The 70,787-nt window shown below is 50.6% G+C and overlaps 1 protein-coding gene across 1 annotated transcript; it reads left to right on the top strand.

Moving 5' to 3' along the window:
• The first annotated feature begins 31,704 nt into the window (after positions 1–31,704).
• Positions 31,705–61,094, top strand: IGLON5 (IgLON family member 5). The gene is made up of 8 exons (XM_044418789.1): positions 31,705–31,783; positions 34,670–34,748; positions 42,420–42,652; positions 47,690–47,809; positions 50,292–50,423; positions 53,036–53,156; positions 59,190–59,341; positions 60,994–61,094. The coding sequence occupies exons 1-8, from the start codon at positions 31,705–31,707 to the stop codon at positions 61,092–61,094; spliced, it is 1,017 nt and encodes a 338-aa protein (XP_044274724.1).
• The last annotated feature ends 9,693 nt before the right edge of the window (positions 61,095–70,787 follow it).

The raw sequence follows: 70,787 nt of genomic DNA, 5'->3' as shown, positions 1-70,787 counted from the left end.
CAAGGTAGGAGAGCCAGTGTGGTGTGGTGGTTAAGAGCATGGGACTGGGACTCAGAGGATCTGGGTTCTAGTCCCCGCTCGGCCATGGAGCCAACTGGGTGACTTTGGGCCAGTCACAGACTCTCAGCCCAACCTACCTCACAGGGTGGTTGTTGTGGGGATAACATGGAGGAGGAGGAGGATGTAAGCTGCCTTGAGCCCTTTGTAGGAAAAAGGCAGGATATAAATCGAAAAATAAATAAAGTAAATAAATATTCAGATTCTATGCCAGTGAGTGAGGCATTTCTGCTTTGCGGGTGAATCTGAAGTGGCCTAGAATAAGCCCACCAGGAAGAACTGGGAGCCCACCCACGGGCACTGAAATGAACCTAGAGCCAACCTGCATATTTATCTTGAAGCAGGCTTCCCACAAAACAACCAAGAGCGTTTATTTTTCACCAGCGTGCTTCCCAAAACTCTGGGCAGTGGGTGCCATCTCAGGAAAGGTGCACCCCAAATGGGAAAGAGGTTTCTGCCAAGAAGGTGCCAGTGATGTCAGCACCCCTTTTGGCCCTGGGGGCGCGCATCATGTGTGCACGAGGAGAGGGCATGGCATGGTGCTGGAAGCCCCCGTTCAGGACCTGCATGGCAAGGCTGGCAAAGAACCGGGGCTGGTTTCCTCTGCAGAGCACAGAACGACTGCAGCTCAGGGGCTGGCTTCCCTTCCAGGGAGCATTTGGGATTCCAGAAATGGGTACAGCCAAAGGGAAGGGCGGAGAGGCCGAAATGCCAGCACACTGTAGTTTACAGCTCTTCTTTATTCATTTAGCATTGCTATTGCCCACCCTTTTCCCTACAAGGAGTCCAGGACAGAATGTGCCATCTTTCTCCTCTTCTCTATCCTTACAAGAACCCTGCAAGGTAGGGCAGGCTGAGAGCCGCCGACTGGCCTGAGGTCGTCCGGGGAGCTCTGTGGCCGAGTGGGGACTAGAACCCGGATCTCCTGAGTCACAGTCCGGCACTCAGTCCACAGTGCTACACTGGCTCTTCCTTCCGCATCGAAACCTTGGAAGAGCCATGGCAACCCTTTCAGAACAGGAGGGGAAGTCAGGGCAGCATGACGTGAACAGTCCTTGCGGGAAGGGAGATGGGGCCAAGGGGAGCGGGCAGAGCCTTTTGCGGAGCCCCCAGGCCTGAGGCTGGGAGGTTGCTCCGCATTCCTGCTGTAGGATGCCACCTTCCTGAAGGTAGAAAAGGTGGGGGAAACAGCACAGCGAAGGCTTTTCCCTGAGCAGCAAAATTTCCCCTGAGGATTTCTCTCAGGCTGGCCTTTCCTAACCCGGTGCCCTGCAATGAGGTGGACTTGGGGATTCATGGATGGGTCATTCTCCGTGCTGCAGTTCCATCTCGTCTCCAAAAGGCTGTGGTTTTGCACAGTACCCAGTTTCATACAGACAACTTTTCTATGAAGTGCACATCAATCTATGCATTTTTGGGTGCACATTTTTAAAAGTATGCAGCTTGGGATGCATGTGCACAATGACTACAGGGTGTTTTTGCAAGTGTTGGAAAGATGCACATTTCTCTTTGTGCTTTTCTCAAATGCATGGGAAGGTGACTTGACACTGGCATCCTACTCCTGCGTTTGTGTGTATGCATGAGTAAGAGAAAGGCTGAATACAAACCTCCCCTCCCTTACACCTCCCTTCTTCCTTATCTCCGGCTCTAATCCATTCTCTCACTCCCTCCACCCCTTCCCTCCCTTCTGCTGCCTCTGCATTTTCCACCTGGCTGCTCCCTCCTCTGTTCTGCAACTCGGTACTGGGCTAGTAAGCTCAGCACATTGCCCCCACAGGGCAGGTGTCCCCCACCCCAGCCTTCTCTGCCCCAGAACTGGCTGCATCCCTGCACCAACTCCAAAAAAGGAAATCAAAGGCTGGCCCAGTCACTCCAGGGAAACTGCAGTGTGGGGGAACTCCTTCCCATTGGAGGTAGGCTGGCTTCCCCCCTGCTTTCCAGGATGAGTATAAGAAAGACTAGCTTTGGGCTGTTGATGCAGGGAAGATCAAGGGATAATGAGTATCCTTGGAACTGGTCCCAGAGCAGCTCTAGCGAAGACGACAAAGACATGGCACCGTTGTGACTCGAAACACCATTTGCTGTGATAGCTAAACCAGCCCCATCAAACAAACCATGTTCTGTGAGCAGCTGCCAAACCAGGACCCAAATCCATGTTTTGAAACTGGCTACATCTGAATCTACATCTTTATTTTTGTGTGATGTGTTATTTTTGCTTCCCATCAAATCAACCTCAAGTCAAATCTAGCTTACCTGTCCAGGTTGTCCCTAGATAGCCACACCCTTTCCCCGACTGCTACTTTTGAGCTTCTTTGCAATTCCAGTCCAAAAGCCTGAAGCGCCTCTTGTGAGGCTTAGGTACTGGCCGTAGGGGCTGTAAGCCAAAATATGTCTGCTTGTTTTTTGATATTGTTGTGGCTTTGGCCCCAGCCATTTCGCCTTCAGTCCCATCCACAAATGGAATGCAGCCTTTGAGAGTTCTCTGAAATTGAGTGTGGCCTTCGGTGGGTTCTCAGGGTTGGCGGGTGAGAGAAAGGCCGAGCGTGCAAAGTGTGGTTTGTCCCAAGTTGCAGCGATGGCTTGAAAAGAATCGGGGGAAAAGGCATGGAGTGAGGGTGGTTCTGATCCATCGCAAGGGTCCAGCACAGCTGCCAAGTTCAGGGCATGCCAACTGTCTTTGCATCACCCCAGTGTGGCCACGGCCAGCCCTTCGCGCAGGGCCACCTGCCGGCATCTGCTGCCTGAGGCGATGGTTTCACTCGCCCTCTTGATAGAGTCAGACCCGTGTATCCAGTGATATGCAAAGCTCTGGCTTCTTGGCGCTCCGTTGGTGATGGCTCTTTCATCCATGCAAATCATCTCATGATGATTCATCACAGCAAAATCATCACGACGAATCATCCCAGTCACCGAGCGAAGGTAGAACCGCTGGGTTTGCAACCTGCAGAACCCCCACCTCCTTGGCTTTCCATCTGGCACGGAATGGGAGTAGACGGGAGCCTGGACTGCCCCTCCTGCCCTGAGCCCAGCTGGCTGCAGAAGGTGACGGCAGGAGTGGCAGCCAGCGGCAGGAGGGGGGGTGGGCAAGCGGGTGGGGAGCAGAGAAGCCCCAGGTGCGGCTCTGTCTCCCCAGATCGGCACCCCGGAAAACCGACCATAGAAATCAGGCGGCCCTGAGTGACAGCTCTGCGTCTGCAGGTCCCCTTTCAGTCTGGCTCTGGGTTCAGAGGCACTGCTCCCCGCTGCCTTTCTGGAGTTTAGAGGTGCCGTTGCTTGTGCGGTCTCGACAGCACTGCCTGTGTGCAAAGGGACTCCCAAGGTTGCGGTTGAAGGGCCGGCATCCAAAAACGGCGGCAGACTCCATGCTGCAACATTTTGTTGCAGATCCTCCTCGCATCACCGGAGAGCACTTGTTTGGTGGGGGTTTGGCAACTCTGAGGAGGGCTGTTGCCCCAAACTCCGTGTGTGCGCTTCTAAAAAAGCATGCCGGGTCGTTGTTGGATGATGTATTGGTTGGACACCAATTTGGTAGAACCTTAGTCTTTAGTTCTGTGCATCTCTGTACGTCTGCTATAGATTGTAGACTCCTTGAGGGCTGGGACCTGTCAACATGGCTGTGTGGCTCTCTGAGATGCCATGCAAGCTGATGGCACCGTAGACCCTCTGCTCCCTGGCCCCTGCACCCCTCCTCAGTCTTGCGGAAGGACTCTGAGCTGTCTAGCAAGGAGCACAGAAAAGCAGTGCCCGCTCCAGGTTCTGGGGGTCCTTGAAGAAGTTGCCCTAATACCCCACTTCTCAGTGCATCCCCTTTCCTGCCAGCTGCTTTCACTCCTCTTCCTCTTTCTCAGCACTGCTACTGCTGGTCTGCTAGATGGGCAGAGCTGCAGGGAACAAGCAGGTCATGCCCCCTTGCTCCTCCTCTCCACCCTCCTCGGGACAGGGGAACAAGCGTGTTGCAAGGCCGAAGAGGAGGAGCCACTCTGGGGCCCTCCTGCCAGTGGACCCCGCAGGCGTGGGACCCTTTGCAGCGGCCTGGCCATGGCTACCCTTGGCACTGGTACTGCCAGAAGATACACTGGCCCCTCTGATCTCATTCTGTCTTCTCTGGCAGATGTTCTCCGGCACCTCAGGCCACGTGTAGCGGAGGATACGGACTGAGGGAGGGTCTTTCATGCCCAGGGTTCTGTGGGAAGGGTCAGGGACTGAACTGAGGATGTTACATGTGATTTATTTAATTACTTACTAACTTCATTTTTATACCTCCCAAGAGCCAAAAGTTCTCTGGGTGGTTTACTAAAGTTAAAAACATATAAACAATGAAGACAAAAAACAACATATGAGAAAATAAAACAACAGGACAATAAAAGCACAGCAGTTGCGAAGCATACGCTTGCACTACACCGAGCTGCGTATTTAGCCAAATGTTGCTTATTTAAGAATGTGGATGCCCCTTCCTCTGTCTTAGCTGGGGACATCCCTGCACCCGTTTTTCCCAGGTGGCAGGTCAGGGCAGGGTGGACCAGTCTGGGGCCAGGTGTGCCTTCTGGGGAGTTTTCTGGCTGCATCCCCAGGTCCCTTCCAGTATTCCTGGAATGGCAGTCGCCATTCAGGCTTCCCCTGCATTGTGTCTCGGCAGCAGCAAGCCAAGCCATCCTCCCGCTGCCCCTTGCAGCGCGCAGGGATTAACTGCAGCTTCCTTCCACCGCAATGGCCCCCCACCACCGCATCAGGAGGTGGGCAGGTGAAGTGAACCGGGAAATAGCGCCAAGGCGGCTCTGCCGCAGACTCGGTCCTCACGTTGATCAGATCAGCTCCCGCGGAAAATGCCAGCTTTGCCTGAGGGGGGGTGCGCAGGAAGAGAGTGGGCTGCATTTAGATTCTCGGCTCCTTGTACTTTAAACAAAGGAGCAGAGAAACAATAGGGCAGATGAGTGTTGCAGGGAGGCCCAGACATGTGCTTCGAATTCTTTATGATTCGAATTCCTTTCTAAGTTTTGCTGTGGTCTGACTGTCTATCATTTCTCTATCCCTCCACCTATCAGTTTACCCATCTTTCATGCTGCTGTCTGTCCGTCCATCCGTCCGTCCTGTGGCTACGCTCGAAGCTCTCCCTTTTGCCCTTCATCTCTTCAAAAAGAGCGGACGTTCACTCATCCACAGTGTTTGCACAATTCTAAATGAGCCCGATTTCGTTAAGGAAGGACCCTCTTGGGCAAGGAGCCCAGGGGGTTCTCAGTCCGGGCTCCAGGTGGGACATGTGCCCGGCGCCTGCTCCCCCTCCGGGCTGGACTGGAGCTTGCAGGTGGAGTCGTGCTGGTGGGAGGAGGTGGGGATGCCCTCTCCGTCCCAAAGCCCCGTCCTGCGCCCCCCCCATCTCCACTCTAATTGGGGTCTGTTGGATTTTCCATCCAGCAGCTGCGCGGTGCTTCAGGGCAACTTTCCTCCCTGGGGGACGCTGCAGGCAGTGAAAGCACTTTTCCTCCCCAGCAGGATTTCTAATTGCTTGGTGGCCAGGATCAGGAGAGGGAAACCTCGTGTAATTGTGGGGGTGGGTGTCTCCCCACCCCATCAGTTCTTTGCTGGCTGGCTCTGCAGGAGAGAGGATGACAGGTTAGGCATGATGCTGTGCAGCTTTGTTGGACGTGTTCCAGGTTTTTCTGATTTGGGCTCCAGAAGGCGTGGATCCAGGAACCGGGGCGGCTAGGCTCCATGCCTGGCTCGGGCGGGACCTACCAAGGAACTCCAGGTCCTGGCCAGCGTCAACCACTCGGTACGCCCCTCATCCATCAAATTCCACAAGGCTCCTACCCACAGTTCGTGAAGCCCAGCCCTGAACTGGCCACTGCAGTCCACAAGGCTCTGCTCAGGGCAGGCTGGTCTTGGGAGCCTTGGATGAACGTGCGCAAGGGGCTGGGGTCCTCACCCCGATACACCTTGTGCAGAGGAGAGCAGGCAGGGGCGGGTTGGCAGGTTGCTTGTTGTACAAGTTACACCAGCTGGAATTCCCTCTTCTGTGCACATTTCTGAATACGTTTCTTATTATTTCACTCCATGCGGACAACTTGAATTAGTGGGCAGTTTAAGAGTAAGTAAGATACAGGAGTCTTGTCCTCTTCTGTCCACACTGGACCACCCTGATTCATTCAGCTCCACAGGGTTCTCCTCAGCCCATTCTCTGGCCACTAAAGGCATGCATCCAGAACCCGCCACGCCTCTCGCTGCACTGGCGACCCACTGGATCCAGTCCTGGCTCTTTGCCTTTACCTTCTGGGTTCTCCCAGGACTGTAGCTCTCCTAGCACCATCAGTGCAGCCCAGCTGGGGGCTGACATGGTATTTTCCAAATCCAGAATTGCCAAGTCTAGCTAGCAATCGAAACAGACATGAGGAGGCCTGTGCTGCCCTTCGCCTGCTCAAATGCTTGTTCAATGAGAATGTCTCCATGCGGGGGGGGGGGGGGGGGGGGAGCAGCAGCAACCGCAGTGGCTTCATTTCTCTGTGTCAAAGGCCCAGGTGAAGAAAATAGAAATCCACTCAGATTAAACACCAAACTGCCTCTCCAGAATCAGTGCTTAATCTACAATAGGTCTGGATCAAGGTTAAACCTCCCTGAAGACACAGGCAGCAGTGGCGGGAGGGAAATAGTCAGCCTTGAGCCTAATTTTGAGTGAGGGGGTGGAAAGATGCGGGGAAAGAAGCTGCAATCAATGATGCCGACGGGCCCTCTTGTTTCTGCCCCACAGGTTCTGGCTGCCCCTACCTGTGCAACCTACAGCCGGCCTTCTGTGTGGGTCAGTGCTCTTTCAAGGCACAGGGCTTCTCTCGCCCTCCTTCCTGAGCACAATACCTGGCCCCGGCAGGGCCAAGCCTGATGTAGCTCTGGGTTAAATAGTGGCACGAAACTTTCCCCTTTATATCCAAGGCCAAACCTCTTTCTTTCTTTTGAGCTCTTGTGTTGGCTGCAAGCTTTGTGGCATGACATGGCCTCTCCCCACATTTCCTTCTGCCCCACATGAGTGCATCTGGGTGGTGCAGGGGGACTTCTCACTGGGGCCTCCATGGCTATTTTTGCGTGAAAATTCACGGGGCTGTAGCTGGTAGACGTACTTCTAACGGAGTGTTTTGGCCCCAAAAGTGCTGCTCCGCTGAGCAAACGGCCGTGCATTTGACTGACTCAGCGGAGGGTTTGGGCTGGCGTGTGTTGTGTTGGCAGCACAGCAAAGCCCCGCGATAAGCGTTTTCACAGCAACACCTTCATTCCGCTACACATACAGATATCTGTATCTGTCTAGTCCCTATTCCAGCACAGGTATCAAAGCAAATGTACCCCATGAAGATTCCAAAGGCCAAGGAAAGCAGGCAAGCCCATGCCCTTCCCTCGCACACCCATCCCATTAACCCGGGTTTCACTTACTCCTGCTCTGCAGTGTTGCAGATGCTTGACTGGGGGGCGGGGGCAGCGGTGAGTCAGGGGTCGCATGCCGCCTGTGGGCCGCTTACGCCCGTCCCACCCCATTCAGAGAGTGCATTCTACAAAGCACCACAAGGGTGGCAGAGGGAACTGGGGGCAGCCCTGGCAGCCATGCTTATCCCAGGGACTTTGGCCGCATGCCCCCACCCCCCACGAGTCCGTCTGGAATGGAGCTCCAGGATCCCGCTGCTTTACACAGAAGTTTGCTCAGATTCCCACAGTCACGTCGGAGCTTTCTGAGACTCCGTCGGCTTGTGTGCAGGTGGCGGGCGAACGAAGAGGTTTGCGGGGGCGGGTTAAGCCAGAAGCAGCCGACGTGTGGCCCTGCAGATGTTTCCGCTCCCAGTTCCGAACTCCCCACTGCTGTAGCCAGTGGTGAGGCAGGATGGGGCTGGCTGGTCAAAATACCCGGAGCAAACAGATCGCCCACCTCAGAGGCATCTCACTAGGACCCATGTATTGGAGTGGGCCATTTTTCTCGGCTTACTCACTGGAAGATACTCCCTGGCAAGCAGCCAGGCACCCTGGCTTGAACGAATGGCTTCTACCGGCTCCACCACCCTCAACCACCTGATCGCCTCCCACTGCCCTGAACATCTGCATGAAATGCCACCTCTCTCCCATCTAATCCCACTTCCAAACTCATCTTCTACTTCCGAGTCCCCATAGCTTCCCCTAATTAAACCTAAGCACGTGCAGCAGAAAAAAACAAACAACAAAAGATGCTTTCCCCCAAACTGTCCAAAATCCATCTCTCTGTAATAGTTTTGGTAGGCCAGTGTGAGCCACAAAATGTCATGCAGGTTTTTGAGTTCTCTGGAATTCATCATCAGACAAGATGATAAACAAAGCAAAAGACGTGCAGGGGGGTGGGCAGGAAAAAGTGGCTGATGTTAAACTGTGGAGCCTGCCTGTGATTGCAATCTTAAGAAAGAAAGTGGAAGGGAAATGCAAACAGCCAAATTAGACACTGCCAAGCACAGAGAAGATTTTCAGTTGCACCTGGGACCCATCCCTACAGCTGCTAGGAAGAAGGAACAAAGAAAAAGTGATTGATCCCCTATTGTGGGAAGTACAAAATCCAGCTGTTACCCAAAATTGTCTCCATCCTTAGCATTTTTTCTTGATTTCCCCCCTGCTGGCTTCCAGGACCCACCCCTTCCTCTGCTGTTCCCCTTCAGTTGAATTTAGGAGTGCAAACTCCTCAGGAAAATTCGTTGTCATTTTTTATACCTTGTAAAGTGACATTGCTGGAAATTTGTTGTTGTTATTGACGACAGCACAATGATGCACAGAATCCTGCTGATAATTGCCACACAGAAACACAACATGAAACAACTTAGAAGGCTTCAAAATAGATGAAACTGTTTTGATTGGTTGATTGATTGATTTACGGAGTGACTGATTGTTTATATCCCTGTGCTGCCCAACAGCCAAAGCTCTCTGGACACTTCACATCCATGACGATCAAGGACTTGCAATCCTTGTGTTGGTATTACCTCCAAGACAGGCTGATACTCTCAGGCCCTGCTTGTAGATGCTTGAGAAACAGGACAGTGGGGTGGCCAGATACCCTAGAGTTACTGAGACAGTCCTCTCTTCTGGAAGACTGCCAGAAGAAGGACCTCTATTTGAAGGCCAGACCAGCATAATAACAACGAGGGTATGAGAAGAGCGATGGCCTCAAGTTCCCCATCAGAACTTGGAAGCTGGTCACATTCTCATGATGGTGGCATGTCTTCTATTTCTATTTTTAAAAAAGTGATTCTCCCCTTCAATTAGTACCAATACAAACAATCCTGCATTTGTTACTGTCATGTGAATGAGTGACCTCTTTTGTGGGCATTTTTAGCTGATGCATTTCTTCTTTTTTAGAGCTGTCCCAGGTGGCTGCCTGATGGACTAGACGGGCCTTTGGGCTAATTGAGCATGGCTTTTCTTATGAGTTTTATGTCAATGTTATTGTGCTACTACTTTAGACATGTTCCAGGAAGGCAATGGATGACTGCCAACCTTCCTCATGAGGGATCTTTAGGGAAATATATTTATTCCTCAACTCCTACTAGCCACTGGCTTCATACCACCTGAGCACACAGTCCATAGCGGTAAAGCCCATTCCGCCAGGTCATTGTGAATTTTATTGCACCTTGCCTACTCAGGAAGTGTTGGTAAGGCTGAGTAGCCTTCCAGCCCCTAGGCCAGGCTGGAGAAGAAAAAAGGAGGAGGAAGACGCGTGAACTGCGGGGAGCAGGAGCTACGAGAGGCAGAAACTGCTATCATCTCCAGCTTTGGCCATCTTAGCCAAAGAAGATTTAGGGCGCAGGCTATCCCATCAGAAGGGTGGCCTGCTCAGGAAGGCTGGTAGTGAGTAGGCAGGGGGACTGGCAGGAATTAGGAAGGGGAGAAATTGCTGCCAGTCCAAATTTGCCTTCTTGGGTCTACCTGTGTGTGAACGGGATCCAATGAAAGACTAAGAGCCATACCGAAATAGTAAGGTGTCCCTCTGGGAGGAGGCAGTCCCTCCTTTACTGGCCTCCAAGGCTTCTCCTTCCTCTTCTCCCTCTCGCCACGAGGGACCCTACTTCGCCCGTGAATATTGTCCCAAGGGGTGGGCCGGCACTCCAGGCACAGCTGTCCCTGAGGGACCGAGCAGGTGTGACGCTGGCCCAGGGACCGAAACAGCCGAGCTGCCTCGACAATAACCGGGCAGGGGACAACTGTCGTTGTAGTGAGGGACGCCGAGGGCTCGGGCTTTTGCTGTGTGCCTTCTCCTGGCGAACCCCACCCCCCCTCGAGAGGAGAATGCTGCACCGAGTGCTCACGCATGCAAGTTTTTCTCAACCCGCGCATTGCTTTCCACGGCCCTCCTCCCCATCTGAACTCTCTTCAGGAATCCCCCCTTCCAGAATTACGGAGGGCTCGGCAAAGCAGAAGCCCCGCTGGCACAGCCATGCCCGCCCTTCCTCTCTCCCGCCAGCTCCCACCCCTCTAGCTCGGCTGCTGCCTCAGCGACCGTGTGAGGCTGAACGACACTGGCAGGCACCGCTCTCTGCTCCCCCCTCCCATGGCCTTTTCACAATCGATAAGCTTGCAAAAACCACTTTCGTATTAAAATCCAGGCCTCTTTTTGTCTTTGTTTCTCCCTCTCACTTCCTTGCCTCTGTGGTGGAAAGACGTGGTCTCAGCGGAGAGGCAGCTCCTGTGAGCCCCAGGCCAAGGAGGGACAAGCTGGGAGAACCCTCTTGTTGGGCGGTGGGGGGGGGGGTTACCCTGAAAAGTAGGAGGGTCTTATGCTGAACTACGAGGCACCCATTAAAAACCCAATTAAGGCCTATTACTCTGAATGCCTCCCATGTTTCAGCGCCTGTTTCCTGGCTCTGGGAAATCTCTTCTGCATTTTTGGTTCATTTTGGAAATGTCTTGACAGAGCTTTATTAATCTAAGTTGATAGAGTTGGCACGTGTAGCGTTTGCCCCCTTCCCCTGGTGCCTGGAAGTGACATCTCTGAGCACAGTAGCTATGTGTGGATGTCTCCTGTTTTTGCTACACATGTGTGTAAATGCACAGGCATGATGGCCAAGGTACCATGCAAGGGGCAACTTGGCATTGAGCATGTTGCGGCTGCTAGAATCTGCTAGAATAGTGCAACTGGAAGGGGCCAAGAAGGGCATCAAGCCCAACCCCCTGCTCAGTGCTGGACTTCAGGTTGCAGCATCCCTGATAGAGGGCTGCCATGCTGAATCTTGAATGCTTCTGGTGTGGGAGAGCCCACAACCTCCCTAGGGCATGGGTTCTATTGTCATGTTGCTCTTACTGTCAGAGGTTCTCCCTGATGCATAGAAATCCGGTTTACTGTTTTGTGAGCCCATTATCTCTTGTACTGAACTCTGGAATGGTCGAGAATTGATCCTGGCCTCTTCCCTTTGACAACCTTTCAAGTCCTTGAAAAGTTCTGTCCAGCTTCCTCTCCATCTTCTCAAGGCAGAGTTCTTTTATTGCTTTATTTCTGGTCCCCTGATAATCTTACCTGCCCCCCTCTGAAACTTTTCCAGTTTCTCTGTGTCTTTCTCAAACTGCAGTGCTCAGAGCTGGAAGTAATCCTCAAATTAAGGCCTAACCAGTGCTGAGTAGAGAGGAACTAGTACTTCACATGATTTGGAAGTGATGCTTCTATTAATGCATCCCAAAATAGCATTTGCCTTTTTTTGCAGCCCCGTCACACTGCTGACTCATATTCAGCTTCTCATCTGCAACATTTCTAAGCTTCTCTTCACTCATATTATCACTGAGCCAAGTCCCTCTCATCGAATAACAATACATTTAGTTTCTTTTTCCTAGGTCCAGAACTTGGCATTTGCCCCTATTATATTTCATTCTGTTGATTTCAGCTCAGTGCTCCAACCTATCAAGATCACTTTGGATCTAACTTCTGATTTCTGGGATATTAGCTATCCCATCCAGTTTTGTGTCATCTGCAAATCTGGTAATCGTTCCTGACACGTCTTCATCCAAATCATTAATAGAAATATTGACGAGCACTGGGCCCAGGACCAAACCATGGGCTACCCCACTCATTACCTCTCCCCAGTTGGAGAAGGTGCCCTGGATGAGCATCTTTTAGTCTGATTCTGCAGCCGGCTGAGGATCCACCTGATAGTTGTTCTAGCTAACCCACCTTTGGCTGGTTTGCTAATCAGAATATTCAGTTGTTGGTAACAGATCTTAGAATATATTTCAAGTATATCAATTTGAAACCAAAGCACAAATACTCTCAGCTTTTAAATCAACAGAGGAACAGCCACCACAAAGTAAATGAATATGACAGACAGTGTTGAACCTTCAGCAGTGTGATTTCATTCCCTGCAAAATGTAGAAGAGTTGTTTTATGCACACCTCAATTCTCCATGCAGTGACATCTCCAAAGGTCCAACTGTTTAACCAGAATTTGAGCTTCTTTGGAACATTTGTGGAGTTTCTGTGATATGTGCTGCATTTATACAGGCATTTAGATGGTAGGGTCATAGCATTAATACTCGGACAGATTTTTACTGTCTAAGGAGCATCCTAGAGATACTTCCAGGGCTCCAGTCCAGCTCTGCCTTCCTCTTTGCATTCACCTGCCACAACCTGCATTTCCAAAGACCATCCGCAGTACATTCAGGGCCAGTCCAATCATTTCGCATCCCAAGGCAAAGAAGAGGATGCTGCCTTCTTCTATTCCATATACAAAAGCCAACTAAAGAGTCAGTGGAATCTTTCTTCCACTACATCTTAAGGCAGCAAGCTGGCTTAAAAGGAACTGGGCCGTGAACCTGCCATTTTCTCCTTCAGCACCTTGCTATCTCCTCGCAGCAGTTGCTGCCTGAGGCAAGCATCTCACTCTGCCTAATAGCAGAGCTGGCCCTGAGTGCGATCCACAGCTGGGAGATAGAACCAGGGCAACCGCAGCTTGGCTTGGGAGCTTTCCTGACTACTGCCCTGTCTTCTAGAAGGCCTGGCACAGAGAGCCAGTGAGCTAATTTCCATAACAAAACGAAGGTACTAGACTCTTTGGTAGAATTATTAGCAAGTCCAAAGTTCTGGCCTCCAGGAATCTAAACTCATAGAAAGCTCAAGGGTCAAGTACTGCTGAATTGGAAGGGGCCCCATGAGGTCATCCAGTTAAAAGCTGCAAATGTACAGCAGTATGGTAACACCTTTTCCAAAACATCTACATTCTGCATTTATTTGATAGCGGTACTTATACATCATGTCTCCTTTGAAACAAATCCCAAAGTGATTTAGAAAAGAAGAAAAACAAACATAAAAACCACAGAGAGAATGAGAGAGAGCGAGAGCGCTACAAAGATAGCTCATGGCCGGGGGAAAGCCAAATATATTTTAATCTTGGTCTCTTATTGACCATTATTGTTCATTTTGTCCAAACCAGGAAACCAGGTTATCAGCTTTAGAACAAGCCATAATATTAAACTAGGTTGTTCAGAATCTTGTGAACATCGATTTCTGCTTCAATTAAAACCAGAAACTGGTTAATCAGGAGGTCAGGAGTACTCAGTCAGGAGGCAGAGTACTCAGAGGAGGACCTTCTCTGTAGTGGCGCCTCAACTACGGAATGCGCTCCCTAGAGAGGTCCGCTTGGTGCCGTCATTATATGCTTTTTGGCGCCAGGTCAAGACCTTTTTATTTGACCAATATTTTAACATATAGTGATTTTAATTGTGTTAGATTTATTTAAGTTTTTAAATGGATTTGTTTTATGCTCAGTGTGGAACAGTTAACTTATTTTATTTAGGACTGGAATATTGTTGTAAGCTGTCCGGAGACAACAGTAATGGACGGCCTACAAATTTTCTAAATAAATAAATAAATTAATAATCAGAGACTGTTTGGTTTGCTCATGCCACAATGGTGGCAGCGAACGCTTTGAAAATATCTAAGTTATTAAGCACAGATCTAATGCCCAGACCATGGATCCTCCATGAAAGCAAGCTTTACATGCATGGATTATGAATGTGGACCTGGGAACCCTGAAAAATGCAATTTTGCAAAGAGAGTGTACATTCATAGAAATGGCATGTGCAAAAGCTTTGTGCACACAGAATTGACCAATGTGTGGAGGGCAGGGCAGAGACAGTGGGTACAATCCTGCTTCCTTGTATATTCACTGTATATTTATAGTCTTTCTGAAGGGCTGCAAGGGAGCTAAATTGACCAGATTCCTGCAAAAGCAGCACAAGAACTAGACAAGACAAGTCAGAAGATGGCAACTTGTAAATCTGTGACAAGCATATTCCTTCCCTCCCTTCCTGGGTGCTGAATCTCCAGGATGAGATTTCCCAAGCACTAAACAAGACACTGAAAGAATGTACCACCTGACCAGTCCTGGACAGATGGGCCCTGTGATGTGTCTGCTAATTTATCTCTTCTTCCAACCTCTCTTAATTTTGGCTGATTGGCCACCAGTTGCCTTGACTCAGTTGCTAAGTTGCCTTGGAGCCAGTACCTGGAGAAGCAGGGCATGGACACACACTGCCCAGGTGAAGAGTGATTGATGGCTTGCCAGAGGGGTCAGGAGTTAATTGAGTAATTGGGGAACAGCAGCCATTTATTGACAGAGACTGATTGTGCAGGGGCAAGATGGGAGAAGATGAGGCAAATGCAGGGGGAGTGTGGAGCGAGAAGGCCTGGGAGAGACAAACCTGGAAAGGAAGGGACAGTGATCTGCATTCCCTAAAATGGCCTCAGGGTGTCTGATGCAGATCCGTCTCAGAAACTGGGCAAGTTGGGCCATGGATGCACCTCTGGATGCACGGCTGCCTACAATCTGGGTTGCCAACTGCCCCAAGAGTAACCTCCTGACCTGCTCCTGGGCCTTTTATAGCCGTTTGTGCAGCAACACCGGGCAGGCACGGCTTCTTGTGATGCTGACGAAAGCACGATCAAATGCAAAAGTCTGCAGTCAAGGTGTTGTTCGAAGCACAGGAGAGGAGGAGAGACGTACAACTTATCAGTCCTTTAATCCCCATAAATGCCTTTCTGAGAGCCTTGAAGGACTTGAGGGACACAAAAGTAGCAAAAGCATAACATCTGAAAATAGGTGCCATTGAGCGAAAATGTTTAGGTATTTAATCCTCAGGTACACCTGCATTTCTGCTCATATTAGTAGTTCCATATTCAGACTGCCTATTGTTACAACCACTTTTAAATACATTAAGTAGGCTGCCAAAGGCACTTGTTCCAAAAAGAAAGAAAGGCGAAGAGGAAAGTGGCCAGTTTTTGTTGCAAATGCCACTGTAGTCTTGAGTTACAAAAATAAACCCCAAGAAATGTTCTTGGAATACATTGCTTTTGTTTTGGGAGTGGTGTCATTGTTGTTTCACTATTTAATCTTGAATTAAATAGAGCAAGAGTAAATAGACTGAGAGTAAACCAATTAACGGAGCTGATAACTGTGCCTTCTCCCACCCAAAAGGGACTCTCCGTCCCAGAGTCTCTTTTAGGCTTTTAAAGGCCCTTTCAGCCTCCTTGCCTCCCCCTGTTTGCCCAGGCCTAGCTGCTGGCACCGCTGCCCCGCTGTGGCGTCGCTCCCCTTCCCTTCCTCCCATTCGATGTGCGACACTCTTAATGGACGGTCCCGGTCTGTAATGGCACTCCTGATCGGAAATGAAGCACGTGCTCCTTGTGCCGGTGCGGGCATGAAGGATACCAGCCAGCCACGACGAAGCGGTTAAGTGCTAAGCGGCTCTCTGCAGTCACACGGAGGGGAGAGCTGTGGTGCGTCTTCTCCCGCACCATGTCTTGGGAGAAGCGGCACTTGCCAAGTTTCTCCTTTCGGCTGTGGTGCTTCAGCAACGTTGGCCATGGAGGACCCTGGTTCACTTTCACCCCAGCATCTTGTTTTGGGACCTGGTTGGAGGCAGAAGCTGGAAAAGGACTGGGCTGTGGCATCCTTTGCCAACCTGTTGGTCTCCATGGGTGTTGCATGGTGAGTCCCAGTGCCTCCCAGCCAGCATACTGGGAGTTGCCATCCACCAAACCTGGAGGTGGTCAGCATCAGGTTGGGGAAGGCAGGGTGGGAGTGAAGGTGCTTCAGGAAAGAGCTCTGAAGAGAAGGAAAGCCTGTTGGGAACAGACTCACACATCTGAAAACTCTCCGAGGCCCAGCCCCCTGCCTCAGTTTCCCTGCTGATAGGTGGATCTGGGGGGCTCTGAGTGGGATTTTGTGCAAAAGCAGATGAGAAGGAAGAGGTAGCCCCTGAAGCCTTGCCAGGAGATTTCAGTTCCTTTAAGTTTCTTTGTAGGATTATGAAGGTTTTAAGGAGGAGGGATGGGTTTAAAGGAGGGATTAGTCAGGCTTAAGCAATTGGGTGTGTGTGTGCGCGTGTGCGTGTGTCTTGAGGTGTGTGTGGGAGAAAGAAGGATCCCTGTGTATCAATATTGCAACGATATTAGCATCTGTCTTGTTCTGTCACTTTAAACATCCAACGCCTAAGAGGCTGTGTGCAACCACATTCCTACTATTGTCTCATTATTATTCAGTACACAACGTGGCACTTTCCAGAGTACCACAATGAAGAGAGATCCCTGCCCCAAGCAGCCTGCTGTGCAAGTTTCAACAGTGGGATGAGGATGGACAGGAATGTAGCAGAAAGATAGGTGAAGGAGGAATGTTCTCCTTCTAGGCAGGAAGAGCTGGGCGGGGGGCCGGGGAGAGGCTCATGCCAGAGAGCGCTTTACAATGTTCGCATGAGGGTGCTGCTGCGCAGATGTGAGGGGGGTGTCATGGTCTGACCAGCTAGAGGGATGAGTGGAATCGGACTTCAGAGTTTCGCGTTTCAGAAGATGAGAGGAGGCAGAGCACACAGCTGTGGTGGTCGGATGCTGATGCCGAAGCTGCTGACGCATTAGACAGTGGGGAGATGTGCAGAGTTTCAGCAAATGGGATGGAAATAGACAGGAGTTTTGCTTCATCCTATAGGGATATACAGTACAATTCACACCTTTGTTTTGTAAACACAGGTGGCCAGACAAGCAAAGTGCTTGTCTCAGGTATTGCCTTTGGGGTGCTGTGAAGGTCAGCCAGCCAGGTAGAGGCAGATCCATTTCCAGGGCCTGGAATGTAATCCCACCTGCTGGTTCTCCTGGAAAAGCTTCCAGGAGAGCAAACAGGAGCCTAAGGGAGGGGAACAGGAGGAGAAAAAACGGTTGCCACCAGCAGTTATTTTATCTGCCCCTTTGCGTTTTTGCTTTCAGCTCTGCCCTATGTTACTATCCTTGAACAAACCAGGATTGTGACCTGGGGGATTTTCTCCAATTAACAACCATTCTGATCTGCTAAGCTGTGCCCATGAGCTGTGCAAAGGGAAACAGCGCCTGCCCATAGTTGGTCAAGCCATGCCCCCGGCTGCATCCCCTGAAGAAGTGCCACCATTTGGCAAAGCTAAAGTCAGAGCTGGATTGGACTTTCTGCCTTGAGCAGCACAATATTTTGTGCCCTGTCGTCCAAGACTGTGCGTGTTTGCCCTTTAGACCAGACACAAATGCTTTGCTCCTCTCACCTCTGCATCCTTGCCCAGGTACAGAGCCCAAGCAGACAAGCCTTGGAGAAAATGGACTGCATCTCAAGTGAAGACGGCACCTTGCCTGTTTTCCCTCAGGTCAAAGTTCTTGGGAAGCTGTTGGGCTTAGAGAAATGCTTCCAAAGCAGCTTCTCTTGAAAAGAGGTGTGATGTGGGGGGTGTTTTGACCTCTTGAATCCCTGCCGGTTATGCAGCGGACAATGGATACACAGTGGGTAAAAAACGGCCGCTCTCTTTCCCATCCAGGCTGCATGGAGCTCGCCACTGGTCTTCCGTGCATCCCAAAGACTTGTCAGAACCCTGTACGTTTCTAGCTCTCATTGCTTGAGGGACAAAGTTGACATCTTGATGGCCAAAGTATTGAAAGATTAGCTAAGGAAGGGGCAAGGAAGTCAAATGTAAATCTCTTGTTCTTTGGTTTTGTCCTTTGAGTCCCATTCATGTATTTATTTGTTTGTTTATTGCCCTCATAAAGTTTCCGATGTACGTCCAGTGCTTTTTCTAAAAGTCCTTGTTTCAGGGAACTTCCTTAGGAAAACTGCTGTCCTCCTTTGACCATCCGACTCTCATGGGTGACGCAGTGGCTCTTTTTGGCATTGCTTAAGTAGCCAACTTGGGGAGAGCATCTTCACTGGCCAGCCTGAGAAGGAATCCCCGTGCAGTTCCCCTGTGTGCGTTGCAGAGGATTCTGGGAAATGTTTCAAAGCACATGATCCCTTCATGCAGACCTGCTGGGCAGGCTTCATGGTTGGGCCACGTGCAGCAGTAGGGCACCCTAAGGCACGGCCAAGCCTCCCACAAAACTTCCTGTTTGAGGAAGCATCCACAAATGTGGAAGGTGAGCGACCTTCCAGGGAAGCCAAGATGCTGCCGCCTCTCTTTCTGGCAAGAAATCCCTCTGCAGAAACCCAGATTTCTCCCCTGAACACAGCTGCGGCCTGCATACCCTTTCTCGCATCCTGACATTTGGAAGCAAAACTTCCCAGTCCTGACTTCTTAGCCCTGCCACCTCACCCTCTCCCCGCTGCCTCTCAAATTCACCTCACTCCAATTTGCATAATTCCCAGGCACCATTAATCATTCTAATTAGCTAGAGCCAGTGAACTGAACACTAGAGAAAGAGGATGGCAGAAGAGCGGCAGCGCTGAGGGGGCGGCGGGGGAAGACATCGCAGTGATAGAGGGAAGGAATTGGGTTCTCCAAGCCGCATCACAGCAATATATGTACATTTATCTGCAGCCGGTTCAAAGTGCTGCTGCCAACATTCTAGGCAGAGGTGGCCCTTTGGGGCACAGGGTCCTCTTTCAGCCCAAACACATTGTTACGAGACCTGTTCCCAGGTTCAGTGCATCGCACTGGTTTGCTCTCCGTGAACCCTGAATAAGCCTTCCCCAAGACGATGCTCCCCAGATGTGTTGGGCAAGTCAATGGGAATGAATTCTGGACGTTGCAGTTCATGACATCTGGAGAGCACCAGCTTAGGAAAGATTGCCCTAAATGTGTTCAGCTAGGATATGGAAAATAACTCTTCTCCCATATATCAAGCTGGCTGGGGGATTCTGGGAGTTCAACAGCAGCTTGACGAAGGCTGCTATTTATGAACCTTGCCTTGGGAAGCCAAAGCCTTGAACTTAGAAGAACTCAGCAGGACATTTTGTCGGGTTTCCATTCACAGAGTCACCATAACTTGGAGGAGACATCATTTTGTTTATTTATTTATTTGGACTTTTTGTATGCCGTCCCATTCGCAAAAGCCTCAGGACAGCTTCCAACATCATAAATAAACAATCATACAGATAAGTACATATAAAATCTGGATTCATCCTGGCTAAAAATTTAAAACCAATAAATAATATTAATAATTATTAAAATATTGTTTAAATAAAAAGGTCTTGGCCTGGCGCCGAAAAACTAATAACGACGGCGCCAGGTGGACCTCTCTAGGGAGCGCATTCCATAGCCAGAGCACCACCGTAGAGAAGGCCCTCCTCCAGGTACTCACCCTCCTAATATCTTTCACGGAGGGTTCCTGGAGGAGGGCCTCTGCTGCCGATCTCAAGGGGCGGGAGGGCAAATATGGACGCAGGTGTCATGGCACAGAACAGAACAACAAGTGTACGAGGGCCCTCTCTGCTTTTGAGCCCAGACTGTGGAATTTCCTGTCCTAAGAGAGCCATTTGGCATTATCCATGCTGGGTTTTCCTCATCTTTTGAAGACACATTCGGATTGATTGAAATTTTAACCTATCTGGCTAGTTAGTCTTTATGGAAAGCTGGGATATAAAGGAGCTTAATTAATTAAGTCAGGAACTCCAATCTCTCTCAGATGGCAGGCGCATTTGGAATTTGGATAGTGAGTCATGGACACTCTTACAGAATGGCACCATAAAAAGGCATTTCATGAAATGGCGTTCATGGACCAGGTGCAAAACTCCATTTCCCAGATGGCAAAATAGCAAAGCTAACAGAAAAGTAGCTTGTCCAGGGAACTACATGCAACTGAGCGATAAAGTCTGAGTCCCTAAACACAGAAACAAGTAAAGAAAGCACCTCACTTTGCAGCAGGACACCTTCCCTGGTTTTTAAAAAATTAATAGCATTACAAAACAGTCTTAAGTGATAACAAAGAAGGGCAAGGAGATGGTCAGATGTCCAAGTTCCCATGCATGGGTTTATGTCCATTAACATCGCGTTAATGGAGCCTGGAATTAAAACAGAAGCCCCGTTAAGCATTCATTCATTTGATTTCTATACCACCAAAGGGCATTTCATAAAACAGGTTAAAAACCATAAAAGTACAAAAGCATCATGATAAAACTTTATTTCATCATCGTCATTATCATTATTAGGTTCTTTCCACAACAGTATTGCATAAATTTACAGTCATAAAAACAACAATGAATATTTGATTTTATAAAGACCATGCAAATTAATCAACAACAAAACGGTACCGTCTGTAACGTCCCCAAGCCACACCTGGCTGGCTCGCACAACAGGGAAAGGAATGCGGTTTGAGAAGACATCCAGGTGCCAGAACTGCGTGGACACATCTCATGTCACTTGGCAAAGGGTTCTAGCGCGTGGGCATTGCAGCCCTAAGTGCTGCATTGCAAGTGCTCATGAGACGAACTTCACAAGCACGTGGCAGGCCTGGAAAGGCTCCCTCTGGAGGCCACAGATGGAGGCCATCTTGAACTCGGCTCACTGGTTGACTGGCAACCAGCCCAGTTCTTTCGGGATGGGTGAAGCTTGCTCCTGGAAAGAAACCCTGGTCAACAGCATCACCATGGCATTCTGCATCAGCCAAAGCTTCCAAACTAAGCCCACTGGCAGCTCCACACAGAATGGCCTGCAGCAGACCTGGCTCAGCGTGCCTCATTGCCTCAAGCGTGGTGGCAGTACGGCTGCCATCTCCTGCCCGCCCACCCACTGGGCATGTCTGCCTGCTTGGCCGGCCACCCAGCTGTTCTCACCTTGTGGCCCTCCTGGGGGGCTCCCTCAGGCGGTTGACCAGCCTCTCGTGGGAGCCCTGCAGCTGGGCTCAAGGCTGACACAGCGGCACGAGAAGAAAGTGGTCCCAGTTAACAACCTTGCTTGGCTGTCTGGGACACGCTGGTCTCTTGACCAATTTGCAATGTGTTATCCGACCAACATTGCAATAACCCAAACAGGAGGTTACCAGAGTGTGGATAATTATAGAAAAGCTATCTCCATCCAGATAGGGTAGGAGTTATGGTATAAACCTAAGTTAATTATAAAAACAGGGAAACAAACAGATCCTTTGTTTATTTATTTAATTTCATTTCTATACCACCTGCAGCTGAAGTTCTCTAGGTGGTTTACAATAAAGTAGAGATGCGATCCTTCGGCCTCCTGACATTGTCTGGGGGGCCATAGGATTATTCCAAGTCCCAACTGTGCAGTCCTGCAATCCAAAGGCCAAGCCTCATCCCTACCCCATTATAGCAGACCCCAAGGCCACAAATGCAGCTTGCGGGGGAGAGGAGGAGGGGGCTGGGGCTGGAGATCCTTCCTCCTTCCCCTTCCACCTGGCGCTTTATCTAGATGGCTGAAAAGGGCCATCTAGGTAAAGACCAAGGCCTGAGGTGTGACGGTGGCAGAGCTGTGCATCTTTGGAGCATAGGATTCTGGTAAGCTTCCCATTTTGGAGGCTTAAATGCACCAAGGGACGTGTTCCCTGAACAGTAAGGGCCATCTATCAAGCAGGATGCCTATGCCTTCCCTTGGTGTCTGAGTCCTGACAGGCAGAAATTCAGCTTGTCAAGCTGTCCCTGAAGCTGGCGCATGTAGCGGCCCAGAACAAGAACTCCTGCAGCGAGGATGCCCCTTATTCCAGTGCAGCTTCTGGCCTGAAGGGCACCTGCTGAGGCTCCCAAATGGCTCCACTGGGGCACTGCAACTGGTTCACTTTGTGGCTCCATGGCCCCATGCTGGTACCCTCCAGACGTGCTGGGCTGCAGTTCCCATCATTTCCAGCCATCATGGCTTCTGGCCCTGAACTGCGGGCAAGGCCAGGCCAAGTGCCTAGCACAGGCTTTCTAATATGCTGAAATGCACATATACTTGATGCCCAGCCCTGATTCCTACTGCCTCTGCCCCAACATTTTGGTGCCAAGGCAGAGATTAAAAACCCAACGCATTAACCCAACGCATTAACTCGACTTCTCTTTATGTCTGCTTTCCATCAGCAGAAGAATGTGCAAGTTTTGCAGTTAAGCAGCTCTCTCTCTCTCCAGCAGACAATGCTGAGGAGTCATGTGTTCCCCGGGATATAGAGGGCGACGTTACATATTAAAGTAGAGCAGAAGGTTAATATGGATGAAAAAATCCTAGGGGAATGATATTCTGTTTCTTGCATTTGCCCAAGAAGTAGACGTCACAGTTAATTTTGCCTCCCTTCATCTTCACGTTTTCAGATGGCAAGTTCCAGTATCTTTCATAGTAATGGGATATAGACAGCTGTTGCCATGTTGGTCCCAGAGATTAAGGAGAGACAAAATGAGTTAGGTGATGTTTTTATTACAACGTCAGGCAGCACAGAAGGGCTCTGCTGTCTGCAGCCGCCTGTGTCTCACGACAATTCAAGATGCAAAGAGCTGTTACTGTTTTTCTGATCAGCCACTGCCAGTCTGTATCCAGGTCACTGGATTTGGGTGCAGGAAGACAGGCGTTTTCCATTTCTAAGGCTAGGTCAGATGCCCAGATTCTAAAAGGAGCTTGGTCTCCACCTCCCTTGAGCATGTGGGAAGGGAATGCAGGTGGGGCTTAAAAAAACACCCTTGGATAAATGCAAAATTCACACTGCGGATGTGAAAAAGGGGACATGGGCTGCACGTGATGCAGAGGAGTGTGTGATTGTGTTTACAAACTGAATCATGTGTACAATAGGGGTGGTTCTGAGTACTTAAAAGATTTGGGACTCAGCTTCATGACAACAGCAGCCCAAATCTGCATATGTTAATTGACATAGGCTCTAACATCTCTCTGTGTGTCTTTAAAGGACCCTGTCTCCTAAGGATGCCCCTATTTAATAAACAAGAATGTATACTCAGGAGAAAGGAGGGCATTGGAAAGGAAGGCACTGGATTTGGGAAGAATCCTCTCAAGCAGAAAGATGCAAAGGGATGATGCTGGAAGGGATACAGCTGTTGATAAAACCTGGCTACACCAAGGGAACCAGAGGCAAGGGTTCTGGCAAGTGCTCCTGGATAGCAGGGCCTGAGGCCGAAGGGCCTCCCAGGGATTCTGGACTCCAAGGGAAGATTTATGGCTCCAGTCCCTGCGGGCCTCCCCTGAACACCCCTCTCTGTAGCAGACTGTGCCCACAAGAGTCCTGCTTATGATGTGTTTCATCATCTGTTGTCATTTACGAGCAGGACCTGCAACAAAATATTGCAGTGTGGACTCCCCTGTTCAAGGTTCCCATCAGCAAGCTGCGTCCTTTGCCAAGATGTGTCACTCTGTTCCTTCTCCCCTGCTTTTCCTCCCCCACCCGCACTCCGTGGTCACAGAGCAAGTCCGGTCCTCATTAAGCTGCTTTAGGTAATTGCCCCCACCCACAATTAAAAAAACCAAAAACGTTTCTTCAGACCTTGGAGTTCTCTAAATCCAGCTGACACCCCCTCTTGGTCATGGCTCTTATATAAGAACGCACACTCTGAGAATGAGCACTTTATTTAGCGCACGGTGTCCTTCCCTTTCTATTTTAGCCTCACGATAACTGTGTGGGACCAACCTGGGAGAAAGAGGTCACCCAAGAAGCTTTATGAAGGGTGGAGATGTGAACAGAGGTGCTGTCAGTCCTGGGCCGGTGTTTTTAACACGACACCAGATTGTCTGTGGGTGACCGGAGCCAGCAATGTCTTCATAAGGCAAAATGAGCAACGATCAGATTCACCTGCAAAGCTGGAATCCAGGAATCAATCTCTTCCCTTTTGCAAAACTATTTTTGAGGACCACAACTAGAACTATGTGCAGTTTTAGTTCCTGCATCTCCAAAAGGATGATGCAAGAGCGAGGAAAAAGGAAAGGCAACCTGAGCAAGGGGCTGAAGCAGCTATGAGAAACTGATAGAATGTTTGCGACTCTTAAAGTTCTTTTGGGAAGAAGCAATTCAGGAGGACCTGATAAAGGATTATGCATGGTGTGGAGAAAGTGGATATTCTCTCTCGTAGTACTAGGACCCGGGTCATCCATGGAGCCAAGTACCGGAAGTATGTTTCTGCTGTACCAAGTGCAGTTCCTGCTTGGTACTTGGCGGCAGAGCAGCTGCATGCCACGCAGAAGGCAGCAGGTCTGATTCTCAGCATCTCCCAGTACCGTGGGGAAAACCCCAGCCTGAAAACTTGGAAGCGTTGCCATTCAGAGCCAGCAGCATGGAGCTGATGGACCAGCAGATTGAGGCAGAGTAAGGCAACCCTCTAGCTGAAGCCCTTTGAAGACTGCATTAAATGCAATGTATTATTATCTAAATCTGGTACAGAAGGAGTGCTCACCGTCCTCCCTGCATTAGCAGTCACGCAGTCCTTTCAGAAAGAAAAACACACAGACATCGGCAAGAAAATTGGCAGTCCAGAGCCCATCTGCCTGCTTCCCACAGAAGCACCCCCCCATCTCAAGACCCTTCGGGATTCGCATTCATTAGAAGTCTGCATGCCTGCCCCAAGGAAGGCTCGGTCAAAGAGGGCGCGGGAGCTGGGAGATCAAAGGTGCAGCCCCATGCATGTTTAGAAGGGGAAAGGCTCTGTAGCTGGCTGGAGCGTGCGTGCGGGCAGCTGGAGGACCTTTTCCCGTCTAAGCATGTACAGGATCGTGCCTTCTCTGCAGTGTGGAGCCAGTGCTCCCAAAAGGAGTGCAATGGCTCAGGATCCAGACCCCTGGAAGCAAGCAGTGCTGGAAGTAGCCTTGGTACAGCAAAGCATGAATCCCCATCGCACCGGTTTTGACCTTCCCGACTCCTTCAGGTAGAAAAAACGATCCTGATGGGCAGCCATGTATGCCGACGGGATGTGAAGGCAGTTGGCAATGAGGGGGAAAGAGAGGATGCAAAGGGGAGCGGTCCATACAGATGGACCCCGTGATGCAGGAGGTAGCGGGGGTGGGTGGAGAGCCAGGAGGTCTATTGTTTGGCCCAGGTGTTTTTTCAACACAAGTACAATAGGTTTAAATATTTGAATGTTTGACTATCTTGATACTTTCGCAGTTGCATTTATTGTTTTCTTTGTTTCTGCCATTGGGCTTTTTTGTTTTTATGACAGCAAATCACCCAAAGGCCATCTGACAGGCAGTTTATACATGTAATAAATCAATTTCATTTCACAACACAGATTATATTTCTATGCCACTCAATAGCCAATGCTCTCTGGTTGGTTTACCAAGATGAAAACCCTAAAAATACAAAATAAAATAAAATGATATGAATTATGAAACCAACATACTGAAAGATCACCTTTTAAAACAATCAACAGTAAAATCCTAGGACTCATTAAAATTTCTATCATTTGCTGTCAGATATAAAGAAGTAAACAGAAAGTTTTACTGAGCACTGAAAGATGACAATCTTGATGTTATATGGGCCTCAGTGGGGAGAGTGTTCCATAAATGTGAGGCCACCACTCTGAAGGCCCTGCTCTTTGCTGCTAACTTCCAAGTCTCCCTTGGAGGAGGGACTTGAAGGGGGGTCTTAGGTGATGATCTCAGCATAGGCGAAGGTGTTATTGTTATGTATTTGCTTGTTGCAATTACTGGTCATTGAAGGGCCAACTGGGCATTGTCAAATAACGATGCATAAGCAGGCCTTCTCGGTAGTAGCACCCACACAGCGAAATGCCCCCCCCCCCCCGTTTGTGGTCTGAGAGGCAGAACTTGGTGTCCTGCAGAGGCCTTGGACTGCAGCTCCCTGTGCTTCTGCTGATTGGCCATGCTGGCAGGGCCTGATGGGTGTTGAGGTCCACATCTTCCTGAGGGCAGAAGACTGAGCTAGGGCATGGGCCCCAGTCCGATGACCCTGATGCAGGTGTTCTCTCAGGTCCAGTTCAGCACAGCTCAGCCAGGCACTGCCCTCTCCATCCCCGCGAGTGGGAGGCGACTCTGATTGTTCAGGGGGCCCTTCCTGCTGCTGGCGAGGAAACCGGCTGGCACATCAGTGGTTCCTTCCCTTTTGTGCACCTCTTGGGAGTGGGAGCAGATGGGCTGCTCCAAGTCCCACCCATATATGGCAGTGCGCAAACAGGGCAGCTGAAGGAAGGGGGAAGGAAGTAAATAAGTAAATAACCGCACGCACGTCATCTGTTTCAGCCCCGACACCAGGGGCTCCTGCGGGGCTCTGATCTGAGTAATACATCGTTATTATTGCAATGCTGAATAGCATCTTCCCTCCACCTGTTGTGGCACGTGGGGGTGCTTTATATTAAACATAGCAAACAGAGTCGTTGGACTAAACGCCTTGATGTAATCCAGCAAGGCTGTTTTCTTTTATGGGAAGGCAACATCGAAAAGCCCTTTACACTGTCTGCCCTATCCTCCAAGTCCCATCAACCTCAGCAAGCATGCCCAACAGTCAGGGATGATGGGGGCTGTTCAGCAGCACTGGAGGGGCACAGGTTCCTCACCCCTGCCTCAGGTCCTAGCAGCCCTGCCTTGTCTGTCTCTCTGTCTGTCTGTGATCTGTGCACGTTGCTGAAATATAATAGAATCCCTCACCTGCACTGGCAAGCAATGGCATCCGGCAGGACATTTCCCAGCTCCGCCTGGAGATGCTGCACTTTGACCTCAGGACATTCTTAATGCAGCCCATTTCCTTCTCCCCAAAGGTTAAGGAAGCATTGCCCTGTGGAGGTCATGCCAATATGCCAGAGGGGTGATATATGCGCTCCGGCTTTTAGTTTGGATTTTAAAGGCATGATCCCCAACACTGGTTCAGAACCATGGGTAGCTCTGGAAATATTTAGATGTCCAGGGCAGACATGCTGCCCCATGATGTTGGTGTCACCAGCCATTAGGTCCGTTGCCTGAAAGGGTGAGAGGGCTAAACGGGTAGGAGATTCAGAATAGATTAAAGGAAGCGCTGCATCAGACGATGCATCATTAAACCACAGGATTTGCTACTGTGAGATGGCCAGCCATTTGGGTGGCTTTAAAAAGGGGAATGCACAATTTTCATGGTGAGGAAAACTGAATGTGGCTTCTTGTCCTGAAGGCTGCATGCTACCTCCAGTTTCAGGGGCACATGCCTATGTGCACCAGCTGCTGGGGAACACACCTGGGAGGGTGCCCATGCACACAAGTGCCAGGTGTGGGCCAGCCATTGTGCCCACAGCATTCGGAGGGAGCCCTGGTGCGATTAAGCAGGGCTCTGATGTTCTCGAATCAAACTCACACCTTCTCTGTCATCTTGCAGCCCTACCCCGCCCCTCTCCAAGCTGTCATGTGTATAAAATTATGCCTGGTGCTGGAGAAAGGAGAGTGGTACTGGAGAAATCATTTGTTCCCTCTCCTGTGATGTGAGAACCCAAAATTCTTCAGATGGTGCATAATTGTCCCTAGAGAAACATAATGCTGGGTGCCTTGCATGTTTATGTGCCACTGCCTTGAATGGTGCCAAGAAAGCAGTTTGCCCGTGCTCAGGAAACCTCTGTTCTAGCCAGCCTGGTGGCACTGAAGTTGACCACGGGCATTTCCAGCGGCAGATGAGGCTGTCCATGGTGCCGGGTGCTGTCCATGGTGCTGGAGTGCGAGGCAAGGAGGAGGACTGCTGGTCCAGGCGGAGGGGGGATGGCCGGGTGAGGCAGCACCTGGTGCAGCCACCCAGCTGTTTCGGAGCCACAATGCTAGACACCGAATATGGACAGCCATCACTCATAGCCACGGGAGGAACACGAAGTAAACAAGGAGCCACATCCAGGCGGGAGCTGCCAGCTAGAGACCCACTCATTGCGTGCTGTCATGGCAAGGGCTCTCTGCCTGGAGGGGGGGAGGGACACGACGTGGGGCAGAGGAAGCACCTGGCATTTGCCACCCCAGCCCCCAGGGAGCATCGGGGAGATCCTGGCGGCAAGATGACAGGAGCTCAGTATGAATTTAGGAAGGAGGGGAGAGAGGTGGCAGCTGGAGGCTCGTGGGGTGTCGCGGAGGAAAGCTGCCATTGTGTGTGCCGTGATTGATCTCTGCCCACGTCTCTTTCTTCCCTCGTCACCTTCTCTCTGGCTCTGCATGCAAAGCAACTGTCTGCCTCCCTAGCTCATGTCCGGCTCCATCCGTCAGCCCGACAGAATCTTAATCAACTGCTTCACTAGTAGGGCCCAGGCAAGCTTTCTTCCCCCTCCCTCCACTGCCTCTTTTTCTCTCTCACACGCCACGCACACACCGCATCGCCGTTCTGTGGGCAGATTTGAGAATTAGCAAGGTCAGCCGGGCAGGCCTGCCCGCGTCCAGATTCCCCAGGCACCCAACCCACTCATGCTCAGAGCAGGCTGCACCTTTTCTGTCGGGGTTCAAAAGCTGGTTGGGGGGAGAGGTGGGGGGGAGAATAGCCCCTCCAGTTTCATAACTCATGGCCGCTCGCTGCAACAGGCATTCTCTACTTTGGGCGTGGGACATAAGTAGCAATGTCCCATAGGGTGGGAACGGTCTTGGGGAGAAGACCCTCAGAGATTTGCTGGGAGTGGGGGCAGGGTGGGGAGTGACCTGTTTTGGCTCTGTTGCCCATGAGCTGCTGCCTTGTCCACTTTCCTGAATGCGTCATGTGGCTGATCCCTACGCTATTTGAGATCACGTCACAGAACCCTAGAATGGTAGAGTTGGAAGGGGCCAGTGGGCCCCCTGCTCAGTGCCGGACAGAGGGATGCCATGACCCTATGCAGCTTAGGCTTCTGGCAGCTGTCCAAAGGTGCCACATGGGATGATAGATCTGGCCCCAATAGTATCCCCATGTAACCCCTCTTTCTTTTCTTTTATGGCTACCGGTTATTTGTTTGGTGGGGTGTGTGCAGGAAACCTAGAATCTGGGAATACAAAGGCATTGAGGGCCAAAACCTGCCCTCCAGCTTGACCCGGGATGGGCTGAGCTCATTGTCAGAAATCCCACTGGGTGTGTGTATTAGCAGGTGTGAGGATTTTTTTCCATTTCATTTTTACCAAAATCTATCCGCTTTGTGCCTCTGGAACAGAATGTGGACCTGGATGCAGTTGGATACAGGGTCTCCAAACTGGCAAACTTCAAAACATGTGGTAAAAATTTGTACACATTTGAAAACCAAGAATAAAAAAGTGTGTTTTCCAAAGATGCACATGAACACACTTTAATCCATGGGGGAACATGTGCACCTTTCAAAAAATCACTGAATAGACACATGTGTATGGAAAAACTGCATACAATATGAACATACTTTTGTAAAAACAAAAGAAATCGCCCACTGATATGGGTGCAAATTAGAATAAGGTGACACATGGGCTCAAGTTTTGCTGATTGGCAGATCACCCGTGTACATATGCCAAAGTGCACTGGGCCGGCATCCGTGGTGCTTGCGAACCCGCTTCCTACCACACCTCTTGCTCAAAAAGCGAAGATTTGTGCCGCCCCTTCCCATCCATTTGCTAGCTCTTGATGTATGAGAACTAAAGCTGCCTCTAAATGTATGTAACGAATGAGCACACCATGACTATTGGCAAATTAGGAGGAGAGAGAGACAGATTTCTGCATGCCAATACTGGGCGAGGAGAATTTCCTTGAAAATCAACACGCTTGTTCTTGTGTCTGACTCAGATGCATAATTATCTGAGAGGGAAAGTTCGTGATGTCATGTATGGGCCCAAGAAGACAGCTGAGGCCATCTCTGGCCAAACTGCTCCAGCTCAAGCAGCCCACATAGCCAGGGGCACGATCCAGTGACCCCACCCTGTGAGGAGGCGGAAGCAAGTCGCTTGAAGCTCCTCAGCCACATAAATAAACCAACCCTGGGCCCCTGGGGCTTCCTGCGCTGTGCTTGCTGAATAAGCATTAGCCCTTACCTTTGCCTTGGATACTGAGGTGTGTCGGTCAGAGCCAAACGCTCCTCTAAGATGGAGCAGACACACCTTTTTTCTTACGAAGAACTCAAAGCAGCTTATATAATACTCCTCCTGCTCTCAGTCTTACCCCACAACAACAACCCTGTGAGGAAGGTTGTGGTGAGAGTTTGCGACTGACCCAAAGTCACCCTGTGGCCGAGTGGGGACTAGAACCCAGATCTCCCAAGTCCCCGTCCTGTGCTCTTAACCACTTCATCACTTTCCTCGAGACATGCAGCTGGGATCTCCAGCAAAATATTGCAGGGTAGAGTGTGCTTGCCAGCCAGCCAGCCAGCTATGCCTTCTTTCAGAAGACTCCATTCCAGCTTCCCCACCCACCTAGGTTTCCTGCATCTTCTCCATTCATATGCAGACACTAGTATTCCATGAACACTGAGCATGTTCCATCTTCTTTGGGCTGCTTTGGGTTTCTCTTTTAATCCTTTTGGTCGCTTCCTAAATACTCTTGGTACTTTTGCTATAGTGATGTCTCTCTTCTGCCCGGATAGTGCTGCTTTGGCTTCCTAAGCACCAGCCATTGGAGGACTGAGACTGCTGTTTGCATAAGATTTTAGTCATGTACATGATCATGTTTATGATCACATACCATGGAGGTCCCAGATGTGAGACTCGTCGATCCAGTTGAAAATAGACGGAGCAAGCAATGGGAAAGGATAAATCAAGGCCATTCCAGCTAGGCTTCAGAGCAGCCCTTCCTTCCTCTTGAACAGTAGTTTTTGGGCAGTCCTTGGAAACTCCCTTACTGTTTTGCTCCTGGGCAGCCAGAAACATTTTGCTGCCTGAGGCAAAGAGCAAGTACAAAAGCCCAACAGGCAGTGGAATTTTTATTCCACACTGGTGATGGAAAACATTCTCCCCTGCTCCTGGGACATCGGTCTGGCTGTGTGCCATACAAGCTCACTCCTCCAACACCCCTCTCCCTCTCCCTGGATCTCCCACCTGAGACAATTGTTCCACTCAGCTTAATGATAGGGTTGGCCCTGGTTCTCACAGTAACCCATCACTTCATCCCTTTTCAGACATTCAGTGAATGAGTGAAGTGTTGGGGTAGAGTCTTGAATGACTGGAAACGACATTATCTGCCTTTGAAGGTCTGAACACCAGAGAGAGAAGGGTCTGTGCTCAGAGACACTTTTGTAGCATTATTAATTTTTAGGCCTTTTTCAGACCTTCGGTTAACACATAAGGACAAGGGCCCGCTCTTGAAACACCATGCAAATGTATCTGAAGTTCAGAACAGGGTTACTTGAATGCAGGCAGGAATAACGGTGGGTGTTGTCCAGTTTGCATCTTGCTGTGAGCCAAATGCACACTTCCCAAGCAATATGTGCAGAGCAATGCAACCGTCGCTCCGTATTTGCATGTCTCCAAATCTCACAATGCATGTCTTTGGGGCAGGAGGAAATGCAGACAAAAATGCATATATTACTGGAGAGCAGGAACAAAAAGCATTGAAAAAGTGGAAACAGCTTCCAAACACATGCCTATTTCTGGAAAAGCTGCAATAACAATGTGTAAGTTTGGAGAAATGAAATGTCATATCATCATCATCATCATCATCATCATCATCATCATCCAACCTCTAACAAGTAGAGAATTCCAGGACTAGGATTTAGGTCTCCTGGGTGGTGTGACTTCCTGCCCTCTGGCCACACAACCCTGTCACGTGCTCCTCCCCTTCTCTTTTTCTCTGGTCTGCCTTTTCAGCTTTTCTTCATGTTCTGACCAGGCTCCTTCATACCTTCCGCTCATCACCTGATGTATCAGTCATCACATATCTCATGGCCGAACCAGCACCTTGCAAATGACAAATCGGGTGTCTCATCTGCGCTACTGATTCCAGCAGTTTGCATGTTCAAGACCTTGTCCTTGCCTTCCGATCCTGAGTTTAGGATAACGATCACCTGACTGGCTGCATTTGGGCATTTGTATGGACTGCCTCTGGCCGCCCTCTCCCTGCGACCCCAACTCTTCCCCGCCCCATGCCCCATTTCTTCAACAGATGATGTCTGCAACTAATGGGTTAGCAGCACCAGGCCTGATCCAGTTAATGGGCGAATCACTCCTGTTTCATCCACAGGCTTCTGTCGCTGGACCGCTTTCCCTAGCAATCATCCATGCCTTCTGACATCAGCTCCCTGGAAGGGGGAGCAGTGGATTTTTGACAGAGGAAGAGAAATTAGGCAGATCAAATGAGGCACCCCTGCTGATGAGTCCCCAGGCAGCCTGGCTTGTGCACATGCACACGTGCAACAGGGAAGAAAGCTTGTACCTTGAGTCAGATCCTTTCACAGATCCTGCCTAACAGCCCAGATAGGAGTTGGCACTGGACGTCCTTGTTGCTGGACCATGCATTCCACCAGGAATTACATCACAGGCTGCAAAGCAGGACTCCTGGGTCCGATTTCCTGCCCAAGTATTGTCAGGGTGTTGCGCCTGGCTCTGCTGTGACAAGGGCTCGGCATCATTTAGGTCCGCCGAGCGAGGACTGTGTTGCTGGGTGCAGCGATGGATGGGGCTTTTTCAGCAGGGTCGGGTTTCATGAACAGAAATAGAACAGCTCCGAGCGGGGCTGTGGCTGGCAGCCAAACAGGCTGCCTGGATGTTGCTTCAACGAGGAGCAGAGCAGGGCTGAGCCTTAAATAAGAGTTGAGAGCACGCAAGCTGTTGGCCTCTCCTCCGTGGGGGTGTGGGGTTTGTCTCTTAGAACGACATGGCTGGTCTCCAAAATCTCAGTCTGGAACAATGTGAGAGAGGTTGCGGCATGCAAGGGTCCAAATGGCCCAGGTCTGAGGATGGTAGTACCGTGTCTGGGGTCTCCTCTGGAGAACTGGGCCTTGCACAGATGGAAGCTTCATGCTGTTTTTGTGGCCAAGTCCTCTCCTGAGTCCCCGATTCTCTGTGGGTGCAGGTTTGCAATCGTGGTCCAGGGCATGCAGAGCAAAATGAAGGAGCCTCAGAGACCTATCAGTCATTGTGGTAGCTAAATGGCGCTTCCATGCTCAGGGGCAATAGACCCCTGGATCCTTGCTGCTAGGCACAGTCAACACAGGTGTTCTGCTACACCTGCTTGTGATCTTCCCAGGGGCATCTGGTCCACCACTGTTGGAAACAGAATGCTGAACCAGATGGACTCCTGGTTGGATCTAGCAAGACTGTTTTTATGTAATTGTAGGTAAATGGAACCTCCTCATTCAGAGGCAGTATACCTTTCAGTACCAGATGCTGGGGACAAGCAAGATGAAGCTGTTGCCTTAATGCCCTGCCTGCTGGTGAGTTTCCCAGTGGCATCTGATGGGTCACTCCTGGCTCCAGGATTTTGTTTGGTATGAATTTTTAGGCAGAACAACCAAATTCCTATTATAAAACGCAGATCAGAATCCTGTGTTTACTTTGCTCTGATTTTTCAATTCTGTTCTTATCTCCCAAAACCATATTTTAAGGTAGAATGCCTACAAAGATGCATGCAAAAGGAGCATTTTGTACAAACAGTATATGAAATATTTTGTGCAGTTTTTAAAAATGTAGGTTGGTGTGGAGATGGGTCACAATGGATTCATGCCTACACATGTGTCATCGGCCTGAGTGACCTGCCTGTCCTCGGTTGGTCAAGAATGGGCAGGAAGCACATCCACTGATGCTCTGGACTTCATCTCTGGCCATGTGGTAGGGGGCTTCCGAAAGCTGAAGTCCAAAACAACTGGAGATCTGCCTTCTGTCCATGCCTGGTGACAATGACCTTTGATCCGATCAACCATATGTTCTTCTGAATGAAGGCTCATGTGTACTATTTTCTCTCTCATTCCCGTCCCTCCCTTTTAGATGAGTGAATGTTTAGAGGAAGAATTCCTGGGAGCCTAAAGTGACAGGTCTGGATTAATTATGGAGCATAGCTGGGCAGTTGCCCAGTTCCTGCTTCTTTTCGCCACTTTTCTCCCTTCTCCCCTCTCTGTGTTGGGTGGCAGTGGCAAGGCTGTCCCTCTAGGGAAAATGTTTCTTTCAGAGGGGTGGAGTCAAGCAGTAGTGTAATCTCCTAGCAGTTAAAGCAAGCTGCCACACCACACACTTCCGTGCGCTTCAGTGCTGTTTACTCAATGATACCTTAAAGGAAACTACAGCAGTTAATGATGTATTGAAGAAGAAATAAGGGAAGGGACGGGATGGGACGGGACAGAAATGTGTGCCCTGGCTTTCTATTATCCCACCCCAGATTAGACTTCAGAGTTCAGAGTTGCTCAGTGTACATTCAGGGTGAATCGCCCCCTGGCTGAGTTGGGTCACTTACAGGCGTGATAGACGGGGGATCTGTGCACAGCTCAAAAAACTTGCAAGTAACCACAGGGACGGAGGCTGTGCTGACGCGAAGGTGTGTTGCTCGAAGGGGCATGTGTTGAGTTTGCCAACCCTTGGGAGCACTTTCTTCTGCCACACTCTAACGACCACCCCTCTGTTTGTGTGTGTCTTTTGCTGCACAGGGCTGCTGGTTCGGGGTGCAGATTTCAATCAGGCAGCAGAGAATTACACAGTTTGCCAAGGGGACAACACGACACTCAGGTGAGTTTTCTGTCTCTGACTGGCAGGCGTCTTGTCTATTGCGTGTGTGAGCATGTGCTTCCCCTGTGCGTGGCATGACTGTGGATTTCTTAGCATGCTCTGCTGAACTTCTCAGGCAATGTAAAAGAATGTCTCCCTCCCATTCTAAACTTATTAGGACTTTCCATCCAGGTATCTCCTTGAAGGACAGCCCCTCCCAGCCTTATTCCCCCCACCCCTGCAAGAGTATCAGGTGGCATCTTCCAACGTTGGGTGAAATGCCCTTGGTGAGCTCCCTTCCCTGATGGGCCCTTCTCTTCCTCATGACTTGTGTACATTCCACCCAGTGGTCGCCATTCTCTGGGCTCATCTGCCCCCAGAATGAAGGCCAATGTCCTTTCTGCACTGAGCCAGCTCAGCCACACGGACCTTGCACTGCTTGGACAGCCTCCCACATGCAAGCCGTGTGCCTCTTCTCCTGTCGCCCCTCCCCGCCACCCTGTTTTAACTTCCTCCGTCTCCTGAATGAGAGTCAATCCTGGCCCAGAGCAGTCTGGGCTTGCAACCGCACCTCTCCTCCCTTTCAGGCCCAGAGGCGCTCACAGTCAGGGGAATCCTGGGCTTTGATTTGGGTCCCCACCCCCTGAGGTGGACAGGGAAAATGGGGAAGGCAGTACTTTGCCCCCAGCTGTGGGGCTCGCGCCTGAGGTCAGTGTAGTCAGGTACCTGCTGAAAGCTGGCACTTTCTGCGGCATTTAGGAAGAAGAGCAGCAGGGGATGCCATCTCTGGCTGCTTGCTTCCGAGCAAGCAAGGGGTAGCAACGATGAGAAGGAGGGTGGGGTGAGAAGATGCGCAAAGGTGAGTGGAGATGAAAAGCATGGCTCTGAAGGAGAGGGTCCACGGAGGGTGCCTTGCTCAAGGGCCCTCTGGAACCTGGAGCCAGCACTGGCCAGCAGGCCACCACAGAAAGCTACTGGGCTACTAAATGGACCGAGGGTTGTGGGCTGCAACAGCCAATGGAGCAGTGCCTCCTTTCCAAAAGCGCCCTCTAGTGGTGCGATGGTTTGTCAGCTACATTCTCCAACCCACCCATGGCCCTTTTCCGGTCCCCTCCCAGTTTGCCCTTGTGTTGATCTCTGAACCCAGCACGATTTTGTGCCACCACCCTGCAGTTCAATAATTTAACCCCCCACCACACACACACACATACGCCCCAGGTCTATTAAAGTTTCATCACAACATCTTGACTGTATTTAAATAAAAGATGGCCCCCTGGCAAAACGCACTATTACCTTCTCATAACGCCTTAATAGCAGCCAGCGATGACTTACGGAATGGCTAATAACTCTGTCAAGTGCGGCATAAATTTGCCAAGCCTTGATTTTAACACTCGTGTGTTCTTTCAAACTGAGAGCCTTTCCCTCTGTCTGGGGGAATAACATTCCCTCGCCCTGCGGGAAGATCATTCCAGCATGGTGCTGGAGCCCTTGGCAGCAGCTTTCATTGCCCTGTGTGGGTGGTGGCCCCTTCCCATCCCTGATGCCCCCTCTCCAGCTGCTGCTCCCCGGTATTGTCTTAAGCCTCCTTTCAGCTGCACCGGCCGCTCCGTGCTGGTGTGACTCACACGGAGCAGCCAATGCAAGCCCAAGGGCTACAAAGCCCTGGGTTTAGCCTGCCGCCACCACAAGCTTGCTCTTCTTTCTGTTAAAGGGTAACTTTCCCAGCAAGGAAGTATAGGAAAGAAATGCTGCAAAGGGAGAAAGGACAGGAGGCAGGAAACGCGTCCTTGGGCCAAGACAAAGCGATAGCATTGCTGGAGGAAGTCTTGGCTCCCAGCCGCCTCCCCCTTGAAAAGCATCCACAGGAGCACCTGTTTCTGGGCAGGGCAGTGAGGTGTGGATTTGAGGCTCCAGGCGTGCTGATGGAAAAGCACTCAGCGCATGAGTATGGGAAGTGATTCATGTCCAAAGCCAACCAGCCAGGAGCTCCCCACAGCTTGCTTCTGCCCAGAAAACATGCACTGGGTTTTCACCTGATCCTGGAGGGAGGAGAGAACAGTGCTGACCTGGAGGTGGGTTGCAGCTTCCTCTGTCCAAAAGCAGCCCAGAGCATTGGATGCCAGTCGCAGAAGTCCACCGCTTAAGACCCTGGACTTGGCACAGGCCTCGCTTGAGCCCAGCCCTTCCCATCCAGCATCTTCCTTTTGACAATGCCTCCTCGCATCAGATTCTGTCAGCCAGGTGACAACGGCTTTTCTCCACATGGGCGGGGACATGTCCCCACTGGAGCCGTGCTCAGGGCTGATGCAGAGCACCTTCCAGAAGGATCTCAGGACGACTCCTTGCACTGGATTCTTTTCTTTAAGTCTGCAGGAGGTGAGGAGACCCTGAGGAGAGGGTTGGGATCAGTGCTTTCCCCTCCTCCAGCACAGTCAGGTGCTGAACCAGGCTGGGCGGGCCTTCCCTCTTGGGTTACTTTGAGTGGGAGCTGTTACGGCCGTGTGCCAGACATCTGTGGGAGCAAATTCTACCGTCAATATGGCCACCGTTTGTCTCTTCTGCCACCCCCTTTTTCCTCCTCTTTTGCCTCTTCCTCTCCTCCTTTCCCCTTTTTGACACTTTCTTCTCTCTCTCTCTCTCCCTCTCTCCCACACACGCACACAAGGCAATCACTGCCAGGGGGGTTTAGACATCAGGGCAGGGTCTCACGCTCACTGTGCACAATCACGCGATTACTGCAGCACTCCCGTTGCTCCCCCAAGGGAGCTCAGGTGGGCGCCTGTCAGAATTATCCCACGGTTGCCCAAGAAGAGCCCTATCGGGTGGGGCAGAGGGAGACCCCAAGCGCATGGCTAAAGGCCCATGGAGGAGCGAAGTGCAGCAGCTGAGACCGCGTTCCCCTGGCTGGGCCTGCCACTGCAAGGACTCCCGCTCTTGCCCCCACGCCAGATGGATGTTCTGACCGGTCCTGTGGGCATTGTGGGCATTGTGGGAAACTGAAGGAGCACTCCTGGGAGGGTTGGGCGCCTTCCCCCACGATCCCAGCCACCAGGACAAACTGCCAGGGGCCACTTGGATGGGGTGGGCCATGAAAGGGCACAGTGCCAGAGGGCCCCTGCAACCCTTTATGCTTAAGGGGCCCTGCCATGCATCTGAAAACATGCAGAGAACCAGGTGTGCCGTCCAATTTTAAATCAGAAGGAGTGTGTGGGAATGGAGAGCAGAGCCCTCCTGCCGGCGGCTTCCTTCCTCCAGATTGAGCTCATCTCCACAGCGATAGTGAGCGTGACCTTCACCACGAAAGGGTTTTTTCTTTGTCTTGCTTGGGAAGGGGATTATGGGGAAGTAAGCCCCAGCTTTGGGATACAGGCAGGGAGTTTCGTGTTCTGCATCCACAAACCCCTCCAGGTTTCAAAAGCAGCTCCCTACAGCTCCCCTCTTTTTACTTGGTTCGTGAAGTTTCTTTCCCCAAAAACCAAAAAACACAAAGCCCCTGAACTGCTGGCAACCCAGCCTCCCACCCTGCACGCCTCTGAACCCAGGGCTGCCCATTGGGCCAGCTTTCTATCAGCACTGCCCCTCCAGCTGTCCGGATGAGCCGTTACCCCAGGAGGAGATGATCCCCGCCCCGGAGTTTGGTCTTGTCCGGCAGACGGCCACGCAATTCTGATCTGCTCTGGAGCTCTTTGTTCGCTTAGCATACATACATCAAAGTGATCAGGGCTCCTCTTGAAGAAGCACAGTCAGCAGTAGGGGAGAAGGGGGCTGGGAGGCATGCATAGGAACCCTTCCCCCAGCCCCCCCCCCCATATATCCTGTCTGCTTGCACATCCGCCCCCCCTCTGCACACACCCTGCTGGAAATTGTGAGTCAGCATGCCAGGACTGTGTCCCAGACGTTGTCTGCTCCCGCCACCACACACATGCACGCACGCACGCACACATGCATGCCCCACCCCCCCTTCCCTGCCAGCCCCCCAATTTCCAAGCAGCCCGCAGTATGCTGGGTTCCCATGAGCCTGAATCAGCGGAGCTTTGACCTACTTCCCAAGACTGCTCCATCATAAGCTCTCTGCAGAAAACAGGGGGAGACAAAGCCCTCCCTTTGCTTTCAGGAATGCTGAGAGAGAGATGGTACCAGACCGCCTGATCCTCTGCCAACCCCCCATGCCCCACCCCAGAGAAAGGCACAGACAGACAGACAGACAGCTGCTGGAGCCTCATCCCCAGCCTTCTCCAGCCCAGTGCCCTCCATGCGTTTTGCATTTCAGCCCCCATCAGCCCCAGCATGCCCAGCCCATGCCTAGGATTGCTAGCAGCTCCCACCCCAAACATCAGGAAGACACCTGAGGCCGTGGAACTATTTCCTTGCCCAGCAGTCCGTCCAGTCCACCCTCCTGTGCGCCGCAGTGGCCAGAGAGATGCTCTGAAGAAGCTCACAGGCAGCTGGGCAAGGTGGCTGGCCACTGCCGGCCAGAGTCGCTGAACGAGCCCAGCTTGCAGAGCGATCTTTCTCTTGCCTCTCAGGAGCCCAGAACTGCTGCAGGTGCCACCAGCAATGCTGGAAAAAGCGGGGGTGAAGCAGCCCTGGAGCGCCTCCTGTCAGCATTTCCCATTTGCCTGACTCCCTCCCTCCAGTGCCTGCCATCGCAACCCTGCTCCCCGTACGCCCCCCGCCCAGGCAATCCACGTGCAGAGGTCTGGGTCAGGGTGATGTGGTCAGCTTGGGATATGGGGCAGAAGACCCCCTACACTCTCTTGACCATTTCAAAGCCACCTGCAGCATCTCTGGACCTCCTGCTTGCATCTCCAGTCGTTCCAAAGAAAGGGGAACTTTGGCTGCAGCTTTTCTCTCCCCGGTGGTGTAGCCAAGCAAGGAGATTTTTTTGGTGCAGTGAAGGAATAAAAGAAAGAAGGAGAGTTACAGAGGGAGCTGGAATACTGACAAGGGAACCAGTGGAGGAAGGACTGAGAAAGGGGCTCATTAACTCTTTCCCTGCCATCCATTGTCCTCCCAAAATCCCCCCCCATTTTCCCCTTTGCATATAGTCAGAAGGTATCCCTGTGTGTACACACAGAAGTAGTCAGCAAGAAGAGAGTTAAATAAAACGTTATCTTCCCCCAGCCCCTCATGATTTCAATCTCCTTAGTGCTTTTCCTAAAGAGAAAGGGACAGAGGTAGGGAAATTATGATGTAATTGGACATCAAGTATAGGGTTGAGCCTTTGGGACATGGGGCCCTGGCCTTGTCTTGCTCCCAGCCACAGAGCCAGGGAATCCCCTGGCAGGCAGCTTGGCTCTGGATCCACCGTGCTGCGGTGCGAAGGAAAGGGAACCAAACTTTGCTGAAGCATCGGGGTCAGTTATGATTTGATGGGGAGAACACAAAGTCCTCCTCCTTCCAGCTCTTCTGTGGTTATCTTTGGAATGCTTGTCCAATCTGTGCTTGACAGCTGTCAGGGACTAAGAAACGGGATTACTTAGCACCCAACTCGCCTTCAAGGCAAGAGAAGCACCGCTCTGATAATTAAATCTCGCAGCTGGAAGCCACGGGTGAGGAGAGCGGGCCAGCAGAAATGATGTGGCCGGGGACTGGCGAGGGGCCAAGGAGGGTCAGGGTCAGGGGGCTGTGAATTGCAAGGGAGGGCTGCCCAAGCCCAGTCAGTAATGTGTCTGTGCAGGAATTAACTCAGCGGTTTAGTTCAGAGAAGCCTGCCGGCTTGCCTTTCTCCAAACACTCATAATGCTCATTAAATCCACAGTTTCGGAGGTGTTCAAATTTTTTAGGGCTTGGTAAAAAGAGCTGTAATAACATGGTCTTTTGGGCTTCAAAGGCTCGGCAGAGAGAGAGAGAGCTCTGGGCTTCACCAGAGCGAGGAGGACAGCCCCGGAGTTCTAGCTCTTGCGGTCTCCTGCCTGGCTTCCACACCCAGGGCGGTGCCTCAGGGCCTCCATCCTCATGGGCTTACAGGAAGTTACCTTCTGCCAGCCAGACTATTTGTCCATGGAGCCCAATATGGGCTGCTGCTACTGACAGAGATGCTCCAGGTTCTGGGCCACAGGATATCTCGCTCAAAGGCTGGGTGTGGGTTGCCACTGAACCGTGGGTTGGGAGGACCCATGATTCTGCCCGGGTTCAACAACAGCTCACACTCAGCCCTTGAGTTCAGGTTCTCATATTGTCTGAACCCAGTCAGGGTCTCAGGAACAGGGAGGTTTTCCCCACCCCCTGATTGTTTTTAGCTGAAAAATTCCAGAATCCTTAGGATTTCCTGCATATGGCTGAGCTGCTGCTTCCCTCACCCCCATGGACTCGAAAAATGCAAATTGACTAAAGCAAATGGCACTCATATGGCTGGCTTTTGTGTTCCGGTTTCCTTTTGTTGTTGCTGAATGGCAATACCAGCTGTAAATGTAAATTGCTTCATTTCTGCACATGCACCCACCACTTTCCCAGCACAAGACCATGGAAAGGACAACAGCAGTGCGGTATAATGGTCCAGCAGAGGGTTGGACTGTGACCCAGGAAATCTGGGTTCTGCTCCCCACTTGTTCTTGGAGCTCACATTGGGCTAGTCACTGACTTTCAACCTAACCTACCTCACAGGGTTGTTCTGAGGATAAAGTGCAGAGGAGAAAGATTATGCAGGCTCCCTTGGGTTTCTTGCAACAACAACAACAATAAAAAAGTGTATCTGGGATGCTCATGGGGTTGCCATCAATTTGGTATTTCTGGAGCCCTTCTGATATTCTTGGTCACCAAACTGTGACCTATTATTTTCCTATAATGCCTAATAAAAAAACCTCCTGAGGCTGCCACTTGCTGTGCTTGTGCTTAGGCTGGCTGGTTGGAGTGTGTTGGGAGCTGCAGGACTTTTTTCCATCTAAATGTGCCCTTAGAATTGTGCCCTTAGCCCTTTCCCCCCTTGGGGCACCTGCACACAGAAGGAGAGACTGATTCTTTAGGGCTTGGTGTCCATTGTCATTGTGCATCATCCCTTCGCAGGCACATGCTGCCCTGCACTGGAGGCATTAGAAGCCGGCAGCCACTTCTCCTCTTTGCAATCGGCAGGGCCGTATGAAAGCTGCAATGTTGCCTTTACATTGGCATCTCTCGTAACTGCAAGATTTCTTTTCAATTTGGTTTTGACCAAAATGCACCAAAATTTGCAAAGTCCTCTCCATTCACGGCAAGAAGAACGTGAGATATTTAACAAAACATAATGTGGGAGAAACCAAAACGGACTGTGTCATCCACGTGAGCTTAGAGCAGGGAGCCCTCTAAAACCCTGGATGTGAATTCCTGCATTTCAACACTGGGGTTGAATTAGGGTCGCCAGCTCATTTTTCCCACAGGGTCTCCATCTTCAGCAGCTGTATGGCCAGCAGGAAGGTATGGATGCTTCCCCTCAGAGCTAGGCCAGTGCGGATGGGCAAGAAGCCACTTCTATCCCCTTTTTATGGGAATTAGCCAAGAGTGCCCAAATGCTGCTGCTTCTTCGGGAAAGGAAATTCCAGAGCAGGACAGGCCAAAGTGACAGCATTTCCCATCTCCAAACCCCAACTGCCCAATACAGCACTACAGCCAGGCCTCCTCTCTCGCACCTGCCATCGCCGTCCCCCCATAACCACACCCCCTTTTCCCCCCTTCTGCCGCTCACCCTCGTGCCCGGATCTTCTCCTGTCTCTGCAGCTGCTACATCAACCAGGAGGTGACGCGCGTGGCGTGGCTGAACCGCTCCAACATCCTGTACGCTGGCAATGACAAGTGGTCCATCGACCCACGGGTGCAGCTGGTGACCTACATCCCCTCCAAGTTCAGCATCATGATCACCCACGTTGACGTGTATGATGAGGGACTCTACACCTGCTCCTTCCAGACGCAGGACAAGCCGCACACCTCACAGGTGTACCTCATCGTGCAAGGTACAGGCCCGGGGAAAGGATGGGACCGGACTGCAGAGCTGCGGGGTGTTTCCAGAGGAGGCATCATGCTGGATGCCTCGCTCGTGCACAGAGTTGTGCAGTGGTGTGTGTCTGTGTGCATGCATGTGTGCTCCAGATGACGGCATCTCCTACTTGTTTTCATGCTTGCATTTCCCCCTCGCCATCTTAATAAATTTAGTTCAAACAAAAATACATCAAGGCAGCCAGGAAGAGCAAAAAGAAGAACCCCCAGAACAAAGTAAAATCAGTAGCATTATCTTAATGGCAGGAAAAATAACACAAACCAAACCAAACTCCATCACACTTGGAGGTTAAAAGCCTGCCTAGAAAGAAACATCTTTATAGCCCATCTAAATGGCCCCAGCTTTCAAATCTGGCAAATTTCAAGCATCAGCCCAACTTAAAAACAGTGTAATCTCAAGGTAGCAAATCTCTTCATGGCAGGCTCTGCAGTTAATATAAACCTGTCATATATTTCACAGTAATACAGAATTAAAAAGAAAGAGAAAAGAAAACAAAACCCAAGTTGTTACAGTCTAGTTTTTAAAAGAAACACAAGTTAATTACCAAACAGTAGTCCAGACACGTATATATTTTCCTGTAGCTTCTCGGCAACCAAAAGCAATCTTTTCTTTTAACTGCCAAAGCTAACAGGACTTTGAGCCATTATTCTACAGTGGTCGTCTTCCATTTGTAACCCTCCCATGTTTCCCCACTGCTTCCTCTGTCTTCTTTCTTACCACAGAAAATCCATTAAGGAGGGAGAGATAGAATAGCCTCACAATGCCTTTTGATTGGTAATGCTAGGAGCCATCCGTCTGGAAGCACCCCGGAGCCCTTAATCTCCAGATTATCCCCACGCTATTTTTATATGTTTTTAAAAAGTTATGTATGGCTTTCCATTCACAGGGAGGCATCTTGAGATCAAAGCACAGAGGGGCCTCTTTCAGTGATGCTGCTTGGGCTTCCTTCCAGCCTGATGGGTTGGGAGGTTCCTGGCCTTCATGCTGGGGCGGACAGCACCCAGCTGCATGGGGTTCCCGCTGCGCCACTGCGGTGCCTGTTCCACGGCATGGTCCCCAGCAAAAGCCACCTCACCCGATTCCTCATGGTTTGGCTGGTAAACAAGGCATGCAGAATTGCGTGCGTGTGCCCCCCCCACACACACACATGCACCCAGCCTGCCCAACAACCATTTAAGCCCTTTCAGGGAGTGGTCCTCCTTTGCAGACTCCCCTCAGCCTCCCCTCCATCCACCTTTCTTGAGGCATTTGTGGGCGGAGTTCAGCAGCAGGAGTTTTACTCTTCTTTACAACAGTCACTGATGGAGGGATGAAAGCAGGACGAGCCAGAAAAAGGATGTGGGTCAAGGCTCCCCATCCCCGTCGCTGCTTGGCAGGGGCAGGAGGGGGCGGGGGATCAGGGGTCGCCCACAGCCTCACCCCTGTTCCCAGCCGCCCTCGGGAGCGGCCTCAAGAGCCGGCCACTCCTGCACAGAGCAGCAGCCACGCCACTCTCTGTGCAGAGCACGGCTCCTCCCGCCCCTCATCGGCGGCAGCCGATGTGGAGAGCTGGGCCTCACGCTGAGAGGGGCCCGGCAGAGTGCGCCACCCCCCTGCGCTGCGGCTGCTTGCCTGGGGCAGCCCCAGACTGGGCGAGCTCTGCCTTCCTTCTCAGTCAGCCGAGCTACTCTTTCTTTCCCCTGCGTCGCAGCTGCCGGCTGCAAGGGCTCGCGGCCACATCACGGGGCAGGAGTCCCCCCGCTGACTGCAGCTCCCCCCAACATGCCCCACCTCAAGGGGCAGCCCCCCAAGTCAGGGGCCCCTGGGGTGGCTGTCGCTGGCGCCTGCCTGCCCCCTGTGGCTCTTGCCAAGTGGCTCAGGAGGACTTGTTGTCCTCTCATACAACAAGCCAAGCTTATTGGGGTGCCTTCCTTGTCAGTCAGCCAAGCTTATCAACCCAGAAGCTGGCGCTGAAAGCACCCCAGATGAGCCGCGACGGGTTGGCAGGGCTGGGTGTGTGTGGAAGGTGGAGCTCCCGAGGAACAGTCGACGCCGGGTCCAAATGATCCCGCTGCATTGTTCAGGTGTTTCTCCTCCAGGGCCAGCTGTGTGTTCTAACATGTCTTCAGAACGGAAGATGAAGGATTCCTGCCGCGCTTTGTATTCAGTCACCCTACATGAGTGTGCAGAAAGAGTTCCCATCCCCTCCGCCCCACCCCACCCCACGCTCTCCCATCGCCGAGGGTGCCTTCACTTTGGCCAACGTGGAATCTCTCTCCAGCTGCCAAAACTGACGAGAGTCCCCTCTTGGTCGCTTCCTTCCATGCTCGCTTCCTCCGCTGATTCCCAGCCACCTCCAGCAATTCTGCAGCATTGGCAGAAGGCACAACTGCCATTCCACACACCCCATAATTACGCACGCGCACGCACATGCAGCATCTCCCATGGTTGCTGGCGCTGGGAAGCTGGTACAATAGGAGCTGATTGGGCCCAGTCCGGAACAGCAGCCTGGGCGTCAGGAAACATCTGTTCCTTGCATCCACATCACCCCCAACCTATCAGGGCAGACAATGCGGTTCATTAGATTCGGGTAGTGGGTGCGGGGAAGCGGTTTCTTTTTGTTGGTGGGGAGGGTCCTCCAGCGGGGACAGCCATAGGACATTAACCCTGAAGGTGCCAAGGTGGGATTTGCTGAGGAACACTTGAAAAGTAACTGTTTTGAGGTGGGACATCAAACCTATGTTGTCGTCGTCCTCCTCCTCCTCCTCCTTCTTTCTAGACTGCCTCCTTCAGGCTGGCTTATTCTATAGCAATGCAGTTCTAAAAAAGAAAAGAAAACTGCTGGGAAGGCAGCTGAGAGGGACCCTGTGGGGTAGACCTCCTCCTCCTCCTCCTCCTTCTCCAGCGGGGACAGCCATAGGCAGCTGAGAGTGACCCAGTGGGGTAGACCTGGGTGAAGGACCCCTGGTGCCAGCACCCCATTTCCTTCATCCTGTTCTGCCCCCTGTAAGGGTTTGTGCTTCTTGTTTTTAACGATCAGGAATATTTTTATAATTTTTGCAAAAGGGGAGCATATGTGAGCTAAATGCCTGGGAACTAAAATGAAGAGGAAACTTTTGTGCAGCGCAGAGCAGTAAATGGAGGGCAAATTTGCAATGACTTAGCAGTTACGGCGAGGTCACAATTTTCCCCTCTCTGGACTTCGCAGCCTTAAACTGGTGCAAATTTCCCTTCAATTTACTTCCACAAAGCCACATATTTGTGGGGGATGTTTGTTCAGAACTGACTGGGAGGAAGTGGGCAGTAAATGGTCCAGCAAGGATTCGCAGGGGCTTCAGGGAAGTATCGAAGTGATGGAGGACCCTGGCAAAAGTCAGCTGAACAATGAAATTCGAGAGGGCTACACTGCAGTACGGGAGATATTGGTCCCCCTCCGCCATTTTGGTGTACTTAGTTTTGCTGCTTTCCCCTCTTTACTGGTGCTTTTCAGTTGGCAACTCGACAACAGAGCATAGTGGCTAGAATATTGGAGTGGGAGTCAGGAAATCTGAATTCTAGTCTTCCCGTAGCCATGGAGCTCTCTGAATTACTCTGGCCACTGAGCACAAATTAGCCTAAATGCAGTCTTGGTTTGCCAGTTTCCCTGTATGTTATCAACTCCATTTTGCTGCTGCCTTTGACAGCTGAAACATGCAACGAAATTGACCAAGCAAGAACACACACATTGGACAGCTGTAACAGTGCACTTCTGAAAATACTAAAACATAATAATAATGAACACAACTGTTCAATTTTCCGGGGCTGATTTAAAATAAAATAATCCCTGTTGTGCATTTTTGAGGCTCCAGGAAAACACACGCATGGCAGATGAAACAGATTTGATTGGAAAGGGGGGAGGTGCGGGGGGGGGAGGAACAAAACAGGTTCTGTTGTTGAAGGACTAAAGGGGAAGGAGGGTGAGACAAGCCCCAAGGAACCCAGCAGGGTCACATAACAGTCCATGCTGTAACTTGTTTGCAGGGTGACTTAGCACAACCTGTGAATGTGGAGACTGGGTGTAAAGAAAGCCTTGTATGCATTGCAAGGAATTGCTGGGAGAGGTGCGTCGGTCACCTGCATCCAGAGAGGCGTTGAAGCTCCTTTTCCTGTCTTTAAGGGGAGGTGGGGCCCCGGTGAGCCGCTGCCGCAGGGAAGAGGCAAAATCTAGCTTTCAGTCTTTCTCTGGTTCAACACATCCCATCACCCCTGAAATGAATGACAACCGCGAGTCCTTCTTCATGGTCTTGTCACCCTTGAAATCAAAAATCGAGAGCCAAGCTTTCTTTCATCAGTGCTGTGCAGGATGATGGGCAATGCTCAGGTGCAGCAGAATCCTGGGCTGTGCTCATGTGTGTCAGGATCCTCAGCATCCTTTCTGAGAAGGAGCCAGGTTTGGAGAGGCCCTTGGGCAAGGTGCCTTCACTGCTCCTCTTCCTGAATGGCCGGCCCATCCCCTGTCTGCCTCTTTGTTTGCTCTCTCCCTCTGGCCCCGATCTGCCTCATGGCCCTAGATCATTCTCCTGCTCATTCTCTCCGTGGCCTGCAGAGGGTGAGCGGATAGCAGGAGCATCAAGAGAGGGGAACAGGCTAGGAGACTCTGGGGGAACACCAGAGGGGCCCCCCACCAGTGTGTGGGCTTTACTGGATGACCAACACTGCCAGCTGCTGGCGCTCGGCTTCAGCATAACACAGCCAAGGGGAGCCTGCTGGCTCACGCTGAAATAGGCTGCCAATCAGGCAGAGGGGGAAAGCCAACCTGCTCTGCCCTTGATATGTAAGAACGAGAAGGTGAAGTTTCTAGAAACATGAAAAGAAGCAGGACAGCTTGCTAATTGGATGCCACCGATGAAACCCTCACGAAGGGCAAAGCTCTGAGGCACTAGCATTAGTGCAGTGCTGGAGAAGATCCTCCCCCCCCCCCCCAAATGGGAGAATGGTCTTAAGACTCACAAAGTGTCTTCTGCAAACTCCCCAGTCCCGGCTCGGATCGTGAACATTTCATCCTCTGTGACTGTGAACGAGGGAAGCAACGTGAATTTGCTCTGCCTGGCCGTGGGGAAGCCGGAGCCAACGGTGATCTGGCGGCAGATGAAAGGTAAGGGAGGCTGGAAGGAGGATGGGGCGGAGGAGATCTCAGGGACCGTCCCCAGTCTGGCAGAGGCTCCCTCGCTGCCCCAAGGCACTGACTGCAGGGAGGAGGAGCAGGAAGCCCACGTGCAAAGCAGAGGTGGTGTTTGCATGAGCCTGGCTCAAAGCAGTGCCATTCAGTTAGTATTTGTCTTACTGTTAAACTGTCCCGAGACTTTGGTAAGGGAAAGTCTAAAATGGTTTCAAACAAACAAACAAAATATGCCCATGCACACCCCTTGAGTCATCCACATTTTGCTGAGTTACACCCTGAAATTGACATGGATGTAAATCCATTGTCACCATGTGATGTGTGCAAATACTTAACACTGTGAAGGTATGAAATATTGGTACCGTGGCACAAACGATCGGTGCAGAAAAGGCACTTGTTGGTTGCATAAGTATTCACCTCCTGAGCTGTGCCAGCCTGAATGAGCACCAGTGGAACCTACTGCCTCCAGAGGTCACAGGATCTCAGATTAAAAGGACCTGTTTCTGGAAGGGAGCAGAGTTTGTTGTAGAGTCTATCTAAAGAAATCGTGAAGACCAAGCAGCTAGCAAACCAGCTCTGGGGCAAACTTTCAAAGAAGCACCCATAATGATAACTTATTTTCTCTCCTGCCTAATAGCCAAGAGCTACAGCTATCAGATGATTTACAAGAGTTCATAAACACAACACAAGAAAGTTCCACAATTTTTTCCCAAAATGCAAACATGTAAAAACAAATTAAAATGGCTAATGAATAGATCTGGGATTGGTCACCCCTTCTCAAATATCCATGTATATCTTTAAATGCCTCACTGTACACAGCTGTCTTCACCTGCTGTCTAAACGGCGACAAGGTTGGCAGGCCTCAGAAAGGAGGTCATGCCACACTTAGGGGCCACCACGGAGAAGGCCCTCCCCTTGCTGCTGTCCTTGGAGTTGGCGCCTGGAGGAAGACTCAGGTTGTGCATCCTATTTGTGTAGGTTGTGGTTACAAGAGGTACTCCATCCAGTAGCCACCTCCCACCCTGCAAAAAAAGGAAAACTATCAACATTCCTTGGAGTTCCAGCCAGTAGTTTATTACAGTCAGCTACCAGATTGTCCTTGAAAAAAAGAAAAAAGAAGTCTACTTACAAAGTAAGACCATAAATTAAAATAAATATTAAAAGGCAAAATAACACCTGGAGTGCCATTAAACCTGCTATCCCACAATGGAAGAATACGGCCCAACTCCTGCTCTGCCTAGAGAAGGCCATTCACCAAAAGTGAGTGACCAGAGAAGGAAGGCATTCATTAGAGAAGCAACGGGCAGCTATGACCCAGCCACCCCACAAAGCTGGGCTGTATGGAAGCATGACGAGACGGGAGTCCCTGCAGAAACACCCCATAGGAAAGCCTTCCTGGAATTTGCACGCAGGCATGTGGCGGACACAGCGAACATGTGGGGAAGGCTCTCTGTTCTGAGGAGACCAAAGCGGGATCTCGGGCCTGGCTGCAGGAAGCCGAGTGTGGTGCAAACCCCACAGTGCTCTTGGCTCTGAGAACACCATCAGCAAAGTGAGGAAGCGTGGTAAGAAGGAGGGCAAGGTAGATGGAGCCACACACAGGGGAATTGTTCCCTTACTATCTAAGCTGACAAACCAGGAGCGACTTTGCAGGACAAATGGCAAACATGGCAGGCTCCAGATGTGCAAAGCCAACAGAAACTTTCCCAAGGAAGCTTCGAGGCTGAGTAGCTGTCCAAAGTGTTTATGCCAAGTGCTGGATCATGGGGAGAATGAAAATGCAACTAACAAGTCCCAGACTGATTTCATGTATTTATCTTTGAGGTGACGCTGTAAAAATGATTTGCGCTGAGCCCTGGTCTTGTGTTTGGTTTGCTCTGGTGGGTGACGAGCTGTCCCAGACTGCCCTATATGCCAGACCTGGGTTCTCTGGCATGGTTCCCTCAGCACCAGAGTGCCCACGAGGCTCCCGGCCTCTCTTGACTTTTATTTTGCCTCAAAAGATGGGTTCTCCGGAATGATGCTGCATCTTGGAGACCAGACCTTTCTGCTCCCTTCTTCTTGAGTCTTGCTTCTTCAGTACTTGTAGTCTCACCACTTCCCCTTCTAGCACATGCATGTGTTGTGACCGGCCAGGCCCACATTTGGCAGCCATTTTATGAATGAGCAGCAATGGCAGCCATTTCCTGGAAGTGCCAGTGCCAGTTCCTCAAACCCCAATGTGCCCACCAGCCCAAAAGGCTTGGCCAGCCCCCATCCCGGCTCCCGCATCACGTCCAACCCAGAGTCCCTGTACCGCCCCCACAGCCCTGGGGCATGGCAGCCCCCACGTGCAGGAGGCATTGATAACAGTGTTGTTGTTGTATGTGTTTTCTCGTGTGTAAGTCTGCGTTTGTGTCTGTCCCCCTACTGCTGGTCCTGACCCCTTCCCCACTGCCCGCTACTCCCTATCCCACAGATGGATTCACCAGTGAGGGGGAGTACTTGGAAATAACAGATATCAACCGGCAGCAGGCTGGGGAGTACGAATGCATCACAGAAAACGGCGTCTTGGTCCCTGACCGGAAGCACGTGCTCATCACTGTCAACTGTGAGTGGGGCCCAGACTGTGCCCATTAACCTTCTCCCAACCATGCCAGGGACTCAGGGGTGACTTTAGCTGAGGAACAAGCCTAGCCGGGAAGCCAGGCATGGGGGATAACTCCGAGTCCTAGCGAGGGGTGGTGGGCTTTCCCCCAAACACTTCCTGCTTACTCATGTGTTCCCTTAGCTTTCAGTCACAAAGTGGGGTCCAGATTTTACCCCTTACCTCACTTGGCAGCCCCTTTAGGCCGCTGCAAAGGGTTCATGGAAAGTCAAGAGGCTTTGCTGAATGTTGGGGAGAGGAGATCCCAAAAACGTAGCAAGGAGACCTTCCACAAAGCACAGCCCTTCCTCTTGAGGAGGCCTCTTGCTCTTGTACAAGGCAGATCTTGGTTCCAATCCACAAGGACCTACATAGCATAGATTAAATCCTTGCCCCCCCACATCCTTTTGCTCCCCAAAACTAGCTTTCTTCCTATGGTTTTTTTTCCTGGTCTAAGTAATGAAGACACACATACTAAAGACGGTATTAGCAACTAAATGGAAGAGAATGTAGGCGCCATCCTTATGCCCCTGTGGCCTCCCCCTCCAGTTCATACAACCCATGTCTGTATGCACGCATGCATTTAATTTCTCTACCACCAACAGCTGAAGCTCTCTGGGTGGTTCACAACAGCATATTTAAAAACAATTTAAAATACACAATTAAAACATATTACAACATCATAAACATTAACAATACGAAATTTGAAACCAAATTTAAAACAAAAATTACATGAATTTGCAAAGCCCCTGTTAAACCCAGTCTACCACACCAGCAGGCCTGAATGACTAATTAGATGCCCTGCAGTAGAGGGCAGTCTGATAAGAGAGTAAGGTTGGTGCCAGGTGAGCCTCAGTGGGGAGCTCATTCTGCAACTGGGGGGCCACCACTGGAAAGGCTCTTCTCCTTGTTGCCACCATCCGGGTCTCACTCAGAGGTGGCAATCCAAGGAAGGCCCCAGAACTTGATGACAGTGTTGAGGCAGATGCAGGCTGGGAGAAGCGTCCCATCTGCATTATCGTCCCAATCCACGCAGGTCTTTAAAGGTTAAAACCAGCACCTTGAATTGGGCTCAGAAGCATATGGGAAACCAGTGCAAGCGGGCCAGAATTGGTGCTATAGGAACAGACCATCCGTTCCCTGTTCTTAGTCTGGCTGCCACGTTTTGCACATGCTGCAGCTTCCAAACCGTCTTCGGGGCAGCCCCAGGAAGTGTGCACTGCAGCCATTTATCCTAGAGACTACCAGAGCAAGAGTCACTGTATGGACAGCACCCAAGTTCAGAGCTGCTTTATTCACGCAGCCAAATGAGGTGGTATTGTTGCAAAAGGGTAGAATGCACTATGCCAGTTCTGGCAGTATGCAGGAGATGCCGTTTTCATGCTCTTCGATACATCAGACAAATACAACACGTGGCCCCACAGGTAGCAACTGAGCATCCAGGTAGATGGCTGGCTGGAACTGTTCCCCCAGATTGTGCTCGATTTACTTGCATAGAGTTTCCATTCTATATGGCAGAAGCGCTCAGCTTTGGTACTCGCCCCTCCCTTCTGCATTCTGAGATTGCTTGCACGTGTAGGCTTGCTGTGGCGCCGGGAGCAGGGACAAACGCCACCTTGGATCACAGAGAAAGACGCTGGGGTGCTGGCAATAATGGGGGAAGAGGCAGAGGCTCAGAATGGTTGGGAAAGTCCAGCAAGGTGGGGATGCAAGCTCAGTGCTCAGACCAACTTAGGAAGCACCCCCAAGATCTTTCTTCTGCCTCCATGGGAAGACATCAGGTCAGAAGGGTCTCCATTCTCTTTCTCTGCTCTTCAGTGCCACCCCCCCAATACAGTCACGCCTTCCCTTCAATTTTGCTGAAGTACGAGCAGCAGCAAAGGGATCTGGCTACAAGGTCTCCCAAAACCCGTTGCTCTGCTAATGGAGAGCCAAGGCAACAGGGAGGCATGGTTCTCCTAAGAGAGCATTGGAGAACGTTGTAGGAGAACATTGCTTGTGCTCACAAAAGACGCATGTGTGCCCAGTTTGAAACTCCAAGAGCAAGCATGAGTGCATGTCCGCTGGAAATATTCACAGCTTGCTGAGCAAGTACTCTTGTCCATTTCATTCCCAGTTCCCAGTTAAACTAGTGCAGATTAAATCAACCCTGCTTTAATCTAGGGAGAAAATCTGTACCAACTGGGGGAGATCTGTGTGGGTTTCCCATTTATGCTGAGCAAGCAGCAACTGCAAACAGAAATCAGGCATGAGATGGGCAGTGAGATGAAATAAGGAGAATCCTGGTGAACACGGCTCATTTGCCTGCCCTGACCCAAGGGATTCTGGGAGATAGGAGGGTCCCTCTACACAGGCAGGGGACGCTGCAAATTCTTCTCTGGGTTGGATTTATGGAGGGGCTTGTCCAGCTTTATGAATCCCTGCCAAGTCCTTCTCTTCAGTGAGCTCAGGAAGTTTTGTTGTGTGACATCACTAACCAAGATGGCCAATCAGTTGATGAGCATGGCCGGCAAGAAGAGGATGCTGCATGCCTTCCCTGCTAATACATCCCTCCCTTCCATCTTCCCTTTTGCCAGACCCTCCAACCATCACGGATGTGAAGGACTCACATCCCCCCATAGGAAAGATGGCCCTATTGCGCTGTGAAGCCATGGCTGTACCACCCGCGGAATTTCAGTGGTTCAAAGATGACAAACAGTAAGTCGTTCCCTTGCGCTCTTCTTGGACACTGCTTGTCAGCAGGGACTTTTGGGAGCGGGCCGAAGGTCAGTGGTAGAGGTCCCAGGTTCACTGCATAGCATCTCCCGTTCAGAGGACCAGGTAAGCAGGGGATGGGCAAAATCCTTCTCTGCAGGTCCACCTGGAGAGCAGTGGAGACTCATTCTGCGGCCCTTGGGCACCTGTTTGTCCATATTGCAGCCCTTGGGCACTTGCTTGCCCAAACAAGTTTGTCCAGTATTGTCTACTGGGCCAGGTAGACAAATAGTCTTCTGTGGCCTAAAGCGTCCTTCTAAGGGGCCACTCAGAACAGCCTTTTCTTCTCCCCAACAAGAAAACTCTGGGAACTGGGCCATGACAGCATCCAGAAACAGGATTCCTCTGTCTTGCAGCCCTCATGTGATGCAGCCCATTCAGCAAGCTCAGAGTCTGTTCCCATTTTGTTCTGCTGCTAGTGCTGACCAAGTCACTGTGTTCTGGGGACAGAGCATCCTCCGTGGCCAGTCCCAGGAGTCTCTGCAGAAGCAACAACTTAGCATGCACCCAGAATACTCTGGTGGTCCATACTCTGGTGGCCCAGTTCTCCACTTCGGGTTGGCTTCCAGCTGGAAGCCAGCTCCCTTGTTAGCATCGAATGCTGATTTTCTTCTCCCTCCACCCATAGCGAATACTCAACGAGCAGAAGGCCAGCAGGAAGGCTTGGCCAGTAAGTGTGGACAGTGACTGAAGCTCAGCAGTAGAGCACAGGTTTTGCATGCCGACACTCCCAGGTTCAGTGGAAAGGATCAAGGTACGGTAGCAGCTGCGGGGGATGCTACCTGAAATCCCATAGAGCGGCTACCTCACTCAGGCCAGACAATGTTTGAAGTAATTCTGTTTTGCTTTTGATTGAATTTACTTTGGGTAGATGCAAATAGCTGGCTGGGCGCCGTAGGCCTTTTTCCTCTCTCAACATGCAAAGGATCGTGCCCTTACTCGTGTGTAGAGTAGGTATATTGAACCAGTAGGAGAATTTATTCACGCTTGGCTTAAGGTCCACTGATTTCAGCAGGTGCCCTTCAAGTATGACTGGATCCATTCCATATTTCTCTGCTGCTCCGTCGGTGAGGTTCCTGGGTGATCTACTGTGCCAGGTGGGAAAGGAAAAGCATGAAGTAATAAGGCACAAACCTAAAATCTAAAAACCACATTGAAACAACAGCAGCAAATCATGCTGGTTCAAGGAATCATTTAAACGCACCAAAATAGACAAGGGGGCCACGTGGCTCCCCCGATGTTTCGGATTGCAAGTTCCAGCAGTCCTCACCAGAATGCTGAGGAACGGCATTCTGACATCTGGAGGAGCACAAGCTTCCCATGCCTGCGCAAAAATCGGCTAGCATTAAAGCACCAAATTTTTAAAAAATTAAAAGGACATATAGGAAAGCACTACCATGTGGGCACCTTTCCAAGGACTATGATCCACAGCTAGGGCTTTACTGTTTCCAATAGCCACCTGAAGAAGAGTATCTGAAGATGCATGTAAAATCCAGGAAGGTGTACAGGGCAAAAGGTGGGAGCAGAGCTGTTCAGGACTGTAAATAAGAGGTGTGGAACATTTTGCCGCACATTTGGAGAAGCTTTCAGGGCCTCATGCTAGTGGTGAGTAGGGGAAAAGGCAAAAGGGAATTTGAAGCTCTTATTGTCGATTGCGAAGCCCTTTGAAACGAGGGTCAAGCTGCACAAAAGCCAAGAAAAGGCACCGAAATTAGGGGGCTGTGAGTTTTAGTGTGTGCCTGAAGAACCCCAGAGAGCCCAGCTGGGATACCAAGAAGGCCAGATTTTGGACTGGGCCCGGAAACAGGGGGCAGCCTCTGCAGGTGGCCAAGCGCTGGGTACTAGAAGGACAAATAGCCAGAGCTGGTGTAAAGCAGCTTCATTAGCGAGACAGTATCCCTGGCTTTGTTCTTCCAAATGGCAATCTTATTAAACAAACTCATGGCACGTACTCATGATTGCTATATGCAGATTAATTCGAGGCCCGCCAAGCAGAACACGACCTATCAGTCATGTGCAGTGCCCCGTTCCCTGGGGGTGGGGGGGGGGGGCTTGATAAATCGGCCGTTTTGGCGGCCTGTCTGTGACTACAAAACAGAGGGGTTGTTAAGCAGCCAGCCAGGCCGTGGCTCAGGTCTCCTCAGCTGATGGACGTGAAGCGGTGCGGCTGTTACCGCCTTTCCCATCCTGGTGCCCCCCAGGTGCATGGCGCCCCCACTCCCACTGCCCCAGCTCCTGGGCCAGGAATGATAAGGTTGTGGGGCGCTGCATCTGCATCAGCTGGAACCTCCAGCACTCCGGTGCGCTGTGGGGTGATGGGAGTTTTAGTCCAACACTTCCCCAAGCACCAGGTTGGGGAAACCCAGTCTATAACAGTGGGTAGACCCATCAGCAATGGCCAGCAGCACCAATGGCTGAGGATGATGTGGGTTGTAGTCCAAGAACGTCTGAAGGGCAACTGTTACTCATGATGTGTTGTTTTCATGTAGCACTGTTTTCTACGTGCAAAAAGCACACTTTGTGTAAACCGTTGCCATAATCCTTCAATCCTCTCAGTAAGGTAGAACCGGATGATATATGAAGATATATATCAGATGGAGGTAATCAGCCTTCTCTAGCCTGGTGTTTGGGCCCACAGCTCCCAGGAGCTCGAGACAGCCTAGGCAATGGTGAGGGATCATGGGATCTGTGTGCCCCCCAAAATCTGGAGGGCCACGGGTTGCCCACCCATGTACAAAGATCAGATAGGTCAGGGCTTCCCTGGTGCATCATCTAGCACTGTTTCTGTGCTGTGCTAAAATCCCCTAGAACAGGATAGGGAGTGTGCAGTCCTCCAGGTTTTGCTGAGCTGCAACCTGCATCAGTCCTCACCATGGGCTCTGCTGACCAATGGGAATTGCAGTCCAAGAGCACCTAGATGTGGCCACGTGTTCCCAGCCCTGCCATAAAAGTATGTTGCAGGGACACTGCAACACCTCCCCACCTCCACCTCAGCTGTGGAGTGGCATCTGCTTCCCAAACTGATGATCTGGGGTTTTCCTTCGGACTTTTAAGCCCATGGCTGCTTTGGGCACGAAACACAGAACGTGTCTTCGCCCTGTTATCTCCCAGGTCTCTTGGACTGCTCTTTTGCTCCCCATTGTGAACCTGAAGGCTTGCTCGCTAAATATGTGGGGAGAACAGGGGGGAGAAATGAGCCATTCCTCATGTCCTCAATCAGCAACATGTATGGTGGTGTGGAGCAAGCCCACAACGCCCTGACTGGATGCGCCATTGTGTGATTTCCACACTTGGGAGGCAGAGGGGTCGCCTCACAGTGAGAACGGCAGCTGAGTGGCAAGGAGTTACGGAAGGCAAAGCAGAAGTTCTTGAAGAAGGGAGGGAGGGAGAGACAGCGCCTGCTTTCCCCACCCCCTGAGCTACCTGAGCAGCTCTGGCCTCCTTCTTCCAGCTTTGCAGGAGATTGGCATCTGACAAGATGATTGGCAGCTATCTCCAGATCAACCTCCCATTTGTTTCTCTTTAATGTTCCCATGTTCGGTTGGCGATAAAAGTTCACGGTTCAAACCTCGCGCCTCTCGGGGGAATTGTTTGTGGTTAGAACAGTTCCGGAAAACGAAGCCACTGCTCTTTATCTTATTTTATTAGGAAATAGCGACAGGGCTGTGGGTGCGCTGAACATCAAATGAGAGAACGAGAGGGAGGGGAAGCCACCCACGACTGCGAGGACATAAAAATGGAGATTCAATAGCTGTCAGTAAAAGCAATGTGGAATGGCGTCTATACAATCAAATCAGTAGAAACCATAAAATCCCAAAATTGGGTTTGATTAACAAGCAAATGCTCTTTAATTTGAGCTGGAGCCAAGGACCAAATTTCATATTATGCTGGAGAATGGCGATCAGATCTCCTAACTTTTCTGTTTTTCTTTTAAAACAGCCATGAGGGTTGCTTAATGTAATTAGAACAACAGAGTTGAAGGAGGGAGTGTTTAACTCCTTTTCCAGTCTCAATGAACTCCCAGTCCCCTTGAAGGTAACTCTCCTAGTCACGTGACAGCAAAATTATGAGGAAGTTGCCTTGTTTTAAACCAGACTATCCGTCCATCTATCCATGCCTCTATTTCTTTTCTTGGGGGATGAACAGCTGGTGGGTTGCTGATTTAGATCGAGAGTATGCTGCCAGCATCTCTGTTTCAGTCACCTTTGGTGAGCACATTCCATGGCTTGTTGTTAGTTGTGAAGTCACGTCTGACCCATCGCGACCCCATGGACAACATTCCTCCAGGCCTTCCTGTCCTCCACCATCCCCCGGAGTCCACTTAGCTCACACCAACTGCTTCAGTGACTCCATCCAGCCACCTCATTCTCGGCCGTCTTCTTCTTCTTTTGCCATCTATTGTTCCCAGCATTAGGCTCTTCTCCAGGGAGTCCTTCCTTCTCATCAGGTGGCCAAAGTATTTGAGTTTCATCTTCAGCATCTGGCCTTCTAAAGAGCAGTCAGGGTTGATCTCCTCTAGGACTGACCGGTTGGATTGCCTTGCGGTCCAAGGGACTCTCAGGAGTCTCCTCCAGCACCACCATTCAAAGGCCTCAATTCTTCAGCGCTCAGCCTTCCTTATGGTCCAGCTTCCACAGCCTTACATTGCAACTGGGAAAACCATGGCCTTGACTAACCTTTACATAATAAGAGCACTGGAAGATGGGAGCGTGGATGACCCCTGAATCCATGGCTTCACCCTGTCCATGTGAAGTTAGAGCAAAGATGCATTTTAGTGCATCCTGAATGCCTCTCCTTTGGCACTGACCATTGGTTAGGCCATAACTGGGATTAAAAAAATCCGAGCATCCATTCTGAGAAGGTTGGGTCCCCAGGAGGCAGATGGGATCTTAGAAATCAGCTAGTGAATGTAAACTGGTAATTTGTTGTTTTTGTTAATAACAGATAGCATGGTGTGAGCAAGTAATCGGCCAGCGCATAGTATGTAACTCGAACACGATGCACATGGGCAACGCTCGTGCTCAAACAAGCTTCTCATTCAGGCATTGAGCTGCAGACTTGGGACACTTTTTCTCCAGGACACTTTATCCCCTTGAACAAGAAAGATAAGAAACGGCATTAACAGGGGGAGATTTCCATGCCAGAGAAAGCTGTACAAGTTGAGATCTCACCTCCTAATGCACCTGCCATTGCCTCCCCCCATCACTTATTTTTTAAAGGGGGTGCATTTACCAGAGTATAGACAGATTTGTGGTCAAAGTGAGTTCATGCAGGCAGGAGTTGCTGCAGACTGTTTGAGATCCATTTGTTTGATGAGACATGACAGGTTCCTTGGAGTAAAAGGCACCTGGGCCAAGGGGTATGGAAGCAATAGGAAGTCCAGCTTGGTAAACCACCTTCCAGGAATATATCGGGCCTTGGAGATTTAGCCATTCCTTATCCTTATTTCTGGAACTGAAATGGATTTAATTGCATTGTTACCACTATACAGTGGTACCTCGGCTCACGAACTTAACCCGTTCCAGGACTCTGGTCGTGACCCAAATTGGTCATGAGCCAAGTTAAATTTCCCCATAAGGTTCAATGTAAATAAGGTCAATCCGTTCTGTAACCATTTTTTTAACCTAGGTGGGGGAAGTTATTGTTTGGAGGGAGAGTCCAAATGATAATTGTGTGATAGCGATGGTGCTTGGGGTGGGGGGGGGAGAGAGGGCTGCAATCGTGATTGTGCTTGTGCAGGGAAGACGGGTGTGATCGCAGCCACCCCCCCCCCCCCCCCCCCCAGCAAGAAGGTTCTCTCATAAGGAAAGTGCTTAGCTCTCACACAAAGAATCCAGGAAGTGGATAATCTGGCACTGGATCAGTTGTAAGATGATTCACAAACAATTCTTTTGAAGATATCATCTGTTTTCTTGGAGCATGATGCTTTAACTATGTCTCCCTCCTTTGGTCTCCCTCTTTGCTTCTTCCTAGCAGATTAATTGGTGGCTCCGATGGAATGCAGATCCAGAATGAGCGCACTCGATCCATCCTGCTCTTCACCAACGTTACTGCTCGGCATTATGGGAACTACACCTGCCTGGCTTCAAACCACTTGGGCTCATTCAACGTCAGCTTACGACTTATCAGTGAGTCTCTCCATGGTGACTACTGGGGTTGTGTCTTGACCTTGAGCAGGCCTCTCCATGGCCCACAGCAGTTTCAGAAGACTGGAGCCCCTTGAATTTTGAATGACTGGGGCCAAAGCTCACCCAAAGGTCTGATAGTCCCAGTTCGAGTAGGGTAGATGGGAAACAAGCCAAGAGACTGGTGTACCTCCCATGTCTTGCTGGCAAAAAGCCACTAGACTTTCATGGCTTGGATTAGTTTTCTTAGCCTGGTGCCCTCCAGGTGTCTATCCCATCATCCTCAGTGCATTACCTGTGGCTAATGCAAATTGCAGTCCATCTGGAGAGCACCATGCTGCTAAGCCACACAGGCTTAGAAGTTCCTCTGCAGGAGATCACCTTCTAGGAGTCCTGAAGTGGAGAAGACCTTTCTGTCCTACTACCCACTACTACCTAGTTCCTACTACCCTGTTACACTGGGCTGAGGAAAAAATGGTGTTGCAGGAAGAATTCTGTGGGGATCATCGAGGGTGCTGGTGCAGGATGTGGGCCCGACCGAAGGAGCACAGGTTCTGTGACAGAGTCAGGCAAGGGAGAAAATGAAGTGGACAGGCAGGGGCACAATCTGGGATTGGTGTATAGAAGACAATGGTGTGAAAATGTTCCACTGCTACCTCTGTTCCCACACATATCTTAAGCAAATGGTATATGCAAGGGTGGAGCATGGGTTAGGTTGTCTAGGTTGTCATTGAACCACGGATTGCTGTTGGGTATGGGCTATTGTGTTGTCTGAACTCAGCTGTGCTAACAAGCCATAGCAAATTGACCATGAACAACCCATGAGGAGAACTCATGATGTCTTCATGGGCTGTGAATTGTGGGGTTTTCACCGTGGTTTGTCATCTCAGCTAGGTTCACGATCACCCGTGGTTCACCTCAACCCTTCCTCAGTCCTAGGGTGTCGCTTATCTTGTTTTGGAACCCTACCAGTAACTGGAGAACAAGTGACCTCAACAGTCGTAGAGAAGTGTTTCTGGGAACAGATCCATTTCATTCTGCCAGAATGCTTTGGAACAAGCCCGGCTGCATGCAGGACAAGGAAGGACCCTTTCCTCCCAGGGGATTCACAGGATCCGTGTACCCTTGACTGTCCAGATATTCTGGCAGTAGCTTCTGCGCCCTCAGCCTGGCTCTTGGCCATTTACTGGGTGTGTGGGATGTAAATGAATCGTCCTTTGTTTTCCTTTGACAAAAGAAACAAGAAGCCCGGGCTCTTTACTCTGCTCCAACCATGCCAACGGCAGAGCACCTGTGCTCTGTTTGCCTCACTGTGAGACCGGGGAAGCCTCGGCTCGGCTGCAGACTGTGCGCCTTACACGGAGCAGGGCCCCGGCGCCTCTCCTTTGAAAGGACGCAGAGGGAGGGGAAGGCGAAGGGCTCCAGCTGAGACCCTGCAAAGCGACGGCCAATCGGAGGGGGCTGCAAGGCCCAGTTTTGCGGCATTCCTCACCCTGACACGCCACAAGGCAGCTCCGTGGGTATCCAATGGTGGTCAGAGAAGGATTCTGCATTCCTTCCTGAAAGACGCATCTTGGGATTCAGGGCTTGATTTCTAACATTGCAACGAAAACCAAAGCAGTAGCAACGGTGCACCCCTTTTCTTCTCCCCTCAGGACCAGGTTCCTTGGAAAACATGGCAGCAGCCAACGTGGGATCGTCCCTCTTCTTGGGCCTGCTCTCATCTGCCTTTGTGACTGTGCTGTTTAAGATTTAGGGCAGCTTGGCAATGAAGCAGAAGAAGGGAAAGAAACAGGTGAAAGGGAAAGAAAACAAGAGAGGGGGGAAAGAGAGAGAGAGAGAGGTTGAGAGAGAGAAAGTGAGAAGCGTCTCTACTTTCTGGAAAAGATGAAGAGAGAGGGAAATGAAATTTATCAAGAACCCCATCACTGTGAGGGATAGAAGAAAACAAAACAAAATAAAAATATGCATTTGTTTCTACAGCCATTTATCTTCACACTCCATCTCAGACACTTCCAGGCGAACTTGTTATTTAACACAACTGAAAAAACACAGGGCTCTAAAGGGTTAACTGCAACCATCGCTCCCTGCCCCCACCTCTGCGACTTAATCCAGCGTGTCCATCCTCTTTGGGCTGGTTGGACCTTTCATCTTTCAAATGCGCGGATCTGAGAATGATGGTTTCACAACGGGATTATTATTATTATTATTATTATTATTATTATTATTATTATTATTATTATCCTTCTTTTGCTCTTGGGTAGGGTGAAAATTTCAGTTGACTGCATCTAGGAGGCCTTCCTCTTCTCGTCTCTTCTCTTCTCTTCTCTTCTCTTCTCTTCTCTTCTCTTCTCTTCTCTTCTCTTCTCTTCTCTTCTCTCTTTCTTCAGCTCATACTGGGCTAAGAACCTCTGCAGTAAAGGAGGAAATTCATTTCCCCAAATTGTTATAGATTTGCAGGCCAGTTCAGCAACCCACAGCCAGGCAAACTCTTAGTGGTCTTGGGAGGTGACTTCCCCTAGCTTAGGCAGAGAGGTCACCTTGTGTCGGGGAGGGATCACGAGAGAGACAGACACCGTTCCAGCTTCCTCCATGAAAACTTTCCAAGAGCCAACACTTGAAGTCAACGCTGCTCTCCAATGCCAAGATGCTGCATTAGAGTCCTTGGAAGAACTGTAAGGTCACTGAGCCAAGTCTGCTAAGTTTTTGATGCATGGGATCCCTATCCTTTAACACACGGAGCTTAAGATTTGCGTCTTCTGATGGCGTCCACGGCCAGGTAACTTACTGTTGTCTGTAGACAGAAACCAAGAAGAGGGAATGGAATTGCTGGCTCTGTTTCTTCATTCGTTGGGGGTATCTATTTCCTCCTGTAGAAAAAATAATAATCATTGCTTGGAACACCTGCCAGCTCTTTAAATCAATGATGTTCTCTCTCCTTTTTTTTTTTTTCTTTTTGCACTTTTCAGAAAATCTTTTCTTGGCAATTTCCCTAGCTTTGCTGACGACTGATGACATCCCCCATCCCCATGCACACATCCTGCTTATCTCTCAGCTGAATATGGGTTGAACAAAAGACTTGTGTGCTTGAGTTTTTCCTTCTGTATGTCTTTGTTCTATTTTTATTTTATTTTACTGCTTTTCCATATTCTGAAGCTGTTATTAACGATTGCATCTTGGGAAACCCTGACTTCCAAGGCTCTGTTTCAAATGGAATTATAATCAGGGTTTTGTGTATTCAGTCCTTCTGCACTCACAGGGAGTAGAATTTAGCATCCAGAGTTTTTTTGTTGCTTTTCTTTTTAAGTTTGTAATCCTTTCTAGTATAAGCTCAAGAACGTGTGCACAATAGTGAGTATCTCTGCTGACATGATGAGTTCAAGAAAGGCTGATCGTGTGTGGTGGGTGAGGGTTCAGAATTCGTGGGGGTTTGGAGGGCGAGCTGTTGCTTGCAGCGTGCCTCTGCTTCTGGTTCGGGACTTGTTTGCATTCCTTCAGGGTGGAACTGCAGCTTAGAGGCAACACCAGGCGCCTCCTGGAGACTGGAGACTGGATTCTAGAGAGTGGCCAGTGCCTCCTGGAGACTGGAGACTGGATTCTAGAGAGTGGCAAGTGAGCGGTGCCAGCTGCAAGTCTTGGAGGCAGATGAAGGAGCAGGTTGCAGTGGCTAAGAGGAGACACAGGTCCAGGAAGCTCTTGGTGGGTGGTGGTGGGGGAGGCTGCTGGGTTCTGGGCCCTTAGCAGGTGCCCAGCATGGCCACCCATGAAGACAGCCCTTCAGAATCCCCAGGGCATTTCTCTGCCTTCATCCAGGGCATTCAGTCAATGCAAAATTGCATCTCCTCCTAATATTCTGTCTGAAGAGGCGCTGCTTCTTCAAATGTGTCAGGAGGAAGACAGCAGATATGTGTTGGGAATTACTGCTTAAAGTATAATTGCAGCTCATCAGCCTCGTCCCTGACTTCTTTCTTGTCACTGCCAAGGTTCCTGTTTGGGGCTGGTGCCCTGTTTTGGGGTGGGCAGCCTCTGTTCCGATGATGCTGCAGTGGGGAAGCTTGTGATGTGAAGATGCCATGCATTTGTTCTCTGTTTACTGCTATACCTTCCTGAGGGAGGGGGAGGGAGAGAGAGAGAGAGAGAGAAGCAATAGCAATAGGCAGGTCTTCTGTAACCTGCCTATTGATAAAACACAAATGGCAACAGGTAAAACATGTTTATCAGAACTGGTGAAACATAAATGGCAACAGGAATTAACAAAAATAAAATGTGCAGCATAGGAACAGGGAGGTAAAACCTTTCTCAATCTGCTGCTAGCTCTCTTAAATGTGACTGCCCGTTTCCAAGATAAATTATGCAAATAGGCAAATGTATGTAAATGTGCTCAATTTCCAGCATTTACACAAGTTGCTAGACTTCAGCTTTTCTTGACATAGAACTTAGGTTAATTTAATGCAGGAACTGATTTTAATTTTAAACACAAATTATCTGTAGGCTTATGCAGCTGTGTGTACACTGCAGTTCTGCAGGAGCACAAGCAACTGTCAGAATGTGGTTATGGAGCCTGAATTCAACCTTCTAAGAATCTCAGCTTTCCTGTTGCAAAAAGAGAGACGGGGGCGGGGGGGGGACAAAGTTGTAGCCTTTTCAGTTACAACAGCGTGCGTTGTGTAGCATGCCGGCCTAACTCTCTGAAGCCAAAGAGAGTTTTGACTCCATGCAGAATTCTCAAAGTACAATCCAATGCAAGTTTGAAGGGAAAAAAGGACTAAAACACTTAGCAGCAAGTTTTAGGCTTTCTTCTGTCAAAACCTACAAAAGATTGTTCCCCCAGTTCTTCCAAAGAAAGATGATGCAAAAAGGGAAAAAAAGTTGTGTGTTTGCTTTTAAAAAGCAGGATAATTTATGCAAAACAAAAGGAGACATTTTATTAATTTGCATAATTTTAGCAGGTTGCAGAACTGGGCTTTTCTTAATGTAGAATCTGGATTAATTTGTGGGAGAATTTCACAGTTTTAGAGAACAGGATGCAGAACTCTGGCTAGAATCAGGGAGTGGACCAGGCTGCCACCGTGCAGCAAAGGGCAGCTTCCATCAGCCACTGCTTGAGTCTGTTCTTCACTGTCAGCTGGATGCTTCAGGCCCTCCTACCTTGTGGGGTTCTGCTCTTCCCCCCACTAGAGGTGCTCGCCGTCAAGGCATTCCATGCCTCTGTCCTGCCACGCACACCATTTCTCCAAGCAGCCCTGAGTTATTGCTGTCGTTTTTTGCCTTCCTCAATCTGAGCCCTGCAGACGCATTGAACCGCAACTCAGCCTGGATGATGGGGATTATAGTCCAGCACCTCTGAAGGGCATCAGGGGGGGAAGGGCTGCTTTAGCGGGAGGCAATCTTGAGAAACAGTGGGAGCGTAGATGAAGGGGGTGCGGAGAAGTGGGCGGAAGGGGAGGGATGCGTCCTGCATCAGGAACACAGTTGCACTGAATCCCTCAGCCAGATCGCAGCTTCTTGCGAAGGGAAATGAATATGCAATGGGGCCCTATTCCCCCGGGCCCTCCTTTGCACACCAGCCCCTCCAGCTCCTTGAAATGGCCATACAGGGGATCGGAAGTGGGGTGAGCTGTGATGTGCAGGGAGAGGGAGGAACCCAGATGCGGGGGGGGGGGGGGGCTCCCGTGAGCACAGCCCTGCCTTTCTCAGAACTGCCTGGGTGAAGCCCCGGCTCGGACTGGCAGTGCTCCACATGCTGCAGCTGTTTTGCACCTAGGAGGAGACCTCCTCCGGAAGACCAGGAGCTGCATTCAGTGCTAGCGTTCAAAGCCAGTGGTCGGGCTCAGTAGTCCTTCCTCCTGGGGACCTGCCTTTTGCACCCGGCTCTGCTTGGTAGGAAGGAAGAGAAGCAGATCCCATAGCCTGCATCTCTGTGTCTCAGATCAGCCTGCAGCCTCCTTGTGTTATTCATGGTAGCGCCCGCTGATGGACGAGGAAGGAGAAGAGAGGCGTTTCTAGGGCGACTGGGCATCCTTGCCTGTGTAGGTTGCACCGTCATTGCAGCCCCTCTGACTATGCTGGGTGCAGAACTGCGTCTGGATGGCTTCTTAAAGGGCTGATTGTGCACAGCACTGACTTGCTTTGGAACATGTTTTAATGATGGCGATTTTTTCTTTTTTTCCTTTTGGCGGGGGCTGTTCTCTGGCCAAATTGTTTTAATGCTTTTGTAGTGCTTCAAGTAGTAACCAAGAAAGGCCAACATGCGCTCTGCTGGGTGAACGCAGCTGTGTGTGTGTGAACTTTGTTGAGAGTGTCAAAAGCACCAATGCTTTAGTACAAATATGGCATCCCCTTTCCCTTCCACTCACTGGTTTAACTGGCACACTCTGGGGACCGCTGAGCTGAAAGCAATTATGCACCTTTGCTTGTGGTTAGAAGGTTTGATTGGGGTCCTGGGAGACGCGGGTTCTGGTCCCCATTCGGCCATGAAGCTGACTAGGTGACTTTGGGCCACCCTCTCTTAGCCTGACCTGCCTCACAGGGTTGTTGTCATGATGATACCATGGAGTGGTGGAGGACTATGCAAGTTGTCTTGGATCCCTTCAAAGAGGAAAAATGTGATATAAATGCAGTGTAACAGCAACAACAAGTTCACAGTGGTCCTTCACAAAGCATAGCAGGGAAGCCAAGAAGGTTGTGGGGGGGGGGGGGGGAGAGAGAATTTCCCTCTGAGAATAAAATTAACTGGCCCAGAAAATACTTCATGGGGTGGGAAGCTTGCAGCCCAACACATCTGGAGGGCTATAACTCCCATCAGCCCCAGCCAGCAGAACCACTGGTGCAGTATAATGGGAATTGCAGGTCAAAGCATTCAGAAGGCCCAACTCTGTTGTAAATGGTATGGGATTAAGGCTGCAAACTTAAACGCACCTACTTAGGAATAAATGGGACCAAACTCAGTGGGGCTTATTGTCTGCGTAGCCGCAGATGCAGGAAGGCTGGACCAATCACCCCCCCGCCCCCCACGTGGTGACCCCCTGCTTCTTCTCCTTCATTGCATTTGCCCAGTTATGAAGAGAAGAAGGAAATCTCTCCCGTTCTTCCCCAGAAAGAACTGCCCGCACTCAGGACAGGCGTTCTGCCTTTGCTTTCCTCCTGCCCGTGTTCTGTGCTCCGGTTAGCGCCGTCCTGATGCAGCTCCCTTGCTTCCAAGCTTAAAGCAGGGATTCCGATAAGGGGCGGACAGGCCTTGCAGAGAGCTCTGAGTGGCTCTCTTCGGTCAGGTGCATGCCGGCCGGCATGCGGCTGGCGGCTTCCCAGAGCAGGGGGTGAAGGACGCCTCATGCAGGGAGGACACTGCCAGGCTTCTGTCTTGCCCTGCAGAGAACTGGGCTGCCTCTTTGCGCCTGGAATCAGACCTTGACTGAGGGATTTGAGGCATCGCATCCAATCTCTTCTACTGGGCAGTGCTCCGGCTCTCAGTCCTGCCACTGGGCCTGTGCAAGAGCTCTTCTTTAACAGCACGGAAAGCCTGCTGCTGGAGGCAGCCTCGCCTTCTCTCATTAGGGTGATCCTTCACCTTCCCCTCTCCACCCCTCTGCCACCTTCTTCACCCATCCATTTATCTAACCATCTGCAGCAACAGTTACTGCTATTTTTCACTGTGGTGCAAGAGACTTTTGCAGAGACCACAGCAGTGGGGTGACCTTTGACCCTAAGGGCTTCCAGCCTGCACTGGATGGACCAGACAAGAATTGGGGAAAGATAAGTGAGGTTGGCCAATGGACCAGTTTCTGCGTCCTGTGGCACTAAAGGATTCTGAGAATATGGAATTGGTTATTTGCAGGGGAATTTTACCAAGGGTTACCCCACTGCTAAACTAATGCAAAATGCAATTCGATATGGAACTGGGGCACGTTGGTTGGTTGTTTTTGCTTTTTCCTGCTAGGGCTTCTGTGACATTAATGGCAGAGCAGCAGGCAGAAATTGGGCAGGCGCAGCTTCATTCATTGAACATCTGCTGCCACAAAGCTGCATTTGAACTGTCAGAATGAACTGGCCCACCTAGCCCAGTTATTGTCTTTGGGAACTGCCTCTCCCAAATCTCCAAGCAGAGCCTTTTCCTCCCTGCTCTGCCATATGAGATCTTTAACTGGGGTGAGGGGGTGTGTGCGGGGGTGTTAAACCTGAGATTCTGTGTGTGCAAAGCAGCCCTCTTCATATGTTCTTCTAAACACCCCCTCCCTTTTATGGCAGGAGTCCTGCCATAAAACATGTGGCAACTCAATTAATTTCTCCTGGAGGCACCAGCTGCTCTGGTCTGAGCAGATATTATGCCAGTCTTGTAACAATGCATCCTTCCTTTTTACTGTACATATTTACAGCAAGTTTGTTTATCTCCCAGGCAACTTGGATGCTATTTTCTGGGGGCCACTACGTATCTACAAGTCAGTGGTCTTGGATTTATGCACATTCAGTGCCACTGAAGTCAACGGCGTTAATGACAAGTTTTTCATCTTAGCTAGTTTGTGAGCTGTGTCCAGCAGAGAGTCATTGCTGAGGTGTTTGCTTGTATCTCTCATAGCAGACAAAATGGGTTTTGCACAAATAGGTTTTGCACAAGGTAAAAAATATATTACACAGGGAGAAGCCTCTTGGTTAACCCCAGGATCTTCCCTGGAATTGTCTTGTTCCCGTGTATGCACTGAAGGGTGTGCTCAGGATGAGTTTACACCAGCCGAGTTTGCATGGCTGGCTTTTGTTTAGAGATGCATCTGACGATGAGATGAAGTGCTCCCGTAATTTTCTCAGGGGGAGAAGGAAGCACAGCTTTCCTCTACTGAAATTTAAAACATGCAGCAGCAGGGGGTCCCCAGGCTGAGCTGAGGAGGGAAGTTCCCATCTATTATGACAGGAAGAGCAGAAATGCCTGTAACTTTGTGCACAAGGATTGGACACACGTGGCAGACAAAGGTGCATCTTCTGGAAGAGTGAGGCCGGCCATTACTTTTAAGCCGCAGAAGTCTTGTGCCAGGAGACAGACAGGCAGGTGCCCTCCAGATGGTTTGGAGTACAATTCCCATCAGCCCCACCCAACAGGGTCAGTGGTCAGGGTTTCTGAGACACAGCACCGAAAAAGAAGCAGGCAGGCAAAGGCAGCATCAGAAAAGATTTCTATGTCCATGCTCGGTCTGTGAATACATTTTCTGTTTGTGTGTGTATTCCTGCCCTTCCCACCCCTCCGCTGAACTCCTGCTGATGCCCGTGCATAGTAAACACATGGCAAAAACCCCTGTATAGGGATTTCTCATCTCGCGGTGAGATTGCTTTGCTTAAATAAAAGGCTGTAAAGCACCCATAGGGCACTTTGGCATACAAGATGCTAATGCACCCTGTGAGACCTGGCACCGTTAGCGTGTGCTCTGGAACTCTGTTCATGCAGGGCGGAGAGCCCAAGAGGTCCGTGCTGCAATAAGCATTCATTCTAAGTCACCAGGGGGACCTGCGACTAAATGTTGCAGCATGGCATGTTCCTGCTCTCTGTACAGCCCCCCTCCCACTGCTGGTTCCTCCAGCGGTCAGAATCCCACCGAACGCACTGAATCTTCATTGCCCAGTGGCTCCCGTGTTAGTGAGGGGGTGTATCCACTCCGGGTCATGACCTGAACTTTGAAGGTGCTGAACCCTGTCCCTAGCACTTTGGAGAGCTCATGGACACACTAGCATTGGGGCCACTAGCCCTACTGCTAGTTCCCCATTGGGTTTTTTTTTTTTTAATCCTAAACATTTTGGGGGGATATATTTGCAAAGGTTGGGGTCCCCCTTGCCTGGCTTGTGCATAGTAGCTGTGCTTTGGCCACAGAAGCAGAGGCACCCACAGCTTCAGCATTAGATATAGCCGGACTGGTGGCAGCTGGACACCCTTCAGCCCCAGCTTCACAGGTGGCCCAAGGGCTGGGCCTTCCTGGGCCCTCGGGAGGCAGAGGAGTGGGCCCCTGCGCACGGCGGAGGCGTCGTCAGGCTGGTATTCCCCTGCCTCTCCCAGTCTGCACTGTGGTCCGCTTAGCAGGCATGGCAGCAGAACTATAATGGGACACCTGATCGCTTTTATATCAGATCTGACCATATAGCCCAATGCTGCCTTCTCTGACTGGCAGCAGCTATACCTCAGGCTTCAGGCCTGGAAATACTGGGGAGGGTCTGCATGAACAACCATCTCTCCCAGCCATGGAGCAATGGGCCCTGCAACCTCTCCAGGTGAGAACTCGATTGCTTCCCGATTTGGATGAAGAAAGGGGTGGCCCTGAGAAGCAGCATGCCAGCTGCAAGAATCCCAGCATCACGTTGGCCTCGGTGCAGAGGTGGGCAACATGCAGGCAGCATGGGGGCCTCCCATGAATGCCGCTGCTGAATTGGCCGCCGCAGGGGCAGCACCAAAGATGACATGGATTTTGTTCTGTTTGCCTGCGGGATGGTGATCCTGGAAGCACGGTGCTGCTCAGAAACTATGCGCAGGCTCAGTGCTGGCATGGGGTTCAGCCTTTGGGCAAGACGGTGCCAATGGCACCCCTTCCTTCTACCTTCTGATGCGGGTGTCATCAGCCGCAATGGCTCCCCAGGCCCTGCGCTGGCTTGCTTGGCCTGCAGGGAGCCGGCGAGTGAGGGGCTGTGCCACCACCTGAACCTCCAAGGGCTTTTGTCCGTGGGCCCTAGCGAGCGCTAGGTCTGACAGAGAGGACTAAGATAATGTCGCCTTTCCACAAATCCAGAAGTCCAGCTTGTTTGGTACCAAGGAGTCGGGGCAATGCTAGTTGTGCTGTGATCATTAGAAGTGGGCAGTAGAAAACCATGAGAAGCGGTCATAAGACCTGGGGTGGCCAGGTGTCCAACCCTTTCTTTTTTTGGAGAGCTGGCAGAGGACAGTCCTCTGTTTGAAGGTGTCCCATCCAAATGTGTCATAGAACAGCAGATGCCTTGAAACTGAAGTTGCCCAGTGAGAGTTAGCACCCATTTTCCCCAATGTGATAAGATATATTATATTCTATTTAAATTATAGTTATTATTTCTAAATTTGCACATATATATCTATAGATAGATATACATTTACATATACAACTGTTATGCAAATTGGTGCCCTCTTTTTCCCTCTTTTATTGGTGATGCAAGCCCTCATTTCTGGCAATGTGTAGGTGGACACCTTAATTGTACATCTTTGGTTCCTCCACAGATAAATGCACAGGAGTAAAGTAAGTACAGAAGGCAGGGAGAAAGTCAGGAGATCTGTGGGAAATACCAGCAGATAGTCACTCTCTTTTCTGCACAGAAACACGGAATTCTTTCAGCCTCTTGGGTCCCTGGAACTGCCACCAGAGCATGCATGCCTGGACAGGTGAAAACAGGGCTTGGCCAGGAGGAGTGTAAAGCAGGGGAAGGAGGGACAAATCCTGAGATGGTGCACAGG

Source organism: Varanus komodoensis, unplaced genomic scaffold (genome assembly GCF_004798865.1).
Source record: "Varanus komodoensis strain SLA01 unplaced genomic scaffold, ASM479886v1 scaffold93, whole genome shotgun sequence".
Classification (NCBI taxonomy): domain Eukaryota; kingdom Metazoa; phylum Chordata; class Lepidosauria; order Squamata; family Varanidae; genus Varanus; species Varanus komodoensis.
The sequence above is the reverse complement of the archived record's forward strand: the minus strand, read 5'-3'. Positions and strand labels throughout refer to the sequence as shown.

Coding starts and splice junctions, on each gene's coding strand:
- IGLON5 (XM_044418789.1), top strand. CDS start 31,705: ATGTGTAAGTTTGGAGAAATGAAATGTCATATCATCATCATCATCATC. Junction 34,749..42,419: donor GGGGACAACACGACACTCAG/GTGAGTTTTCTG, acceptor CTGTCTCTGCAG/CTGCTACATCAACCAGGAGG. Junction 53,157..59,189: donor TGGTTCAAAGATGACAAACA/GTAAGTCGTTCC, acceptor TCTTCCTAGCAG/ATTAATTGGTGGCTCCGATG.